Below are 71,294 nucleotides of genomic sequence, written 5' to 3' on the forward strand. Positions count from 1 at the left end.
CCGCTAGGAGCGCATTGAGAGTGAGCAGTGTATGTGTGGACGCAAAAGTTTGGGACGAATTTGGACAAAGTGGAGCAAATAAGACGGTTTTTGCACTTTATTTTTGGACAAACAGCCCCCCAAACAGCTCTGCTGTCGGGGGGGATACTTTCAAACCGTGTTTTGTGAACATCAGAGGAGAAAATACGAGGAGCAACAGCGCGAACGCAGCGAGAGTGCTGGAGGAAGCAGGTCAATTGTTTGCTGAGGAAACGGGACAAAGTGTTTAAAACAAGCGTTTTAATCGCGATCTTTTCCGGCAAAACCCCCTCCAAACAGCTCAGCTGTCTGGGGGGACAAACATTGAAGGTGCGTTGTGGAGAAAATGGAGAAAAGAACGGAGAATAAGGACGTGAATCCTGGAATGTCTGGAATGTCTGGAATGCTGGGGGCGGCGATGAAAGCGGGAGAAGCCGAGCTGAATGCAGCGGAGCATGCTGGAGAAACGGGAGGAAAACCGACAATGCAGACGGATACTGAGGGCTCTACACAAGGAAAGGATGTAAGAGAGGCGGCCTGCATGATGGGAAATATAAGGAATGAAGAGGAGAAAGCGAAGCTGCTGCTGGAGAGGAAGCTGGATGAGAGGAGCCGGGAGGAAAGAGAGGCGGAAAAAGCCGGACTAATGAAAGGAAAGGCTGGAAAGAAGGGAATTATGGAGAGAGAAGAGGAGATGGGTGCATTTCAATCCGGAACAAGCACAACAACGGCTTCAAAGAGACTGGGAGGAGGACATTGCGGAGCGGAACAGAACCCGGAAGAGGGCGCGAGGAATAGCAGCGGAGGCATTAAGGAACGCGCAGGGAAGAGCGGCGAGGCTCTAAAGACAAGCGGAGGGTCAGAAAATGCACAGGAGAGTGCGCAGAGAAGAACAGAAGAGGAGGAAAGCCGGGAGAACACGGGAGAAGGACAAAAGTTCGTGAATGGAGACGACGGAAGGAAAGAGGAGGGTCCTGGACAAAGAAAGAAAACGGACGGAGAAAAAGAGAGAAACAGTTTGAAACAGGGCAGTAGCCAAGTAAAAGAGAGGGGGGGAAGGGTGGGAGAAGGGAATGAGGACATTAGTTACCGGGCGGATCTGACACTGGCGGTGACGGTGGAGGGGGGCTTGGGAAAGATTACAATGTTGGACATGCTGTGTGAAATACAGGATGAGTGTGGGGAGGTGCTGGGATGCAGGCTGAAGGGGGAAAGGTATGAGGTGACAATGAGATATGTGGAGGGAAAGAAGAGATTGCTGGAGGGGCTGAGGGTGAAGGGGGTGGTTATAAAGGCAGAGGAGTTAACTGCGATGGAGGTGATGGTGTCCTTTATGTACATGCCGATATATATCGAGGATGACCAGATCCTGAGGAGGCTGTTTGAGTGGGGGGTTAAGGCGGTTTCGCCCATCAAAAGACGTTATGTAAAGAACACCAGGGAGGGGATGAGGATAGCGGACGGGACACGCTTCCTCAAAGTTTCTCTTAATGAGAAGGTAACATCACTGCCGTACTCGACACAATTTAGAGTGGAGGGGGGGGCAGAATACGTAAGGGTCATACATGACAGACAGGTGGCGGTGTGCAGAAACTGTCTAAGGGCGGGGCACATTTTTAGGGAGTGTCCGGAGATAAAATGTTATAGGTGTGGGGGTGTTGGGCATTTTGCGAGGGATTGTGCTGGGGAAGAGAGGGTGGGAAGGAGAGAACAGGCCAGGCCTGAAAAGGAGGGGGAGAGGGAGAGGTACAATGTGGAGGAGGAAGCGGAGCAGGAGGTGGAAGAGGTGGATAAAGAAGAGGGGGGGGGGGAGGATGAGGAGGCTGAGGAAGTGATAGAGGGAGAGAAGGTAGTGGTGGTGGCGGTGGGGCAGAAAGAAATAGGGGGGGAACAGAAGGAAGGAGGGAAGAAAAGACAACATGAGGGGGTAGCGGAGGAGGGAAATGAGGGGACACAGACAGTGGGGAAAGGGAAGGGGAAAAAGAAGAAAACAAAGACGGAGAGAAAGAAAAGTCCGAACGGCGAAGGTGTGGAGAAGAAGGAGGAGGTGGCGGCGGTGGAGGAGAGAGGAGAATCGGTGATGGTGGTGGAGGAGAGAGAAGAAGCGGAGAAGGTGGGGGAGCAGAGAGTGGAAGATGAGATTACGTTGCTCTTGAAGGACGATGACGAAATCATAGAGGTGACGGTGGGAGAGCAGGAGATCGAGGAGCGGGTCGAGGTTCCGAGGACCAGGGGACGGAGTAGGAGTCCGATGACGCCTGGGAGAGAGGGATCGAGGGTCGGAGGAGATGACTCAAAACCATCAGGAATAACCGAGAGAGGGAAAGTGAAAACACGTTCACAAGTGGAGAAGAATGTGAAAGGAGTCGGTGGAGATGAGCTGGGCAGCGAAAGGTGAGCTGAAGGAGAACTTTTGGAATACTCCAACGCTAATCCCCTTTAAATAACAATGGTGAAGATTGTTTCTTTCAACGGCTGTGGCCTGGAAAAGAAGGACAAGTGGGAACAGGAATTTTTTTTCAAACTTTACATGCAATGGTGACGATATGTACATTTAATGGCCGGGGGCTAAAAACAAAGGACAGAAGGGACAGGGCTTTACTGCTATGTACAGCTGATGTCATATGCCTACAGGAGACACACTGGGACAATGAAAGTGTGGGTGATGTGATAATGGGATGGATGGGGAGGGTATTTTTCAATAATGGTGGTTTGAATGCAAGAGGGGTGGCAATATTGTTTAGAGTGGGAAAAGTGGAAAGTGTGAAAAAGGTGGAGGATGATGGAAAAGGAAGGATGATTATTGCAGAGTTTGGTTATATGGGGGAAATGTATAGACTGATGAATATTCATGCGCCTAATGTGGAGAAAGAAAGAAAGAGGTTTTTTGAGGGTCTGGATGGGAAGTGTGGGGGAAATTGTATGGTGGTGGGTGATTTCAATGTGAGGTGTGGAAGGATTGATGTGGCGGGTGGGATGAGTTATAGAAATGACTCCTCACGAGGTGCATTGGAGAAACTGATGAGGGAGAACGGCTTAAGAGATGTGTGGAGAGAAAGGAATTTGGATGAGAGGGTATATACTAGAAAACAGGTGGTGGGGGGTGTGTTGAAGCAGAGTAGGATAGACTTGGTGCTGTGCAAGGGAAGGATAGGTGGGAAGGTGGGGACTTTTAAACATACAACGACTAGCTTGAGTGATCATGTTATCCTTGGCTTTAAGCTGGATGATGGATGTAAGGGAAGAGGGGGAGGGGTGTGGTGCCTAAACGCTGCTCTGCTTAAGGATGAGAAATACAAAAAGATGATGAATGAATGGTTAAGGAAGCAAGAGAAAATGGATGGTGAGGATGAAGGAGAATGGTGGGAGGGCCTAAAAAGAGAAATAAAAAAAATGAGCATAAAGTTCAGTTGTGGAAGAAATAAAAGAGGGAGAGAGAGGGAGGAGAGGTTAAAAGAGGCACTAAATAAAGAAGCAGAGAAGATAGAGGGAGAGGTAGGGAGAGATTTAGGGGTCTACAATAGTCTTAGGGATGAGTTAGGGATAGTGGAAAGAGAGAGGTGTATGGGGGCAATCATCAGGAGTAGGGCAAGATATTTAGTTGAAGGGGAAAAATGTACAGGTTTTTTCTTAGGGATGGAGAATAGGAAGCAGGGGAACAATCAGATTAGGCAGATAGAGGGTAAGGGGGGTGAGATTATTAAAGACTTAGTAGGGATAGTTAAGAGGGTGGAAGAGTTTTATAGAGAGCTCTTCCAGGAGGAAGTTAATGAAAAAGAGAGCCTGGAAAAGACTCTGGGGAGCATGAGGGCGGTGTTGACAGAAGAAGGAAGAGAGTTGTGCGAAGGGGAGATGGGAAAAGAGGAAATAGAGGCAGCAATAGATGGCATGGGCAAAAATAAAAGCCCGGGACTAGATGGCCTAACTGCAGAGTTCTACATGGAATTTAAGGCTGTGCTAGTCCCAATGTTGAAGGAGTTGTTTAAGAGCTTCGAAGAGAAGGATGAACTGCCGGACGGATTGTCAACAGGGGTGATTAGCATATTGTACAAAAAGGGTAGTAGGGATAAATTAGGGAACTATAGGCCGTTAAGTATGTTAAATGGGGATTATAAGATTATGGCACGGGTGTTATCCAATAGAATGAAGAGGGTTATTGGTGCGGTGGTGGGGAGCACCCAGGCATATAGTATTCCTGGAAGGGATATATGTGACACAGTTTGTAGTATTAGGGACACGGTAAATCATATGAAGGGTGGAGAAGGAGGGGTGTTGCTAAGCTTAGATCTGAATAAGGCGTTCGATAGGGTTAATCACGTTTATTTATTCAGGGTTTTGGTAAAAGCAGGGTTTGGGAGGGGGTTTGTTGGGTGGATAAGGAGAATATATAGGAAAGCCATGAGTTGCGTTAAGGTTAATGGGATCATCACAAATGTATTTAAGTTAGGGAGATCCGTCCGGCAGGGATGCCCTCTATCGGCGATGCTCTATGCATTATCAGCGGAGCCCCTTGCGGCTTTGCTACAACAGAATGAGAGGGTAAAGGGGGTGATGGTGCCGGGGGGAGGGATGAGTGTAGTATTCCAATATGCGGATGATAATACAATCACCGTAAGAGACATGGAAAGTGTAAGAGGGGTCTTAGAGAGTGTGGAGATATATGGAAGAGCTTCAGGGGCTAAAATTAATATGGAAAAGTCAGAGTACATGGTGCTGGGAAATGGTGATGTAGGGAGAGAGGAGTTAGGTTTAAAAGAGAATAAGGAATATATTAGGGTACTGGGTATTAATGTGGGTTTGAAGGACAGAGAGGGGAGGGATGTGCAATATGAGGGAGTGGTGGGTAGTTTAAAAAAGACCCTAAGCTTCTGGAAACTGAGGAGATTAAAACTTAGGGGGAAAGTTATAGTAGTAAATGGTCTCATCATGAGCAAGCTAGTTTATGTAATGAGTGTAATGGAGGTGCCAGACAGAGTCATAAAAGAGGTAAATAAAATAGTGAGTGAGTTCATGTGGGAGGGGAAGGGAGTGAGGATAGCTAGGGAGGTTCTAGAGAATGACTATAAAGATGGGGGGCTAAAACTAATAAATGTGGAAAGGAAGATGAAAGCAATGAGGGTTAAAACGATGATAAAATATCTAAATAAGGGAAATAAGCATGTGTGGAAAGAATTTTTGAGAGACAGTATAAATAAAGGAGGGGGGTGTGGGGACAGTGGGATATTTATGCGCTTTAAGAAAGGGTGGATGAATGGAATGAATGATTTTCAAAGGGAGGTGATGAATGCGTGGGGAGAGTTCTTGGGGAATGTGAAGTATGAATGTGAGAATGCGCAGCAGGTATGGAAACAACCCATATTCCAAAACTATAGGATAATGAAAGAGGGCGAAGTATTATTTAATTTACCAATGTGGAGGGCTGGATTTAGGGTAATAAGAGACCTAGTCTATGAGTATGTTCCGGGGTTCATGAGGGCTCAAGTTATTGTTGATGGGACAAGGGAAAATAATCTGTTAATGGGGGGAAGGACAGCGGAAGGCATGATGGAGAGCATCAAAGAGGGGATGCCGGTGGAATGGAGGAGGATGGTGGAGAGCAAGAAGGTGGGAGGGGGCGAAAGTGAGGTAGCGCTATATGTGGGTGAAGGGGTGAAGCTGGGAGACCTTAGCACGAAAAGGATATACAAAACCCTTGGGAAGGGGGATGCAAGGAGACCAGCATCAGAAAGGGTATGGGAAAAGGTGATGGGGGGAATGGATGTGAAAAAGATGTGGGTGAATCTGAGAGTGAAAGGGAATAGTGTGGAGGGTGAGCACTTTGATTTCTGTTTAAGGCACAACAGGGTGTTCAACAATTTAATAATAAGTATGTTTGACAAAGAGGTTAAGAGAGAATGTGATGTGTGTAAGGTGGGAGTGGAGAATTGTATGCATGAGTTTTTTGAGTGTGGGGAATTAAGGGGGTTCTTTGGGAAAATAAAAGAATTGATATGCAGGTGCTGGGATGAAGGGGTGTTAAAATGTCTAGAGTGGAAAGAATTGTGGTTGTTTGGGTTGAGTGGGAGAAGGGATGGGTGCAATGTTGATATGTTAAATCTATGTTTAAGCCAGGCAAGATATGCGGTGAAAATAAGAAGGAATGTAGCACACTATGAGGGGAGAGTGGATGGAGTGTGGGGAATTATGAAGAGGAATATAATGAGGGTTGTCGGAATGTTATATGTGTACAAAGATAATGAGATGTTCATGAAAGATCATGTGGATGGTTTTACACTGATAGAAGTGAATGATGGAAAGCTTAAGTATAATTTTGAAAAATAAGGAATGATGACCTGTGAAAGGGGAATAAATGTAAAAGAATGGTGGATTAGGGATGTCGGGGAAGTGAAAGACAAGATACGACTGTGATGTATACTTTGTATTAAATGCATTGGGGTCCTCTTCTTTTGGGGGGATTTGTTATGTAATGTGAGTGTTTGTTTAATCTGTGTGAAAACATTTTGATAATAAATAATAAAAAGAAAAAAAAAAAAAAAACGCTCGCCCCTGGATGCGGTTGGTCGCGTGTTCGAATCCATGCTGTGGCATAGTTTTTTTTATTTTCACCCTTTTTCTATGGATCTCCGAAAAGTCAACTTTGACTTTTTCTGAGTCTGGAGGAATTCAAGGGGAGTTTTCAAGGGACTCTACCCACCTTATGAGGCACTATTTTCGAATACTTTTTTCCATTTTCACCCTTTTTCTATGGATCTCCAAAAAGTGAACTTTTACATTTTCTGAGTCTGGAGGAATTCAAGGGGAGTTTTCAGGGGAGTGCATTCTCTCTGCCATCTCCTCCCTCTGTGTGCGTTGCTGCATGCAGCAGCTGCGTGTGTGTGTGTAAACTGCCCCTCCCCTTCGCAAGCAGGCGGGGGAGAGAGAGATGTTTCGTCTCGATTTACACATGCTATGACTCCGGGGGTACTTCCATTCGCTTCGTCTTGATCTGTTGATGTTATTTCATGTCTCGTTTGTCCATTGTGACGGTGGGAAAGCCAGGGAAATGTCCCGGAGATATACTGAGAAATCTTTGTAACAGCATTTTCCTGCGATCACAGCTGTTCAAAGCTACGAGGCTGGGACCGCTTCCATTCGCTTCGTCTTGATCTGTAGATGTTGTTTAATGTCTAATTTGTTCATTTTGATGGAGAAAAGGTTGTACATTTAGTGAATTCAGAGTGTCTAAGATGCACAAGTAGGCATGTTTGAGTACTCAGGTCCAGTGGCTCACTGCGTTAACGCTTGCCCCTGGATGTGGTTGGTCGCGTGTTCGAATCCATGCTGTGGCATACTTTTTTTCATTTTCACCCTTTTTCTATGGATCTCCAAAAAGTCAACTTTGACTTTTTCTGAGTCTGGAGGAATTCAAGGTGAGTTTTCAAAGGACTCTACCCGCCTTATGAGACACTATTTTCGAATACTTTTTTCCATTTTCACCCTTTTTCTATGGATCTCCAAAAAGTGAACTTTTACATTTTCTGAGTCTGGAGGAATTCAAGGGGAGTTTTCAGGGGAGTCCAATCTCTCTGCCATCTCCTCCCTGTGTGTGCGTTGCTGCATGCAGCAGCTGCGTGTGTGTGTAAACTGCCCCTCCCCTTCTCAAGCAGGCGGGGGAGAGAGAGATGTTTCGTCTCGATTTACACATGCTATGACTCCGGGGGTACTTCCATTCGCTTCGTCTTGATCTGTTGATGTTATTTCATGTCTCGTTTGTCCATTGTGACGGTGGGAAAGCCAGGGAAATGTCCCGGAGTTATACTGAGAAATCTTTGTAACAGCATTTTCCTGCGATCACAGCTGTTCACAGCTACGAGGCTGGGACCGCTTCCTTTCGCTTCGTCTTGATCTGTAGATGTTATTTAATGTCTCATTTGTTCATTTTGATGTAGAAAAAGTTGTACATTTAGTGAATTCAGAGTGTCTAAGATGCAGAAGTAGTCATGTTTGAGTACTCAGGTCCAGCGGCTCACTGCGTTAACGCTCGCCCCTGGATGCTGTTGGTAGCGTGTTCGAATCCATGCTGTGGCATACTTTTTTTCATTTTCACCCTTTTTCGATGGATCTCCAAAAAGTGATCTTTTACATTTACTGAGTCTGGAGGAATTCAAGGGGAGTTTTCAGGGGAGTGCGTTCTCTCTGCCATCTCCTCCCTGTCTGTGCGTTGCTGCATGCAGCAGCTGCGTGTGTGTGTAAACTGCCCCTCCCCTTCGCAAGCAGGCGGGGGAGAGAGAGATGTTTCGTCTCGATTTACACATGCTATGACTCCGGGGGTACTTCCATTCGCTTCGTCTTGATCTGTTGATGTTATTTCATGTCTCGTTTGTCCATTGTGACGGTGGGAAAGCCAGGGAAATGTCCCGGAGATATACTGAGAAATCTTTGTAACAGCATTTTCCTGCGATCACAGCTGTTCACAGCTACGAGGCTGGGACCGCTTCCATTCGCTTCATCTTGATCTGTAGATGTTATTTCATGTCTCATTTGTTCATTTTGATGGAGAAAAAGTTGTACATTTAGTGAATTCAGAGTGTCTAAGATGCACAAGTAGGCATGTTTCAGTACTCAGTTCCAGTGGCTCACTGCGTTAACGCTCGCCCCTGGATGCGGTTGGTCGTGTGTTCCAATCCATGCTGTGGCATACTTTTTTTCATTTTCACCCTTTTCCATGGATCTCCAAAAAGTCAACTTTGACTTTTTCTGAGTCTGGAGGAATTCAAGGGGAGTTTTGAAGGGACTCTACCCGCCTTATGAGGCACTATTTTCGAATACTTTTTTCCATTTTCACCCTTTTTCTATGGATCTCCAAAAAGTGAACTTTTACATTTTCTGAGTCTGGAGGAATTCAAGGGGAGTTTTCAGGGGAGTGCGTTCTCTCTGCCATCTCCTCCCTGTGTGTGCGTTGCTGCATGCAGCAGCTGCGTGTGTGTGTAAACTGCCCCTCCCCCTCGCAAGCAGGCGGGGGAGAGAGAGATGTTTCGTCTCGATTTACACATTACACACACGATTTCCGGGGGTACTTCCATTCGCTTCGTCTTGATCTGTTGATGTTATTTCATGTCTCGTGTGTTCATTGTGACGGTGGGAAAGCCAGGGAAATGTCCCGGAGATATACTGAGAAATCTTTGTAACAGCATTTTCCTGCGATCACAGCTGTTCACAGCTACGAGACTGGGACCGCTTCCATTCGCTTCGTCTTGATCTGTAGATGTTATTTCATGTCTCATTTGTTCATTTTGATGGAGAAAAAGTTGTACATTTAGTGAATTCAGAGTGTCTAAGATGCACAAGTAGGCATGTTTGAGTACTCAGGTCCAGGTGGTTCATTTTCACCCTTTTTCTATGGATCTCCAAAAAGTCAACTTTGACTTTTTCTGAGTCTGGAGGAATTCAAAGGGAGTTTTCAAGGGACTCTACCCGCCTTATGAGGCACTATTTTCGAATAATTGTTTTCATTTTCACCCTTTTTCTATGGATCTCCAAAAAGTGAACCTTTACATTTTCTGAGTCTGGAGGAATTCAAGGGGAGTTTTCAGGGGAGTGCGTTCTCTCTGCCATCTCCTCCCTGCAAGCCGGTCTTCAATATACATATTACATAAAAAACAACCAGAATGACTTGTAAACATGTTCAACATTTATTATTGAAACTCAATGGGTCAGAGTTGCTATGCAGTCTTGAAATCTTTCTTTACAGCACAAACATTTAAATACCATAAAAACAAAAATTCTCAGCCCTTATGAAGCAGCATTTTCGAACATGAAATACAGGCTTTTTCAACGGACAACTGTTGACATTGCACTATGCAGTCTTGAAATCTTTCTTTACAGCACAAACATTTAAATACCATAAAAAAAAAAATTCTCAGCCCTTATGAAGCAGCATTTTCGAACATGAAATACAGGCTTTTTCAACGGACAACTGTTGACATTGCACTACTTGTCAAAGAAGGATTTCCATTCCACCATTGCTTTTTTATATGCACTAGTGGCATCTTTATCATGGAGGGTGTCGCCAATGACCTCCGTTTGAATAACAGAGAGCAGGGTTGCGACACATTTGGGGTATGTTAAGTGCAATGTATAATAGTACGCCATCAACACCAACATCCCTTCTGAAAAATCTTCCTGCTTGAGGGTGGTCACAGGTACGTTACCCACAGCCACGATGGTGGTTGAGCCATCAAAGAGCAGAACTGGGGAGCAGAGAGGACGCTTCTGCAGGTAGAGACCAGGGTTTTCGTTTGACTGGAACAGAAAAGAGAACAATGTGCAGAGAGAGAAGAAAGAAAAATGTTAAGCATCATGCAACCATTGGCTTGAATCCCCAGATGAAATTCCTGTATAAAAACTTGCAGATTCTAAGAAAAACATTATTACTTTACAATAGGGGAGGGAGGAATGCAGTAAGTATGATTCCTACAGCTTTTAAGTTCATACATGTCTTTCTGTATTTCATCATAATTATTACGATTATGGCCTAGAGACTGCAATTTTTGCGCAGCTCAGCAGTTTTCCAAGTGTCAAAATCAGCTGACGTCGCTGGGTAACAGACATTCTGTCAGTTGCCATTGACAGCGGTCATAGAACTGTTATAGAACACCACATCTGTTATTCAGAAATAACAGACTTGCGAACGTTGGGGAGCCCCAATCAAGTGAACGGCACATTCTACAGAATGACGTTGAGCCATGTAATAAACTGTAAGAATGTAGTATAGATTAATACCTGACAAGCTGATGCAAAGTTGTAGAATTTTGTTGTTTTGTGAATGAATGAATTTGCATAAATCTTGGAAAATATTTACTTACCTTCAGGATATGAATAAGTGCCTCAGTGCAAGCAAGCTTCTTTGGTGGTAAAACGGGTGAGGGGAATAAGGTTGGCAGTGCATTGAAGAGGGCCAGTGCGAAATCCACTAAAGAATAGAAAGATTAGCAGAATGGTCAGAATGCTGTAAAAATATTAATACATGTACACAGGGCTCTAAATTAACACGAGCAAACCGGCTAAATGCTGGTGAAATTTCAGTTTGGTTGATAGAAAAGAAAACGTACTAGGCACTAGTCTGGTTCTGGTAGTCTGGTAAAGGGTTCATTTAGAGCCCTGCATGTACATATAAATATGGAACAGTAACTTACCACTGCGTACATCCAAAGGGAAAGGGAGTTTCAGGACTTTCTTCCACACAATGTAGAACTGCAGCCTAGTGCAGAATTCTGTCCATCTTCCTTTTACTTCCTCGATGTATCTGCTGTTAGTGCCATCTACTATGCGCCGTAGCTCATCCATTGCCTGAAACATTGTAAAACACTTAGTTAATAATGTATTCAGAACGTTCACAAAAAACACAGTAATTGAGGTTCAGGTAAGAAAAAAAACAAACATACATTTCGAACATCTTTAAAGCATGGATATGCATCAAAGATTTTTGCAGGTCAGTCTTCTTCCCTTGTAACATCTGAATCAATGAAAGCCCGTCTGGCCTCAACCTCAAGGTCCAAAATGTGCGCCACATCATGTTGATTGGGTTTTGCATTAGGCTTGTTGTACATGTTGCTCAAGGTTTTGTAGTGTCTGGCCTGCATCTTCAGACTGTCAGGGCCCACTTTAAACGATAATAAACGAAGACAAAGACATTTTAATGTAAACATTTTCACAACGCCACAGGGGATATGACACAGGGTTAAAATACAAGTAGTTATTTTTTTGCAAAACTTATGATCAAGGATGACAGGCTGAGAAGTGCGCTGAGGAGGGCTTACCGTCTTTTGCAGGCATGGTTGGTGAAGCAATCACAGTCATGGGTGCAGGTGAGGAAGACTTGGATGACAGCGGGGATGCTTTGGTGCCACTCTTAGCCTTAGCCTTCCGTGGCACAGGGGGAGCTGGTGGTGGGGAAGCTTCTTGAGAAATAATGAAAAAAAAATGGTTTATATATATATATATCACACACACACACACACACACACACACACACACACACACACACACACACACACACACACACACACACACACACACACACACACACACACACACCCACACACACACACACACACACACACTACAATTATTAAAATGATGACAACCAAAATCAGGCATAGATTAAGTACAGTGCATGTTTAGTCATGAACTTTAGTTCAACAAATACACAGAACAAATACAACAAAAATACAAAAACATTATAGTTTCATGACATGACAGGTCATTGTTAGGTTTGCACACCTGCACTGGAGTTGTTCTCACTGAGGTCATCACTGCTCTCGAGAATTCTGGTATCAGCTGAGCTGCTCGTGTCTGTCAAATCCATCTCCATGTCTTGGTTGTCTGCACTGAAGAGAGTCTTGGCTGCTCCCCTCTGAGGAACAGAGCCCTGCCTCTTTCTTGGGGATCTCATATTCTGGAGTCGCTTGAACATTTTGGTGTAGACGGTGAGCTGTGGTGAAAGAATGTTAGGAAAGTCATCTGTCTAGTTTTTTTTACCTGTTCGTAGTTTTGGTTTAGTAGAGAAGAGCAACTTTATTTGCCTTGCACACAAAAAATCTCGCAATATACTGCACATTGCAAGAAAAGAAACAGCAATCCACAAAGTTAACAGTAATCCAACAAGGTGTGAAATGCCCTGATAAAATGATTTGTGGTAGACAGCATGGATTCCAGTGACCTGAAAGATTGTCCACTGTTAATTTAGTGCAAGGTGCAAGAATGAGTCATCATATGACAGAGTGGTGTGGCACAGATCAGAGAGTAGTACACAGTCAAGCCAGAGTCCTACATGCACAGTCTAGGTAGAGAGCTAGTGCAGTATTCAAACGACGTACACACACACACTTCAGCAGTCTGATGGTGGTGGGTTAGAGCTTGTAGTAGAAGGTAATTTAGACATTACCAAAGACATAGAAGGCAAATAAAGATTTTTTTTAAAAAAGAAAACAAGATAAAGAAAACATTACTTACATATGGCATATTTGCGTTAGCATCACGAAGCATGGGGTAATATTCAATTATCTTCTGCGACATGACTTTAATTTCCAGTTTGGAGGGGTAGCTTGCTTGTTTCCCCATGGAACTAGCACGCAGTATTGCAACCATGCTTGTGATTGTGTTCCTTACAAGTCTGCAACACAGCTCCTTTGACATCTTGAAGCCCTTTTCCTTTCCATTCCGAAGCAATGCAAAATACTGACTACGCACCAAATCTAACTCCGAGTTGCTGTACACCACATACTCTGGAGGGTCTGGCATTTTCATTGTTTTCTCAGCAGATATGGGGGTGGAGGTTTGAGGTGGGCATGGTGGCACGGAAGAAGTTGAGGGCATAATCCTGTTTCCACGGCAAGGGCTTGCATCTTGGTCCATGGTATTTTCAGACCATTAGGATTATGCAGGATGTAAACAAAATGCATTGGGACAATTACAAATATGGTTAATGTTTAACATAATTTAATGTTAATAATATTGGATTATAGATAGATAGATAGATCTGATGTAGCTTACATTTTCATTGATGAATTCCCAAAATGTTTTCCTTCTAAGGAAATGTTCAGGGCCAGGAAAAAGGTCCCGCAGGTCCTCCCGGCTAAGGCCTTTCAAGGTCTGTTCATCAACACTTGCAGCTGTAGATGACAAATAAATATATTTTTGGGTAAAGCAAAGCCAAGTTACAGAACCAAGCAAGATAAACAGAAGGTCATTTGTCTGTCCCTCAGAGCTCCAACACGTTTATAAACGCTGTATCTAGTTGCTTGTGCTATGAAGCCTCTTAAAGGTGCACTGTGTAATATTTTTATCTATTTTTATCAGTTTCTTTCCAGAATTCATGCTGCCCATTCACAAATGTTACTTTTTCACAAATACTTACCACCATCAAATTCTAAGAATTCATTTTGACTGGGCAAATTGCAATTTTCATACATGAAAAGGGGGATCTTCTCCATGTCCACCATTTTGAATTTCCAGAATTAGACATTTTTAGCTGCAAAACCTGTTGTTCTTGTCATACTAGTAAATATTAGTCTATTATTTAGTACAATTTCATGAAAAGATCAAATATGGCAATAGGCAGCACAGTTTCAATGAGCAGCATAGCTGCAATACCTACTCTAGCCACCATCCTACACAGTGCACCTTTAAGTGTATATCAGCCACAAACAGAGATGCCCCTTCCAAATAAAATCAATATTTAACTCTGGACTTAAAATATTCAGCTACCTGTATGCACCATATTCAGTGTTGGTGATCTGAATTGTAAAATTACTTACTTGGTTACATAAAATATAAATCATTATTAGTGACTTATGTTAACTGTGTTCGTTATTCTCCCGACCAGGAGAGAATCTTTAAAATAGGAGACTAAATGGAGTCTCTGTGAAAATTCAATTGGGTACTTTAATTTAAAAAGGCGCGGTAGTGTTACAGACAGAATATTGTTCAGTCAGACAAACAGCTGTGATCAGGCTCTCCTCGATAGGGAAGAGAAGAGCCTGGATCTCTCCTCCGGTGCTGTTTATATATCCTCTGCTGGCTCCTCCCCGCCAGCCGGCTCACCTCGTCTCCAATGTCCGTTATTGCATTTAAACAGAGGATAGGTTCTTTTCACATTCAATATATGCTTAACACGCCGTTTCTCCTCATATTCTCTTTCATCACTTTTCATTTAACACATTCTAAACGCTGTAATCAATACTCTAAACAATACTTCTCGGCTCGTTTGGTTTCCGGTCATTCCGGATGTTGTCACATGCTACTCTCGTCTGTAAACAATAATGTATTCAAATAAACTGTACCTTCATTTAATATTCAGCATGGTAGTATCTCGACATCTATAGTTGTAGTGTTAAATCAGTAGGCTTCGGTTTGCACCACTCCATATCATTTCGCTACTAAATTCACCTCTTTAGGAAATCGTATATTAGCCACATGCTAAATGCTAACCGGAGATGAAGGATTTTCAGAATAAAAGCTTAACTGCTTGTACACAAGAATTTCTGGTTTTTCAGTATAAAAGAGCATTAAAACTGACGGCATGTTTAAACTACATTTCCCCATTAAAACATTGATTTTAATTTCTAACAGTCCCTCCTTACACACCTAAAAGGTGTGTATAATACTGAAATCAATGAGTTCTTCATCTGAACTTTGCATATTACATATCTCATATTAACAAACATACAATCAAATGGAATGGTTTTACAGCCGGCTTTACAAAAATACAAAATCAATTCTTGTCTGTGTTCAAACATAAAAGTTTTCCCTTGTGCATAACTTCTAGTGTTTACATTCAATATCATTCTTCAAAATAGCAGCAATGGCTTGGTATCAGAACATTTCTTCGTCCCTCCTTTCACAGAAACCGTTCTCATACCACGCTCAGTGTTAAGGCACTTGTTTTTACAAAGTGAAAAGAAATAAACCATTTTAGAATAGCAATAAAATAGTAAAGTCAAATAAAATAGACCATCTTGGTATAGTATAAAATAAATTGAAAATAAAAATACACTATCTTGGAATAGTATAAAATAAATTGAAATGGATTCACTCCATTTTAGCATTTTATTTTGCTCACTTCTTCACATGATTTCATAATGTAAAGAATCACATCAGCTGGACATTCATTGATCAATCTCATCTCCGAACATCCATATCATTTAAACTAACTCATCATTGTCATCAACATCTGAATACGGGGGTTGGTCGTCTTGTTCTGCTAGCATTTGTAATTATCTCCTCATGAGAAATTTACCCTCCCTCCTTTCATATCATTTAAGGTATGAAAGTAATATGTTCTCTAGAAGTGGCCGTCGTGATCAATCGGTACGTTCTACTCTGGGGTACGGCATTCTAGACAGTCATTTCTGGGAGAAGATTTTGGTCAGTTACAACAGTTGTAGAGTTTCATCACTTAAAAGTTCCTTCTCATTACCTTTGGGTGGTCTGTTCTAATGCAGTGATAAAGTCCCTGAAATGGTGTGAGAACCAGTGGAATATCAATAACTCATACTAATTTATTTTCAATTCTTGTCTACTTAAATAGCTATGCTAACCCCTTTAACAGTGTGTGGAACCTTGGGTGCTAGAGCATGTGATAATTACTCACTCCTTTAACAAGAACTTTAAAAACAGAAGTCATTTCATTAATGGTTTGCAGTTCAATTCAGGAATTTACACCTATGGCAGACATGTTTCTCCTTTAAATAACATCTCTAAAAGTCAGGTCATCACTGATTGAATGGGTGACCTTTAGGAGCTGGTGGCGCTTGTCTTTTAAAACTCATACTCCATCTGAAGCTGCAAGTAAGATTTAAAACATCTGCAGGGTGGATCGAGCGACCCCTTCTCCCTGAACGATATTTGTTGTAAAATATGCACCATCACAATGAGTGATCCAAGGCCCCCCATGTATTACTCCCAATTATATTAGTTTTTTTAAATTAAAATGTGCAATCTCTCTTTTGTCTTTTTAAAACTCTACATCTTGGACAAAAACAAATGTTATTTCCACCTTAATCTTCCCTCTTGAGGTAATAACCATGCTACAATGGAGAAATCAATACTCTAGATTGGAACACTATCTTTGGCTTGGTACTAGCTCTACCTTTAACATTTTCCATACAAATAAAGTAACAAATTAAATCTTACCCAAATTCACACATGAATAAAAAAACTCTTAAAGAATCATTTGTTCATATGATGAAAAGATTGAATAATATGTTCTACCCTCAGTGTATTTTTAGGGTTATTTAATAGTTTCCTCTTTCTTTCTTTATAAATTCACCAATTGATTAATTCATGGCTAATAAACCTTTTTCTTTACGTATTTCTCGTTGGTGAATAAGTGTGTTTATGTGTAAACTCACTCACTCCCGTTTTCCTTCTCTCCCCCTCTGGTTGTCAAGCCACGACCCCCTCACGTTCTGCCGGACCATGCCAACTCCTCCGTCCTGTCCTCTTCTCCGTCCACCTTCTCCTCAGTCCATCTGCGCTTGGATCCTTCCGCTGTAACTCTCTTCAGTGTCCCAACTGCTTTGCTTTTCATCTCCTCCTTTACAGTCTCTACTTTGTTGCATGGAGGGCGTATTCCGCTCTCATGTCCCACTCTGCTCTTGTGTCCAAATCTTGTGGCTCAGCTTGGAACTTCATGTCCTGTGGGGGACCGATGAGAGTGTGCCTTTTTGTGTCACCTGTAGTTCTGGATGCCTCAGGTGGAGATGGTTCAGCTCTGCTTCTCTGTCTGTTCGATGGAGGAGGAGGAGTCTTCCGTGGTGAGGTCTTTTGTCTGCTTGGAAGTTGGGGTCGTAGCGTTCTGACAGGCGGAGAGATAGAGAGAGAGAGATCTCGGGACGCATTATCTATAGTTAACACACTGAGGTAAAATAAATCCAATCTTTCCCACTCTATTTTCCTAACCATACTATCTTTCTTTGATGTTAAATGTCATCTAAGCCCAGTTAATGTTTTCTAATAATTGTACCATATCCCTAAACATTGTTTTCACCCACTGTAACATGTTTACTCCAATTAACTCTTTCAGGAAACCATTTTCTTCCATAAATTTAAATACCTAGTTGCTTCAAGCACCACATATTTCACACACTATAAAGGAACGTCTCCATATTTTCTCCATCACTTTAAATCTCACTGTTATTTAGAACATAAGTAACTTTGGTGACTGGACATATCTGCAATGTCGCCACTGTCTGCTAGGAAATTTTGTTCATAGAGTTTGTACGTACAAAGCTATACTTTTGGGTTAGTAGCCTGTTTCAACTGTAATCATTTTCAATAATTCTACTCAGGTCACCGATCGGTTGTTCATAAACTTAACAGGGGGTGTTTCTGGTACAGACTAAAACATGGATCCAGTGTATTTAGTGATTCCCCTAATCTGTAAATCCCCATCACTTACATATCCCGATCACTTAAACCCATCTCATCATTTGATACAAGAACTGCATATAAGGGGGTGAATCATCTTGATTATAACCGCCTCTTGTTTGGGACCGAGTATTTCTAACTCCTCCTCTTGTTGCTCAGCTGATCTTTTGGCTCTGAGGATAAGTGAAAGTCTGTGAAACTCAGCTGGAGTCTTGTTAGTGATGTGGGCATTCCCTATGAGTGAACTAATGGTTCCATGTTTTACTTGATATTGTACTCCCCATCCAACCAACAAGGTGCCAAGTGTAATGAGCACAATCAACAATGCTATTCTGACTCTTATCCCTAGGGGACCCAACAATTGGTTTGGCTTTGTTCTCGTCATCATCTCTATTTTAAACCTGGTTGTGTCCGTTACAGAATTTAAATAATGAGTCCAAAAATAACATACAAAAAATTGGACTCTTTTTCAGATGTAAAACAAAAAAAATAGGTTTTCACATTAATGTACAATCTATAAAAATCTATAGACAATTTGTCTTTTGAGCTGTTTCTATCTTTATCTTATTTCTATTTATTGTTTTGTTCCAGCTCTGCCAAATCAGTCCTAACTCCCAATAATGTTCTGGAAGTCGCCAGTGAAGGGTGACAATGTGTGAGGTGGTGTCAATTTGCTCCTTTTTCTTTACCTTTAAACCGGAGCGCGTGTGAAGTTTGTTACAACTTTTCACGCTTCCGTCCACCGGGGATCAGCCCACTGTCTTTTGTGAACCTTCACCCTCACCCAATCACCTGGCCGAACAGGAGTCTCTTCTGGTGTCTCGTCTGGTATCTCTGTAGTTTTCCTAGCCTGCTGTGTAGACAAAACTTGCATAATATTACTTAAGAGTTCTGACATATTCATCCACTTCTATTTGTCTAATATCTAAAACTGGACCACTCCCTCCTTGGAGAAGGCCCAAGCTTTGGCATACCTCTTGTTGTTTTATGACCTATTGTTGACTACATGTTATTATTTATTAACTACGTCACTGAAATCAACATATCTGTATAATCATGACACTCCCTCCTTTGAGCATAAAGTGCTCAATTAATATTGCAATGATTACCCTATTCTGAACAGGACATGTAAAACCCATAACGTTGCATTAAATAAATATAACTTCTCCGTGTACCCACAAGGCGTACAAAAATATCATATGATGTATGGCTTTCTGATGGCATAAATGCATATTCACAAAACATTTCCCATTAGCACTTCTAATAGTTTACTTGTTTCAATAACGGCTTTGTTTCAATAATGGCTTTTGTCATGGTATTATGCATCATCGTTGCGAAAAACAATACCCCTGGTGTCGCTAATGCGTCTCAATAACTCTAGGATTAGAGGATTGGTTGACACTGCTGAACTAACATATGATAAAATAATCTGTCTCCAAACTGGAGGGAAATTATGAACTATTCTCACAGAGGGTGACCTGCATGAAGGGCTGGTGCCCCTCACTCAAATGAGATATTGCCTTACGCACTACACTATAAATCAGTAAAGTTACTCAAGAATAAATAAATAAAGACTGATTCTTGAAACTGTTGTAAAAACCCTACAACTTCTTCATCAGTGTTATGTTATTTAATCTGCGGCTCATGCCTTAAAACAGATACTTCAGACCGATTATAAAATTGTGTTTAAGAGAAAAATGTAATCTGACTCCATAAATCACATAATTGTTTGATTAAAAACTGCACTTCTGGCTAAGAATAAATGAAGTTCCCCTTTAAACACAGCCCCGGTCTTCTGACGGGGTCTATCTATGTACTGGCTGGAAAATGTTGGGCCAGTCTCTGTCGCTCCGTCACATCTTGACCTCACTAGTTGTGTGGACACAATAGTTTTCTGTGTGGGGGAACAACATCACTTGTAATCTGTATCCTTCTCATAATTACAAAAATAGTCTGCTAAATGTTCTACTCTGCTACTTCTAATTGGTGGATGCTCTGTGTAAATGCAAATTCAAAGCAAAAGGAGCAAATTGAATTTGCATTTCACGAAATGGCGATTGCCTTGTCTTTGTTTTTCCACATGTGGGGTGTAAACAAGATGGCACCCGATTATTTCGCACTCTGACCTGTAGACAAAGAGATTTGTCCATGCGGCTCTCAGGTGGGAGTTTAAACAATGGCGAGGTGATCTTTAAACGAACCGTAACAAAGTAAACCACTGGTGTGGTATTATAAACCCTGAAATACAAGCCAAAACAACACTTAGTTTAAAATAACCACATTTCTATCTAGTTTACTATGAACAAAATGGGCTTTATCTTATTGATATCATCACTTAAAGTTAGGAACCCTTACGCACTAGCTATAAACCTGTTCACGTAATATTTGACTTTATAGTCGACTATGGGCTTTATCTTATTAATATCATCACTTAAAGTTAGGAACCCTTACGCACTAGCTATAAACCTGTTCACGTAATATTTGACTTTATAGTCGACTATGGTTAACTGTTGCTATTTGGACACGCCAAACTGGGACTAATATGGAGACCTATCAGCCACTGATAATAGACCGTCGTCTTATTACTGCACTGCTGCTGTAACTCCGATTACCGTAACCCACCCGCAATATCTTTTTTTAAACAGAACAGTTTTAACCACTGATAAAGGCTTAGACCTTAACCAAGCCTTTCTTGAAAAGGACTTTCTTTAAAGCACTGACTTCGGTCTTAACCCTTAGTTGATTCACTATGCCCCGCTGGTTTTCACTTATTCGGCCCTTAACCGATTCGCTATGTCTCCAGATCTTAACAAAAAATCGTTAAATGGGCTATATACCCTTACGTCATAGGCTAAATAACTATTAACGTAACAAGAGACACCCATGTGAAAGCAGCAAGGCACCTATCCGAAGTACAATGTCCACACACTATATATTTAAAATTCAACACCCACACGTGGTTAATAGCATGCAGGGTTAATGGAACAAAAGAAAGTGTGAACTCACCCTGCTTGTGACAAAACAACGCCTTGTGGTTTTAGAGTGATTATTTTATCAATTTGGGTTGTTTTAACATTAAAATGCACAGCTATTTTCAGGATCAGCCGGCTGCCATCAAACACACAAATCTAACTTTGCCTAGTTTAACTAGTGAAGAATCTTTGTCATAACAGGCATCTTCTTACCGATTGATTTGAGCTCTTGTGTGTCGAATGGCTGCAAGCGTCTCCAGGAAACAGCCGGTTGGTTTTCTCTCCTCGGTCAGCGAGATCACGTCAGGGAACTCACCAGATTGTTAACTGTGTTCGTTATTCTCCCGAACAGGAGAGAAGCTTTAAAATAGGAGACTAAATGGAGTCTCTGTGAAAATTCAATTGGGTACTTTAATTTAAAAAGGCGCGGTAGTGTTACAGACAGAATATTGTTCAGTCAGACAAACAGCTGTGATCAGGCTCTCCTCGATAGGGAAGAGAAGAGGCTGGATCTCTCCTCCGGTGCTGTTTATATATCCTCTGCTGGCTCCTCCCCGCCAGCCGGCTCACCTCGTCTCCAATGTCCGTTATTGCATTTACACAGAGGATAGGTTCTTTTCACATTCAATATATGCTTAACACACCGTTTCTCCTCATATTCTCTTTCATCACTTTTCACTTAACACATTCTAAACGCTGTAATCAATACTCTAAACAATACTTCTCGGCTCGTTTGGTTTCCGGTCATTCCGGATGTTGTCACATGCTACTCTCGTCTGTAAACAATAATGTATTCAAATAAACTGTACCTTCATTTAATATTCAGCATGGTAGTATCTCGACATCTATAGTTGTAGTGTTAAATCAGTAGGCTTCGGTTTGCACCACTCCATATCATTTCGCTACTAAATTCACCTCTTTAGGAAATCGTATATTAGCCACATGCTAAATGCTAACCGGAGATGAAGGATTTTCAGAATAAAAGCTTAACTGCTTGTACACAAGAATTTCTGGTTTTTCAGTATAAAAGAGCATTAAAACTGACGGCATGTTTAAACTACATTTCCCCATTAAAACATTGATTTTAATTTCTAACACTTACCGTCCAATATCGAACGAGTGGCTTCGTCAAAATCATCCATTCTCTTTACCAGGCGGCAGGCTATAACAAAAACACATAGCCAGAACTCGTTAGCAGGGGGAAAAAAAGTGCATATTCATGCACACTTAACACAGGCGCCAACACACTCTCTGCTGTAGCCGTACTACACAGAGAGCTCGAGTCGTGATGGAAAATTCCATAATCACCATTTGCAAGTCAAATTGGTTTCAAGACTTCGATCTAACAATCCATTCGGTGTGTCCCCTCTCTCTGCCATGGGTGCTGTGGATTTTAGCTGTCACATACACACGTTTGCGCACAAATTATACCGTTTGTGTATGCTCGGAACATGAAGTTGGTTGTTCTAATCGGAAATAGATGCCCGCGGGCGTTACAAATGCTAAAATGGCCGCCAAACGACAAGACTAGCAGTGCTAGCTGTAGTCAGCTCGGGAAAAAAAACATGCGTCTTGAGTGCTAGCTATAACCAAAATACACCACAGCCATGAAAATCACATGCGTCTAATAATAAAAAAAACTATACACCATCTTGAACTACGTACCCACTTCTGGTCAATAGCGCGAACGTTTTTGAGTGGGGTTTCATCCAGCAAATAACCCTTTTTGCAAAGCTGGACGTTGGGACACGCATGCACGAGCAAACACCAGTTAGCTTGCTAAGCAAGTGACCGGTCCAGTGGAATTGAGAAACAGGAACAGTCATAGCAAACCCCTCTATAAAAACACGATTTTAGCAAGAAAATAAAAAAACAGTTACGCTTCCTTACCTTGATTGAGCCGCTACTCCTTCCCAAAAAACGTGTCGTGTCTTCTTCTTCGTTTCCCTCCTCTTCTTCTTGGCAGGATACGTGTCGTGTCTCTCACGCTCAACTCAACTGACTCAACCTTGAAATCACTTGCACTGACGTTGTCACGTTCGTCGGCATCATGGCGGTTTGGAGGTGTTTGATATGTTTCGTCTTTGTTGCTCTTAGTCTTAAAATCCTATTAAGCCATATTAATGCAAGTCATAGTCGCAGCCCGGATTTTTGGGTTTACTGTGGCATTGATGGATGTGAAAAGGACTTTAGAGTTTTCGACTCTTTTTTTCGACACATTAAACGGACGCACCTTGAGTATTACACGACTGGACGTCCACCACGTTGGAGTACAACGGATTCGTCTCACTCTTCGGGGCAGGAAACATTTGGTGTGTCAGTTTTTGCCAACTGTACCACTCTTGCGGCGGACACCACTGTGGTCGTTCCTCCTGTTGCCGTCCCACCTGTTGCCTCTCTACCTGAACCTGACGTTATCGGCCCGTCTGTAAGTTTACACAACTCCATTTATTTTAATCTCTGAGTGCCAATCATCTCAGAGAGTTGGCTAGCTGTGATCGTTCCTCCTCATCCGTCCTGAATTATGGCTTGCTTTTCTCCATAAGGAGAAATGGTACAAGATGTTTTCAACTACTGTAAGATGTGTGGAAACAATCTCGTAGACTGCATTGTTCATGCGCTTTAGTCATTCGTTAAGTATTAAGTTGTAAACAAAGTAGTATCTTGTGAAGTTAATGTTAACTTGTATAGAGCCGGGTATTTACTTGCTTAGTATTATCACAGCTTTAGTAAGTTTTACACACAAACCTCATTGTGTTAAATGTATGCATTGCTTTCTGAAGGAGGATGCTGTTGCTGGGACATCCAGAGCCGGACCTGATTTGGCAAGATCTGCAGCGGCATTTGCCATCAGCATTCGGGAACAGGGCCACTTGTCACAGGTAAATTTGGCTCGATGGACAGATGCTTTAGGACTAATGATATAATTGTGAATAATTTGTTAATGTTTTTTAAAAATATAAATTCTATTGTAGTTCCTTTCTATATTTTAATGTTAACTGTGGGCCTGTAATCAATAATTATTTGAGGGTATTTTTTTATGTGTATTTTGATATTTTCACAGAGAACTGTCAGGAGTGTCATCTCAGGGGTGCAACAGTACCAAGCTGTTCTCCTTCACACACTAAGGGACAGAGTCCAAAGGGTGTTTGAAGACCGTCCAGACACAACTGCTCAGCTCCAGAATGAGGTTTTGGCTACATTCGATACATTCATGGATCCTTTCTCAACCACAGCATACGGACGGAATAAAACCATCCGGGAACTATTCAATCCAGTCAACCCAGAGGAAGTTGTAGTATCCCAGAAGATTTGCTGGGTAAAGCGTGGTCATTCAAGGGTCATGGCCTTGAAGAATAAAAGTTTTTACTACATACCACTCATTCAGAGTCTTAAGCAGTTACTGAGGAATTCTAGAATCTTCTCCATGGTGAGCACTGTTCCACAAAGAAGTAGAGAGGGATTCCTGTATGATTTTACTGATGGAGCTCTTTTTACATCCCATCCATTATATTCTCAAAGGCCAAATGCTTTGCAAATACTATTGTACAGCGATGAAATTGAAATATGTAACCCATTAGGCCCCCATGCCTCTGCGAATAAATTATTGATGTTTTGTTATAGTTTAGGTAATATTGATCCTAAATTCAGGTCCAAGTTGGCTGCAATAAGGCTCCTTGCTATTGCCAAGGCAAAGGATGTTTCTCAATGGGGTGTTGATGTTATACTAAAAAGAATCCTGGAAGATCTGACACTTCTTTACAATGGCGTTAGGATTGAAACCCCAAGTGGTGAAATTGAGTTATTTGGTGCTGTGATAGCCGTGTGTGAAGACACACTTGCACAACTTGACCTTGATGGGTTTAAACAAGGTGTAGGGTTTGCTCATAGCAAATGTAGACACTGTGAATGTTCCTTTAATGACATGCAAAGCATGTATGATGAAAATTTGTTTACTGCAAGAAGTTTGGAAAAACACATCAGGCAATGTATTGAAATAGACAAAGCAAGCACAGAAACATTGAAAGCATCCCTCAAAACCACTTACGGGATTAACAGAAGAAGCAGATTAATTGATTTTCCAGCATTTGACCTGATAAAACAAACTCCACAGGATGTAATGCATGTACTTTTTGAAGGTGTTGCACCAATGGAAATAAAACTTGTATTGAAACAACTTATTCTGTCAGGACAGATAGAATTAGATGAGATTAACTCAGCTATCATACATTTTCCTTACTCACCTCTGGATATGCGAGATAAGCCATGCCCTATTAGTGTCAACACCTTAGCTGCCAATGACAATAAATTAAAACAGTCGTGTGGACAAATGTTAATACTTCTAAAAATAATACCTTTTCTTTTTAATGATATGGATAATGAGTATGTCACATTTATTCTCAAATTAATTCAAATTGTTCAAATTGTCCTTGCTCCTGTTATTTCATTACAAACTGTATTACAGCTCAGGCACATGATTGAGCAGCATCTGCACCAGTTCAAATAACTATTTCCTGAAGCCAATGTAATTCCCAAGCAGCATTACATGCTACATCTACCAAGCCAGATCATATCTCTTGGTCCTTTAGTAAGAAGTATGTGTATGAGATTTGAAGCTAAGCATAGCTATTTTAAGCAATGGGCTTCCAAATGAAATGTCAAGAATGTTTGTAAATCACTTGCAAACCATAATCAGTTCCTTGAATGTTGCAATGAAATAGGCATTGAGCATCCAATTTTTGCTACTGAAAGAGAATCAGGGCCTGTCTCTGCTGTTAAAAATGTAGATTATGTTAAGAGAAAAGTCAGAGATTTGTTAGGCATAGAGGTCATGCAATCTGTTGTCTCTGTAAAGTGGTACATCCTTAATGGCAATAAGTACATTAGTGGGAAATCTATGATTATCGTAGATGTAGATGATGATTTCCCAGTGTTTGGACTGATAAAAGACATATTTTTGATAGATTCTTCTTTTATTGCTTTTGAGTTCCAGCGTTATGAAACACTGAATCTGAGTCCAGAGTTGCTGGCATATGAAGTGGCAGTTCCCAATGCTGCCCAGGCCACAGAATTAGTTAAAGAACTAGACTGCCTCTCCTATTTTTCAGTTAGTTTCAAAGACAGTACCTTTGTACCAATAAAATATAGTCTTTGTGATGTTATTGCCCACAGACAGTAATATGGAGGAACAATAATATTGTATGTTTCTTTTGTTTTTGTGAATTTTATACAAAAAACAAGCAAAAAAAATAAATAAAAAATAATAATAAAAAAAAATGATATTGCCCACAGACGGTAATATGGAGGGGGAAAAAAACAAAAAAAAATTAAAATAAAGAAAACACCCCCCCAAACAATATTAATAAATAAATACATGAATAAAGAAAGAAAGAAAAGGGAAAAAAATTCCCTACTTGGCATATTTGTTCTGTTCCCTGTGCAAGTGTTGTATGCCATGATTATGTCCTCGGTTATTAGTCGCTTTTTAAAGAAGCGTCTGCCAAATAATGTAATGTAATGTAATATATGTTGGCCTATAAGGTTCCCAACTTGTCTGTTTCGTGCTCCCTGTGCAGTTTTGTGAACAAATATTTGTCATATGCTTAAAATCCACGGAATAAAGTGTGTTTTCAGATATATTTTTTGTGTGACTCTTGAATCAAGCATGTTGAGTTTGTTATTGAATCTTAAAACAAGATTTATTTTGATGAGACTTTGGAGGAGAAACGTAATACATCTTATTTTAAGTGTTAAATGTCTCATTTTAGGATTCCCTGCCTGTTTGAGACAAAAAAGTAAAGTTTTGATTGATATAAGATTATACTGTTAAGTTGAAGACTTAAAATAAGAAATTAATTCTTAAAACAAGAAAAAATATCTAACACTTCTAAATGTAAGGTTTTTTTTCTTGGTAAGAACCAAATAATTTGCAGTGTACCGGTAGTACCCGCATGGTTCATTATAACGGTCAAATAGTTCAGTGTAAAACACTGAACACTTTCCACTCTTAGTTACCATTTTGACTGCGTAATGGAAGTTGTGGGCGGGTGAACACATCACGATACAAATAAAAGTTATACATGTCGTTTTTAATTCATTATTTAATAAACGTACCACTATGCCGGTGTAAAAAAGAAGCAACTGACAATTTTTGTGGATTAATTCAGCAGTCTATAATGATTTGCTAACCCGAACAACAACGTTAGCATCGCCGCTAGCTAGCTAGCTAACAGCGCTAGCTAACAGCGCTAGCTCACTAGTAGCGCTAGCTAGCTAGCTAACAGACATAATATTTATTGCATTTTTAACCCAGCAATATTGGTACCGTGACAAATTAATGCGCTTTTATTATAATATGAATACACACCTTCTCTTCAAATGTGTGACCTTCTTCTCTTCTCTTCTCTTCTTCTGTGACCTCTTCTTTCTATCCTCGTGAACGTGCTACTTGACAATGATACAGTAGTGGGTTGAACTCCTCCTTCAACAAATAATAATCTGAGTAAATAGGGATGATAAAATTAAGCATTTGAGGGGAAAAAGGTGACGATAGTGTTTGTAATTGCTAATATATGCTTTTTGTATTTTTCCTATCGCAGCACATACTAAAAAGGATATATCAGAGACCTCCCCCCCCCATTGTTAATATGGTTTGACCCAACCAACGTGCCAAAGCCCACCAAAAAGTAGAACTAGGAGATATTACAGTACTGGCGCAGGCTGTGGTTCAAGTTTGCCTTTAGCAGATGTTTTGTCTGTCACATCAATCTGTCAGCTTCCATCTCCTCCTCAGTTCAGAAGATTTTGAGGAACATGGCGTATTGGCGGTGTGTGATTTGCTTTGTTTTTTTTGCGTTAACATTGAAGTCTCTGCTGAGCCATATTAACAAGGCACATGGCCGCAGTCCAGATTTCCGTGTTGTATGTGGAATTAATGGATGTACCGAAGAATACAGAGTTTTCAACTCTTTCTACTACCACATCAGACGTAGACATGCTCTGTATTTTGAAAATGGAAGCCCGCCTTCTGGGTTGATGACAACTGCATCCGAACCATCTAGAGTTGGACTTGAACATTTTGATATGCCCATTTTTTCTGGTTGTGCCACTGCAACACGAGGGATGCAAAGGACCAACAGTCAAGTCAGCACATGTGTCCCTTCACAGCAGGAGCAACAGCTTGAGGAATTCCCGATTCAACCTCCTGATCAGGTAAGATGCAGTGTTGAGCAAGTTACTTTGAAAATGTAGTGAGCTAAGCTACCAGTTACTCTACCATTATGGAGCTTCACTACACAGAAGCTACCAACCAGTCAAATGTAGCAAGTTAAGTTACACAAACACCGCAAAAGTAGCTCACTACATGTGAAGCTACTTTAATGGTGCCTTCACGTGCTATGGGATCTCTGCTGTGTTAAGCCATATAAAAAATAGCTTCAGTGATTGTTACCACACTACTTGATCAATAAAAGAGTTAAGCTACTGAAAAGTTACTTGATTCAGGAAATAGTGACGCTACCGCCAAGCTACTGAGAATTGTAGTTACCTAGTTACTAGTAGCGAAGGGGGGTCTTATATGGGTTTCTTTATTTTTACTCTGGAAATCTTTTAATCTGGACATTGCTATATAAATACTAATTATTATTATTACTACACTAGTTGGCTACTTATCTCTACTTTATTCTGTCCAATGAAAACTTAAGCAGTAAAACAATGATTGATTGATGATTTGATCTTCCTCTTGCCTCTCAAAAATAGAGGAGGAGCAACCTCCTCTGCCTCTATGGACCAGCCGCCACTGGTTGAAATAGCAATTTTCACTAGCCAGAACACAGGTCCTTCTTCCTGTAATTATTTTCACAGACACTATTTAAATAAGACATATTGGACAGGGGCTGCTGGTTTAAAAGCCATATCTTACATGATAATATTACTCAAACATACAACAATTGAGTTAACTAGTCTTTCTTCTAATTGTGTAATATTACTATGAATATGTCTCCAGGAAGAAGCTGATACATCTGGCGGAAATCTTTCCAGACGTGCAGTTGCATTTGCCATCAATGTCCGTGAAAAATGCCACCTGTCCCAGGTATTGCATCTATTAGTTGCTTTGTACAAAAGTGTCTGCTAAGTGACATAATGAATGTAAGTGTGCCTGTAGTCAAAGGGGTTGAAGAGTGGTGATAATCTTTGTATGTCATTTTCAACCTTGTTTTCAGACATGGGGGCACTTTATTTATGTTAGTTAGCTATGGACACTCGGACTGTAAATGCATACTCTGATGTATTTAATTTTTTTATTTTCTCTTTCAGAGGAGTGTCAACGATATTGTCTCTGGGGTCCAACAGTATCAAGCGGCTCTTCTGGATACCTTGAGAGACAAAATGAAAAGGGTCTTCGAGAGTCATTCAGGGAGTACGGCGCAGCTCCAAGAGGAAGCATTGGCAACATTTGATCATTTTCAGGATCCTTTCACCCTAATGGCCACCACATACATGCAGGATAGCACCATTCAGAATTGTTTTAACCCAGTGAAACCAGAGGAAATAGTTGTGTCTCAAAACGTTTGTAGAGTTAAAAAGGGAGACTCAAGAGTTCTTGTAATCAAAAACAAAAGTTTTTACTATATACCCCTAATTAATAGTCTACAACAGTTGTTGTCCAACTCCAGAATCTTTGATATGATCAACACTGCACCACAAAGCTGCAACAAAGATGGGTTTTTGTATGACATTGTTGATGGGAGTCTTTTTAAATCTCACCCTCTGTTTTCAATAAAACCTACTGCTTTGCAGCTGATCTTGTACACTGATGAAATAGAGATATGCAACCCCTTGCGGTCACATGCTTCTGTAAACAAATTACTGATGGTTTATTATACTCTAGGAAACATAGACCCCAAGTTTAGATCGAAGCTTGCAGCAATTAGACTCCTTGCTATAGCAAAAACGAATGATATTGACCAGTGTGGTGTTGATGTTGTTTTAGAAAGAATTGATAAAGACTTAAAATTGCTGTACAATGGTGTCAAAATACAAACACAGAATGGTGAAATGGATTTATTTGGTGCTTTAATTTCACTATGTGGTGACACACTTGCGCAACATGAGCTCGCTGGCTTTAATGAAGGAGTTGATTTTGCATATAGCAAGTGCAGGCACTGTGAATGTACCTTTGAGGACATGCAAATCAATTTTAACGAACAAAGTTTCACTAAAAGGACAGTGGAAAAGCACATTAGACAGTGCATTGAAATAGAAAGGGCCAGCACAGAGTTCTTGAAATCTGCCCTTAAAACCACCTACGGAATAAACAGAAAAAGCAAGCTGGTTGAATTTCCAGCCTTTGACCTCATTCAGCAAACTCCACAGGACATAATGCACATAATTCTTGAGGGTGTTGCACCCATGGAAATTAAGTGTGTGTTAAAATACCTTATTCTGTCAGGACAAATGGAGTTGGACATTTTCAATTCAGCCATGCAGAGTTTTCCTTTTTCATCTATTGATGTACGAGACAAGCCCTGTCCTGTCAGTGTCAATACCTTGTCATCTAATGATAACAAACTTAAACAGTCTTCTGGGCAAATGCTGATATTGTTAAAGATCATGCCTTTCCTGTTGAACAATATGAAGGGAAATATTTACGTTAAGTTTATTTTGGAATTAATTGAGATAGTTCAAATAGTGTTTGCGCCTGTCATATCTCTGCAAACTGTATTAAGACTTAAACAAATGATTGAGCAGCATCTAAAACAGTTTAAGCAACTTTTTCCTGACAAAAATGTAACGCCTAAGCAACATTACATGTTGCATCTCCCTACCCAAATTCTTTCTCTGGGTCCTTTGACAAGGCATATGTGCATGAGATTTGAGTCAAAGCACTGTTTTTTTAAACAGTGATCATCTAAATTGAACTTCAAAAATGTATGTAAATCGTTGGTGAACCATAACCAGCTTCTTGAATGCTGTCAAAATGAAATGGGCATTGAGCATCCAATATTTTTACATGAGAAAGAATTGGGCCCCGTCTCAGAAGTGACAAATAAAGAGTACATCACAGCAAAAATTAGAGATTTCTTGGGGATTGATGGCATACAACATGCAGTCTCAGTCAAGTGGCTTATTCTTAATGGTAACAAGTACATCAGCGGAAAGTCTCTGATAATAACTAATGCAAATGATACAGTACCTATCTTTGGACTTATAAAAAACATTTATGTCGTAGATTCTTCATTGTATTGCTTTGAACATCAGCTTTATGAAACTGTGTGTTTTAACAAAGATTTATTAGCATATGAAGTCACTGTACCCAATCTTGCCCAAGCAACAGAGTTGATAGATGCAGAAAAGCTTGTTGATTATACATCCTATTATTCGATGAGTTTTGAAAACAGTGTGTATATTTTGATCAAATATAACCTTAGGGATGTCATTGCACTTAAAACCTAAATATGATGATCATTGAATGAGCATTGGAAGGTTATACCTGTGTATGCAACATGATAATTTGAGTGAAATCTAGCTTATTGAGAGAACACATGAAAATGTGTACGAAGTGTTTTTTTAAATGTCTTTTTTACTATTTTATTTTATTACCTTTTTTTGTCTAATCCAACAAAGAATTCTGCCAAATACAGATTTATTTGTGTTGTTGTATTGACTGTTTGTTTATTTACAAACATGTGTTGGGAGAAAAACATTATAAAGTAATGCACTGAGCTAACATTATTTTTCCTGCAAAATAGTATAGTCAGGGAATTTTGATTTTGGAAAGTATGATTATTATTATTATTTCTACTTTTGTTCTCCTTGAAATGAAAGTTCATTGAATGAGCATTGTAAGGATGTGTATATGAAGAGCTGATACAGTTGATAGGGATTACAATTAGATTATCTCAATGTGATTGACAATGCAATATAGGGTTGAAATGTGATAGAACCATGATAAAATGTCTTAAATAAAAGTTTCAGTCTGACAGTGTGGTACTATGTTTTTTTCTGAGACACATTTTTGTAGCAATGTTATTTGCTAAGCAGAATCATTTACTATGAAATAATTACTAAATTGAGCTATTGTGATACATTGAATTTCGATATATTGCCCCATTCCAAGTTGATATTTTTGATTTGTTATTGCTTTGGGAATTAATGTTGTGATTTAACATCTGATATAAATATGAATCTGACTTAAATGGATCCCATGTGATTCTTAAAATAAGTTGTAACATGTCTTGAAACAAGTTCTTACAGCTAAAAAAAAAAACAAATTGATATGAGGCAGTGACCCAAACCTGTGTCTGACAGTAATTTATCTTAATTTGTTTGTAAAATACCTTATTTCAAGATTTGCTGACCAAATAAGAATTCAGAAGTCTAATGTTCTTAAAAGAAGCTTCATCATCTTACACAAGCAGCTCTTGCATAGTACATTATTCTCAAAACAAGTCCAGTAAGAATTTATGGCTAGATATAAGATGGCAACTCTTGGCAAGATCAGTAATTTTTGCAGTGTAGGCCTATAGTGCACACAAATATTTCATGCTTCAGATTGGAACACATTTATACACTCAAAACAGTAAATGTAAGTACAGAAGTATGCAAATTGAGATACAGCAAGGGACAGATAGCTGTTTTGTCAGTATTGACTAAAACCAGTGTGCGAAATATGGGGTCCCTTCGTTCTGAGTCGGAGAGTAGCACGTTTAAGTTCGCGGCCAAATAGTAATTAAAGTAGTTTGTTACTATACAAGTTAAGCGCCTGTAACATCAGTGTTAAATGCGTATGTGCCGGTTGGTGTGTGTACCTTATGAAAGTAAGTGTTTATCGGTTAGCAGACGTAATGAGCAACATTGCAGTGGTCTACATGTAATGCGCACGTTCTATTGTTTACAATTAGCATGCTAAGCAGAGTTAGCTTTATTCACGTCTTATGTTGCCTTACTATGTAATATGGATGAGATTCATGTTGCTTAGTGTAATGCCCCATCCACCGCTTGCTTTGCATGTCCCGCAAACCAACCAGTGGAAGTCAGGGGAGGGCGAAATAGTTTCGGAAAGGACCACTCTACTGCGATGAGGTGGATTTGTTTATCGGCGTTACTATAGCGATCATGACGGTACTGAGCATAAAGTAGAAAGTAGATGAGACGATAGAAGGGTAAGAAACCCATATGAAGATAGGCTTTTTATTTCAGTTATCCTATTTTTGCACCGAAAATATTTGAAAACCATGAAAGTTTAAAAAGTTCAAGATAATGACCACTACACAAGCAAAGTTGTGACACCCCGTGTTCGTTCCCAGCGCCCCCTTAGGTTGTACGAACGCCCCCCACGGGGCGCTGACGCCCCCGTTGAGAAACCCTGTAATATAAAACAACGTACATCCAAACAACTTTAGCCAATGCAACCTCCTATGTCAGTGTTGCGTAACAATCGGGAGATGGGACCCCCCGAATATTGACGGGTATTTCGCACACTGACTAAAACCATTATTTTTCAGCCTCTGTAGCAGATAAAAACATAAAATGAAAAGCATTTAAGAGCTTAAACCAAAAGGAATGATTGTATTCACTGTAATATTCAATCACATGTTTGTAAAGCTGTTTGAAATCAAATTATGATAATTAATTAATATTTTTTCTTCCTACCAGGTTATAGATGGGACAATGGATAAACTGGATGATGTTACAGTGTCAATTTTTAAGGGTATGTCATTTGTGTTTGAATCAAAACGATAAATAATTATTTGGGATTGTAAAATGTTGGTAATGATGCTGCTGTCCTCATAGCTGCTAACATCGATGAGGTGTTGATGCACTCCCTCACTCGTGATGATTTGAGAGACCTTTTTCCTGGGCCAGAACACTTTCTTAGGAGAAAAAGAGTGTGGTCTTTGATCAACCCAGAGGTAAATGGTTACCTACTTTGGTCTAAAAGAAAAGTTGCACAAGACATGTTATTTCAGATTGTCGCCATTGTTTGACTTTGACTGTTTGACATTATCTGCTGTTGTAGGACGAGAATCCTATCTTAAAAGATAAAGATGGCCCTTCTGAAACAGGAACTCCACCTTGTAGAAAACATAGTCTCCCCTCAACATCCACTCCTTTGGAGAAAAAACGCCCAAAGATGACCCTACAGCTACCTAGTCCACCAGAGTATGTGATCTACACGGACAGTGAGTTGGAACAAGCTCGTAGACATTACTTTGAGATGGCCCGCACAGGCAGAGAGGGGGAATGTGTAATGTCCAAGGAGTTGAGTTGCAGGCTAGTGAGGAACACACTCACCAGCATGATTTCCATCCTGAGAGCAAGTCCACAAGGAGAAGAGCTTCAGTACCCTTCCAAACCTGAACTCACAGCCATGGCTAAGAAAGTAGTGGAGTAATATCCCATGTTACAAGACAAAGATGAAGCTGTGAAACATGTAAGTCATTAAAATGTGTGGCTTTTTATTTCTTGCACTTTGTTGATTGTGAAGTACTTAATAATTATTTGAATTCACTGTCATCTCTTAACATTTTGAAAAAAAGTCAAGGCTTCATCAAAATGATTAAGTAATTCTTATAAAGTTACTTTGTTATTTCCCACAGACAACCATTCACAATAAACTTAAAAAGAGGCTTCTGAACGTAAAGTATCCGCAAAAGAGGCAAGGGCCTGCACAAGAGAGGGGCTGTCCAAAGAAGAGGCGTTGCCTTGACTTGTCAGCAAGTGACTCAGGAAAAGATTATGATGCTGACTCAAGTGACGCAGGTGGATCAACAATTATTTTGGATCAGACTCTTACCAGTTCTGATGAAAATGAAAGTACATGTAAGTAGAATTGCAACTTAATTTCCATTTATATGGTTCTCTACTCGAAAGGCATATCCACACATTGCTGAATGCATAACATCATGTGCAACATAAAAGTTGTTTGTAATGGACAGAGATATTATGGTCATTTTCTGTCATTCATTTTGTAGAGAACATTTTAACCTTAAAGGCAGCTATATATAGTTATGTGAGCATGTCATTGTCGTTTTCTGATTTATTGTTTGACAATTGTGGTGAGGCACAAAATGCATTTTTGAAAGGACAAATAAATATCTAAAATATCTTCATTAGCTTCCACAGTAGCCCGCTCGGGCCGCCGGCTGCCCAATTACACCGCGGACCAGCGATCCAGTATGGTCATCCGTTCTCCCAACTCACACCAGGGAGCCAAAAAGCAGCTGGTAAAGGCCCTCCACGGTACACTTTACCCAGCAGAGGACCCAGAGCCCGGGGAGGAAGAAGAGGGTAAGTCCTGAGTCTTCCAAACTTTTCTACTTGTGTGTTGTCTGAATATTTTTACAGACATCACCCAGCCATAAGAGGGCTGCTTCTAAAGGGAGACCATTTTTGACAGTCTTATGTGCACATAATCATTTTCATTTTTCATTTTAGTGGACAAGGATAGTCTGCAAGCACAGGCCAGGCATTTTAAGACTCTGCATGAGATGTACAAGAATAAAAAACAAAACAAAGATGCTGTCTCTCAACTCCTTGATCTCGAGTTTGAAGCAAGAAGACTGTTCATTGACAGTGATTTCCTGAAAGTGGAGGACAGGCACACAAAGGTCCTGGATGCCTATCCATGCTTCAAGGATCTTCAGAATGTTAGTAAACGACTTCCCATTTTTACTTTTCAACAAAAGTTCCAGATTTTAATACTTATTCACTCTGTAGGTGATGTCTGAGCTGCGTCGCCTCCTGGATAAAGACAACCACAAATACATAGCAGAAGTAAAGAAGAGATGGGACGACTTTGTTGCTAAAGTGCAGTTTTACCCAGTTTCGAAGAAAGCGATGAAACCACCTATGACCCTGGATGGTGGTAAGTCACCTCTTAGTGTCTACAGTGTGTTGGTGAAGATATGACTGTGAATAGGAGTGTGTCATTGATGCAAGGCTGACCAAATAAATCTAAAATGATAATGCTCTGGGGGCATTTTCACACTATTTTGTTATCTTACCATAAGTAGGATCCCTCTATCACACTTTACGTTCCTAGCTAAAAGTTGTATTTTAAAACCTATTCACAAACTTGCTGAGATCAACTTTTCACTAAGGAATTAGGAGAAATCCAACTGGGTTGGCCCAGATGACATCGCAATTCCTGAAACAGTTATTGGCGGAATGACGGACGGACTTCAAATTTGTGCGTCATTAATGGCGTCTGATGCAACCTCTGCAGCAGTAGCTTACTAAGTCACAACACCAACCAACTAAACAACAGACATCGGCTACCTCCAGGGAGCATGTCATCTGATGCACCCAAAATTAACCTCACAGTGCATGTCTCCTAAACTTGAATAACTTTGACCTTAAGTCAGTTATATATTTATAGACTTTATATGCATTATCCTTTGTTTCATGTGTCTAAACTGTAGTTATGTTAATACAGATTGTGTGAGCTAAAACAGTTAATACAGTGTCTGTCTTTCCATCCACCTGTTCGCGTTTTCTCTTCTCTCTTCTCATAGTGGAATTCTCGATTGCCTTGTTCAAGGCACTCCCTACACTCTTTCCTTCACCAGCTGCACCGCCTAAGAAATTGGGACATGCCAGTGAGGCATTGATACATGTTCTTCAGGTGAGCAATTGTGTCACATTCAAATCTTGATGTTTTTTTTACTTGTGTCTATAAAGCCATTTACTTCCATGCTTTATCCTTTTTGTAAGTCTATAATGGGGTCGCTTTTCCCAATTAGGACAACATTTAACAAAATATGTTGCTGTTTTTTAAGCTGCCTTGTCATGAAAGGACATTCTCTCAGCGGCAATTGATAGTAAAGTTTTAATAATTTAACTTTAAGCGTAAGCACTGTGGCAATTTGGAGCTTGTTGGCACCGTTCCATCCATTGGAAGAAAGCGGCACATCAGTGCAGAGCTGTTTTACTGCTGGTCATGTAAGCCAGCTTTCAGCAGGAGGTTAAGCAATTTGTTTTCATTATTTTATTGGAAGACATGTTTTTGTATTTTCATTAGTACATAAAATGGTGCTGTCTTTGGATTCACAAACTAGATGCAAAGCATTATAACTTCAATCATAGATGCAATATATACATAATGGTAGTAGAGGGTCTGCTTTAGTAGTTCTATGTTATGGATGTTTATTAGAGTTTTGCTATCTCCTTTAGCCTACAGAAGATCCCACCGTCTACCTCCAGAAGAGATCTCTGTCCAGCCCCGTCTTACTTGTTGATGACTCCAACTGCCTTGTCGCCATAGGAACCACTCCCATCACTACATTTGCCAAGCAAGACCTGCATGAGGGTTTGCTATATCTAATGGCCTATTACTACACAATACATCTCACTTATCCGAAGTGTGTTGCAACCATCCTTTCTGTTATTCAAACAGAAATATTGAAGGACACTATCCATGACCGAGACGCCACAGCCTCATACAAAAAAGCCATGGCTGAGTGGAAAGCTTTCATTGGGGAGTAGATCTTGGTGGTAGTTAGGTTCCCAACCTGTTTCTACAATGCTCACCCGCAATGTCTGTCGAGGTTGGGAGAGAATAACATCCCAGAAAACAACTCACGTACAAAAACAAAGTTGCAATATTCAGCCCATCATTTCCTTCCAGCCCTCCTTTCCTCAAACTGCAGGTAGCTGCACCTTCAAAGTAAGGGTCACTTGCCATAACCACCTCTCTGTGGGCATTGCCCACATTCAGCCAGCAGGATGCCCACCTTTGTTTTGAAGGTGCAACTAGCAATACAAATGTAATCATTGCACTTTACAAATGATCAGCTGAAAATTGCAACTTTCCTCTTTGTAATATAATTAAAAAGCCAGTCATTTTTAGGTCTATATATTGAGTCGTGCCCATTTGCTGGGCACAACTCATGCTCGCTTCGACATATACACATATACAATGTGGGTGAGCTAGGTGGTAGTTGGGCTAGTTATTGTTAACAATTGATACTGGTACCAGTATCTGTTTTTGCATTGATACTTTGGACACAAGAGACATGACTTTCTATCATTCAGTGTTTGATCATTTTTGTTCAACAATAAGAGAAAACAGTAATATTGAAGCTCTTAAGTTATAATTCTTCAGTTTTGGTTATCTAACACAAAGTAATGTTGAGTGGTTTTCAATGTTATAATTTAAGTTTAAAATTATCGTCATGATTCATTCATACGTTTTGTAAAATGCATGCTAGGTTCTTGTTTTGAGATCTGTCTACTTGAATTCAGAAATAAACAAATGGTAAAAGAAAATTTGACAACTTGTTTTGAGTATATTTGGCTTATAACTGTGCATGGAATAAGTGTTTTTCTGCTTAATTCAGGACATTTGCCACTTTTCAAGAATCCATATATTTCTTATTTCCAGAATTATTATTCTTATTTTAAGAATTCTTATTTCACGCATTCTTATTTCAAGAATTGTTATTCTTATTTTAAGAATTCTTATTTCAAGAATTATTCTTATTTCAAGAATTATTATTCTTATTTTAAGAATTCTTAATAAGTCTAATTATCTCACTGCACTGGCAGATTATTACACTTGTTTCAAGTCTGTATAAACTCAAATCACATATTTTTTTTCTTGTTATAAGATGGATGATTTTTGCAGTGTGGGTTTTAAGGTAGACAGCCTTGTTTCAAGATAATCATGGATCTTGGTTTAAGACTGAGTCAAGTCATTTTGAAATATTTTACTCTACATTTAATATTTACCCCAACTAATATTGATCTGAATTTGCTAAAAGAAAAAATGTAATTGCTTGTATTCAGTATGTTTCCCTCATTTTGAGGTTGTAAAAAGTTGCTTTTCAAGATATTTAATCTTAAAATCAGTATTTTACGCTTGTATTCAGTATATTACACGTATTAAGAGGTTCTAAAATTTTACTTTTTTAGCAATTTCATCTTAAAACCAGCATTTATATTGTATTTTTAGTATAGTTCACTTCATTTAGGGCTAGAAAAGGTTAAATATCAAGTCATTTCATTTTATAATGAGCATATTTGTCTTATTTTAAGCCTTCCAAATACCTTTGTAGGAATACTTGTTTCTAGATTTAACAATCTTAATTTAAGAAATCTTGCCAAGTCAAATTATCTTGCTGCATGGACAGATTTGTTCGCTTGTTTTGAGTACCTTTTCCCTTAGTTTTAGTGTTATTATCTTGTTTGAAGACCCCTATTTTTTGCAGTGTGTGCGTTGCTGCATGCAGCAGCTGCGTGTGTGTGTGTAAACTGCCCCTCCCCTTCGCAAGCAGGCGGGGGAGAGAGAGATGTTTCGTCTCGATTTACACATGCTATGACTCCGGGGGTACTTTCATTCGCTTCGTCTTGATCTGTTGATGTTATTTCATGTCTCGTTTGTCCATTGTGACAGTGGGAAAGCCAGGGAGATGTCCCGGAGATATACTGATAAATCTTTGTAACAGCATTTTCCTGCGATCACAGCTGTTCAAAGCTACGAGGCTGGTACCACTTCCATTCGCTTCGTCTTGATCTTTAGATGTTATTTCAATGTCTCATTTGTTCATTTTGATGGAGAAAAATGTGTACATTTAGTGAATTCAGAGTGTCTAAGATGCACAAGTAGGCATGTTTGAGTACTCAGGTCCAGTGGCTCACTGCGTTAAGGCTCGCCCCTGGATGCGGTTGGTCGCGTGTTCGAATCCATGCTGTGGCATACTTTTTTTCATTTTCACCCTTTTTCTATGGATCTCCAAAAAGTCAACTTTTACATTTTCTGAGTCTGGAGGAATTCAAGGGGAGTTTTCAGGGGAGTGCGTTCTCTCTGCCATCTCCTCCCTGTGTGTGCGTTGCTGCATGCAGCAGCTGCGTGTGTGTGTAAACTGCCCCTCCCACTCGCAAGCAGGCGGGGGAGAGAGAGATATTTCGTCTCGATTTACACATGCTATGACTCCGGGGGTACTTCCATTCGCTTCGTCTTGATCTGTTGATGTTTTTTCATGTCTCGTTTGTCCATTGTGACGGTGGGAAAGCCAGGGAAATGTCCCGGAGTTATACTGAGAAATCTTTGTAACAGCATTTTCCTGCGATCACAGCTGTTCACAGCTACGAGGCTGGGACTGCTTCCATTCGCTTCGTCTTGATCTGTAGATGTTATTTAATGTCTCATTTGTTCATTTTGATGGAGAAAAAATTGTACATTTAGTGAATTCAGAGTGTCTAAGATGCACAAGTAGGCATGTTTGAGTACTCAGGTCCAGTGGCTCACTGCGTTAACGCTCGCCCCTGGATGCGGTTGGTCGTGTCTTCGAATCCATGCTGTGGTATACTTTTTTTCATTTTCACCCTTTTTCTATGGATCTCCAAAAAGTCAACTTTGACTTTTTCTGAGTCTGGAGGAATTCAAGGGGAGTTTTCAAGGGACTCTACCCGCCTTATGAGGCACTATTTTCGAATACTTTTTTTCATTTTCACCCTTTTTCTATGGATCTCCAAAAAGTGAACTTTTACATTTTCTGAGTCTGGAGGAATTCAAGGGGAGTTTTCAGGAGAGTGCGTACTCTCTGCCATCTCCTCCCTGTGTGTGCGTTGCTGCATGTGTAATAGATATAAGTCATGGTTGATGACCTTCCGGGTCTGTCCAGCAGAGGGCGCGTGTTGCTTGCCGCGGGTGCATAATACATAAGACTTGAAGCAAGCTAACATCGTCTCTGTTTCCTTTGTCTTATATTTTCCCCATATTAGGTGAGTTCATCCGTGAGAAACGTTATATATGTAGACTGACTGTGTATAATATTAATGTGAATAGTGATAGTTGTTAGAGGTATTTTTGGAGGGTTTCTCTAGGTTCTGTAATTGTTGTAGCTGTGTATGCTAGCTTTGCGAGCGCCGTTAGCTATGCTAGCGCAGCTAGCTATGATAGTGTAGTTTAGCTCCAAGAAGGGGAGTTTGGGTGTTAATTTGGATATGTATGTTTGTACTGTGCATTTAAAAAGTGACATCTTGTGTGTTAAATTGGATGTATGTTTGCAGTACGCGCATTGTTAGTGGTTGTTTTATACAAGAATCCATGTTCTGTATTATACAGCGTGCTATGTGTACCATGTTGTTGGCGGGCATAATACATAAGACTTGAAGCAAGCTAACATCGTCTCTGTTTCCTTTGTCTTATATTTTCCCCATATTAGGGGCACAACATTTGGAGGCGCTGCTGGGAGATTTGATTTGAGGACCATCCCTGAGTTGTTAGTGGAATCCTCTGATCAATCATCCCCTTAAACAACCCAGTCATCCTAGAAAGGAGCTTGGAAAGGCAGTCGAGGTCGTTTTCAGACAACGTTGGTAACCTGCATCCTGAAGTGTGAAAAGTCACCACTAGGGAGCAGCAAAAAAAAACCTAATTAAGTAAGATAAACCCTCATTTGCTATTTCTGCCCACTTCTCTGATACAATGGAGGCTGAATTGGAGAAGCTGCAGCTGGACATTACAGGTGCATTGTATACACTGACTGTATAACAACTGATTAAAGTGTGCAATGAACTGGAGATTTCAGGACCGGATAATGTGCATGTGACTGGTAAATCTCGCAGTCAATTAATTTCTCATGTCACAGAGCATAATGAACGTGAAGAAATGGCCGAGCTAGAGGATGAAGGCATGTCCGAACTTCTTCATGTGCAGGATATCATAGACAAAGCCAAAATTACAACAAATGTACATGACAGTGTCAAAAGGGAAGATCTCCAGAAGGAGGTAGAGGCACTAAGGTTGTCATTACAAGAAAAAGAAAATGCAATGCATGACCTAATGAACACAAGCATGAACCACCCTGCCGGGTTCAGCCCCCCAGAAAGAAATCTGGCCCAAGTACTCCCCAGTAGTTCTATGTGGCACAAAGATCTTAAGATCGCAGGCCAAATAGGCGAGCCAGGACAAAAAGATAGGCTCACATTTTCTAGTCTGGCCAGACAAATTGAAAATGGCTTTAGTAAGGGCTACCCAGAGTCAGAGATCATTGATGCTGTAATCCGTGCCATCACACCAGGCCTGCAGTTACGGAGTTACCTTGAAGGGAAGGAAAACCTTACACTGCCTGCCCTTCGCCGAATTCTCAGGTCTCATTACCAGGAGAAAGGTGCCACAGAGTTATACAAACAACTCACCTCTGAGGTTCAGAGTAGTAAAGAAACGCCTCAAAACTTCCTGATTAGAACTATGGACATGAGACAGAAAATCCTGTTTGCTTCTCAAGAAGGCGAGTCAAACCTAAAATATGACCCAGCACTAGTCCAGAGTCTCTTCATGCATACTGTCCTGACTGGTCTACAGAATGACACTATTAAAAGTGACCTGCAGCCTCTCCTCATGCAGATAAGTACTTCGGATGAGCTGCTGCTGGAGAAAGTGAACATTGCGTACACCAATGAAAAAGAGAGACAGGATAAAAAGAAACTTGCTGCCCCATCACGAGTAACACATGTGAATACAGTCAAGTCCACTGAAGTTCCGGTGGAAATGAAAAGCACCAGCCAGCAAAACACAGTTACTCTGCCCACTGATCTGCTGTCAGAAATCAAAGGAATGCACTCTGACATGGTGCTGTTGCAAGCCCTGAGAGCTGAGGTCTCCCAAATCAGAGAAACGATCCAAACGGCCACATCTGCACCCCCACAGCATCCCTCACCAAGCAGAGAACCAGCTAATATTTCCGCCCCTTATCCTGTGTTTTCACCCCAACAACCCTCTCCCTATAGGGCTGAATTCAATGCCAACAGCGTGTACCACCAGCAGCCACCAGCAGCAGTGCAGGAGTACCGACCGGCATTCCACCCGGCACGAGTAAGAGAAACGGCTCAGTTTCAACAAGGGTATGCACCGCAGCGATACTACCCAGCACCACGCCCCCGACCTAGGTGTGTTTCCTGTACTCATGCAGGCGAAGAGTACTGTCAGCATTGCTTTAGGTGTGGAAGCAGTGAACATTTCAGAGCAGGTTGTAAGGCACAGAGGGTAGAGGGACCCACTAGGCGGAGCCCTTTAAACTAAGAGGGGTTGCTCCCATGGGACATGCAGCAACCGGCCACACAGATAAGTCCCAATCTTGTGCAAATTGCAATGAAGAGAAAAAGAGTAGGGAACTACAATACTGTTCAACTTGCAAAATTACACTGTATTGTTCTAAAGAATGTCAGGAGAACCATTGGCCTGCACACAAAAGGCATTGTAAGACATACACATGTTCAGGTATTAAGAAAGCGACACAGTCACATGACAAATCCAAGCACAAACAAAATATTGCAAAAGAAAAAACAGCTACTGTGAGAGAGTTAGTAGGGAAAAAGTGCCTCATCAGGTGTTTCCTACACGAACAGAAAACTCAGGCCCTCTGGGATACAGGCTCACAAATGTGTGCTATAGATGAGGTATGGAAAGAAAGCCATCTAACTGATGTACCGCTAAGAGATGTAGCAGAGCTAATTGACCCTATAGACTCTTTACAAATTGAAGCGGCCAATGGTACAGAAATGCCATATGTTGGTTGGCTTGAAGTGTCCTTTAAACTTACTGCAAGTGATACCGAGTTGCTAATACCCATGCTAGTGCTAAAAGGTAACCAACAGCAGTGTCCCATGATTGGCTTTAATGTCATTGAGCACCTTGTGATAGCCAGTCAGCCAGGCCAGAAAAGACATGGGGATAAAGAGAAGCTTGTACAGGCAGTAAAAATGGCCTTTCCTCATCTTCGAAAAAACAAATCAAAAGCCTTTATTAATGCTGTGAGTGTAGGACAGACATGTGACTATAACTTAAGAACAGCAAATGAGAGAGTTAGTGTGCCTAAACGTAACTCCATTCAACTCGAGTGTCGAGTACAGGCTCCATTTTTCAAAGAGGATAAAACTCTGGTTTTTGAGCCAAATGAGAACCCACAATGGCCTGAAGGATTAGAGTTTTGTGATACTCTTGTGTCCGTGAAGGCAGATACAGTCCCAATAATTATTGTTAGTGTGCAAAACACAACAAATCATGACATTACGATGGCAGCAAGAACTATTATTGGAACTGTACAGTCAGTCAGATCAGTATATCCTGCAAACATATTTAAAACAGACCAAAAACCTGCTGCATCAATCCACCATGTCAACGCCCAGATCTCCAGTGAAAGCCCCCCTGTGCATGAGCAGTGGGATCCTCCTGTGGATTTAACTCACCTTGATGAACACCAGAGACAAATAGTCAGTCAGATGCTAAGAGAAGAATCAGACTCATTTTCCAAGTCTGATGACGACATAGGCTGTGTGGAAAACTTGCAAATGAAGATTTCACTACAAGATGCTGAGCCAGTGTCAAGAGCCTACCGCTGTGTTCCAAAACCCTTATACAAGGAGATGAAAGATTACTTACTGGACTTGATAGCACAAGGGTGGGTTGAAAAATCCATGTCTTCCTACTCCTCTCCAATCGTCTGCGTAAGAAAAAAGGACGGAACTCTACGTTTATGTATTGACTACAGGGAGCTCAACAGGAAAACCCACTCAGATCGCCATCCCATCCCCAGAGTACAGGACATTATGGATAACCTGGGAGGAAACACACTCTTTTCACTGCTGGACCAGGGTAAGGCATACCACCAGGGTTTCATTGCCAAAGACAGTAGACACCTAACAGCCTTTGTGACCCCCTGGGGCCTTTATGAGTGGGTACGAATCCCGTTTGGACTCATGAATGCCCCTGCAGCATTCCAGCGCTGCATGGAAGAGTGCTTGGAGGGCTTAAGGGATGAAATATGTGTGCCATATCTTGATGATGTTCTTGTGTTTAGCAGGACATTTGAGGATCATATCAATGCTGTCAGAAGGGTGCTGCAACGGCTGAGGGAGCATGGGATAAAACTAAAGCCCAGAAAGTGTGACCTGTTTAAAACACAAGTACGTTACCTTGGAAGAATTGTGTCTGCTGAGGGAAATAGAGTGGACCCTGTCGATACTGCTGCAGTAACGGCCCTGAAAAACAAACACCCAGGAACTATCGGTGAGTTAAGAGCAATAATGGGACTATTAAGTTATTACAGGCAGTATATCAAAGATGTTTCACGTATTGCCTCTCCCTTGTATGACCTGCTTAAAGCACCTACAGAAACTGAAATGCTGAAAAACGAAAACAAAAAGAAACAGTAGAGGAGTTTCATCCAACACACCCATCAAATGGACTGACATGCATCAGTTAATATTGGAACAGTTGATAGACTGTCTCTCGCAGCCTCCTGTTCTAGGTTTCCCAGAGTTTTCACAGCCATTTGTCCTCCATACCGATGCTTCCAACCAGGGATTGGGGGCAGTATTGTACCAAAAGCAAAATGGAAAGCTTCGTGTGATTGCTTATGGTTCACGTACTTTAACAACAGCAGAGAAAAAGTACAATCTACACTCAGGCAAATTAGAGTTTCTTGCCCTCAAATGGGCAATCACAGAAAAATTCCGTGATTACCTATACTATGCACCATTCTTCACCGTCAGTGACAATAACCCACTTACATATGTACTGTCTACTGCCAAACTGAATGCAACAGGTTGTCGATGGGTAGCAGAACTGGCAGACTTCCATTTCATAATTAAATACCGTCCTGGTAAGGAAAACATTGATGCTGACAGTCTGTCCAGAATCCCTTTGGACGTGGAAGTATTCATGGATGAGTGTACAGAGGAAATGTCATATGATGTGATTGGAGCAGCTACACAAGCAGTGGAGAACCAGGATGAATCCAGTGTGTCATGGTCCATGGGTGTCTCATTAAGTTGTGCAGCATTAACTGTAGACGCATCCATCATTCCATTGACAATAGGACATATCAAACATGACCAAAGAAATGATCCCAATGTTGGAGCAGTGATTCAGTACAAGCTGGCAGAAAAGAAGCCATCAGGCTCAGAACTCAAACAACTCAGTTCACAAATCTTATGTCTGCTAAGAGAGTGGGACAAGTTGGAGATGAATGAGAGTGGAGTGTTGTACAGGAAAACTTCAAACAGAACACAGCTTGTGCTTCCAGAAAAGCACAAAAGTACAGTATTAAAGGAGCTCCATGATGAAATGGGCCATCAAGGTGCAGACAGGACTACATCTTTGGTACGGGACCGGTTTTACTGGCCCTACATGCAACGAGAAATCGAAGATTATGTCATGAGGAGATGTGTGTGCCTCAAGCACAAGAAACCAAGCCGTCAGACAAGAGCGCCACTGACGAACATTGTCACCACTCAACCGTTTGAGCTTGTCTCAATTGATTTCTTGCACCTTGACAAATGTAAGGGTGGTTATGAATATATTCTTGTAATTGTTGACCACTTTACACGTTTTGCCCAGGCCTACGCCACGACTTCCAAATCAGGAAAAACAGTTGCAGAAAAAATCTTTAACGACTATGTGCTGAGATTCGGCTTTCCGACAAGAATACACCATGATCAGGGTGGTGAATTTGAAAACCAATTGTTCACACAATTGAAAAAGTACTGTGGAGTTGCTGGGTCGAGAACCACTCCCTACCACCCACAAGGAAATGGACAGGTCGAGCGGTTTAACCGAACATTACTCCAGATGTTAAAGACCCTCACAGAGAGACAAAAGACTAACTGGAAAGACTCACTAAATAAACTGATTTACTCCTACAACTGTACTCGTAGTGATGTAACAGGTTTCTCATCCTTCAACCTGTTGTACGGACGCTCTCCACGGTTGCCAGTTGATATGCTGTTCGACTTGAACGTGGAGCAAGGGGACAGTAATCATCATCGTTACATGGAAAAGTGGAGGCAGGGCATGGAGGAGGCATACGAGATCACAAGAGAAAATGCTCACAAAGCTGCTATGAGAAGCAAGACACATTATGGCAGTAAGATGAGAAGCTCAGTATTACAGCCTGGTGATCGTGTATTAATCAGGAACATGACACCTCGCGGTGGTCCTGGCAAACTGAGAAATCACTGGGAAGATGCTATTCACACAGTTGTGCGTCAAGTGAGTCAAGATATCCCTGTTTATGAACTCAGACCTGAGAGAGGGACAGGGAGATCAAGGGTTTTACATCGTAATCTTCTCCTCCCATGTGACAACCTGCCGCTGGAAACTCAAGTACAGCCACGTGCAAAGAGAAAGAGTGTGGAGAGAAATGAGGAAGCGGAGCAAACAGGGGAGGAGGAAGAGGATGATGAGTATTATCTAGCACCACTTAAGCAGCAATCAAATCCATGCCCACCCGAGACAGTGAATCCTGCGTGCACTAGTACACCTGTGGAGCTTGAATGCATACACTCTGAGGAAAACCTGTCAGCTGAGCCAGAGAAAGAACAAGAAATGGCACACGAAGTTGGGTACTTGCCGGAGGGGGAGGACAGCTACGTTGAGGACAGCTATGTTGAGGATCTACCTGTGGAGAATGACAGCTACGTTGAAAACAGCTGCGTTGAGGATCTACCTGTGGAGAATGACAGCTACGTTGAGGATCTACCTGTGGAGAATGCTGTCCCATCACCTGCTCAAAGTGACCCCAGTAGTAAGGAGCTTCAAGGGCATCGACGACAATGCAGACGACCAAAGGTCTTCACATATGATAGGCTTGGCTCACCAGCCTGCTACAACATAAAAGCACCACCTCTGCATACAAACTTAAAGGTGCCATGGACACACACTGTACCGCCATACCACTTTCAGCAGTACTATGGATATGAGGGTAGTGACATTGCACACCATTGAACTGAGTAAATGCACATACATTACACTCAAAGAACACATAAAAAGGAAAATGGACGGCAGAGGTCACATTCAAAGTGATTGTTGACATGAGATACATTTATGGGCTGTGTTTTCACACAATATATCATTACATGACACTGTTACAGTCAATCATATCTCACTCACCTGTTTTAAAGGAGTGTAGTTCACTTGGACATGCTGCACAGGCAGAACTGTTAACAAGGTAGCAACGGACTATGTTGAAACTATGTGTGACAAAGGAGGTCAAAAACAAATGTATGAAAATAGTTCCAGACTGTAACATTGCACTTTATAGGTAAATGTACTAAACATGTTTAGCCTGAAATAATGCATATTCGAGACCGTTTCTTCTGGCCACATATGCAGCAAGAAGTAGAGCACTCACACACACAACATACATTCAGGGACTGTAAAAAACAAAAACAAACGGAGAGCTTGTGAAAATATGTTTGTCATACAATGATGGACTTTCTACTAAGCCAAGGGCTTAAATGTGTAAATTGAGTGTGTGCACTTTTGCCAGACTGAACAGTGAGCGTGGTATGTGTTTAATACATGTTATAGATGTTGCTGACATGTAGGCATAATATTGTGGATTAGAATGTCGGGACGACATCTGTTTTGAAGGGGAGTGTGTAATAGATATAAGTCATGGTTGATGACCTTCCGGGTCTGTCCAGCAGAGGGCGCGTGTTGCTTGCCGCGGGTGCATAATACATAAGACTTGAAGCAAGCTAACATCGTCTCTGTTTCCTTTGTCTTATATTTTCCCCATATTAGGTGAGTTCATCCGTGAGAAACGTTATATATGTAGACTGACTGTGTATAATATTAATGTGAATAGTGATAGTTGTTAGAGGTATTTTTGGAGGGTTTCTCTAGGTTCTGTAATTGTTGTAGCTGTGTATGCTAGCTTTGCGAGCGCCGTTAGCTATGCTAGCGCAGCTAGCTATGATAGTGTAGTTTAGCTCCAAGAAGGGGAGTTTGGGTGTTAATTTGGATATGTATGTTTTTTCTGTGCATTTAAAAAGTGACATCTTGTGTGTTAAATTGGATGTATGTTTGCAGTACGCGCATTGTTAGTGGTTGTTTTATATCAAGAATCCATGTTCTGTATTATACAGCGTGCTATGTGTACCATGTTGTTGGGGGGCATAATACATAAGACTTGAAGCAAGCTAACATCGTCTCTGTTTCCTTTGTCTTATATTTTCCCCATATTAGGGGCACAACACATGCAGCAGCTGCGTGTGTGTGTAAACTGCCCCTCCCCTTCGCAAGCAGGCGGGGGAGAGAGAGATGTTTCGTCTCGATTTACACATGCTATGACTCCGGGGGTACTTCCATTCGCTTCGTCTTGATCTGTTGATGTTATTTCATGTCTCGTTTGTCCATTGTGACGGTGGGAAAGCCAGGGAAATGTCCCGGAGATATACTGAGAAATCTTTGTAACAGCATTTTCCTGCGATCACAGCTGTTCACAGCTACGAGGCTGGGACCGCTTCCATTCGCTTCGTCTTGATCTGTAGATGTTGTTTCATGTCTCATTTGTTCATTTTGATGGAGAAAAAGTTGTACATTTAGTGAATTCATAGTGTCTAAGATGCACAAGTAGGCATGTTTGAGTACTCAGGTCCAGTGGCTCACTGCGTTAACGCTTGCCCCTGGATGCGGTTGGTCGTGTCTTCGAATCCATGCTGTGGCATACTTTTTTTCATTTTCACCCTTTTTCTATGGATCTCCAAAAAGTGATCTTTTACATTTTCTGAGTCTGGAGGAATTCAAGGGGAGTTTTCAGGGGAGTGCGTTCTCTCTGCCATCTCCTCCCTGTGTGTGCGTTGCTGCATGCAGCAGCTGCGTGTGTGTGTGTAAACTGCCCCTCCCCCTCGCAAGCAGGCGGGGGAGAGAGAGATGTTTAGTCTCGATTTACACATGCTATGACTCTGGGGGTACTTCCATTCGCTTCGTCTTGATCTGTTGATGTTATTTCATGTCTCGTTTGTCCATTGTGACGGTGGGAAAGCCAGGGAAATGTCCCGGAGATATACTGAGAAATCTTTCTAACAGCATTTTTCTGCGATCACAGCTGTTCACAGCTACGAGGCTGGGACCGCTTTCATTCACTTCGTCTTGATCTGTAGATGTTATTATTTCATGTCTCATTTGTTCATTTTGATGGAGAAAAAGTTGTACATTTAGTGAATTCAGAGTGTCTAAGTTGCAAAAGTAGGCATGTTTGAGTACTCAGGTCCAGTGGCTCACTGCGTTAAGGCTCGCCCCTGGATGCGGTTGGTCGCGTGTTTGAATCCATGCTGTGGCATACTTTTTTTCATTTTCACCCTTTTTCTATGGATCTCCAAAAAGTCAACTTTGACTTTTTCTGAGTCTGGAGGAATTCAAGGGGAGTTTTGAAGGGACTCTACCCGCCTTATGAGGCACTATTTTCGAATACTTTTTTTCATGTTCACCCTTTTTTCTATGGATCTCCAAAAAGTGAACTTTTACATTTTCTGAGTCTGGAGGAATTCAAGGGGAGTTTTCAGGGGAGTGCGTTCTCTCTGCCATCTCCTCCCTGTTTGTGCGTTGCTGCATGCAGCAGCTGCGTGTGTGTGTAAACTGCCCCTCCCCCTCGCAAGCAGGCGGAGGAGAGAGAGATGTTTCGTCTCGATTTACACATGCTATGACTCCGGGGGTACTTCCATTCGCTTCGTCATGATCTGTTGATGTTATTTCATGTCTCGTTTGTTCATTGTGACGGTGGGAAAGCCAGGGAAATGTCCCGGAGATATACTGAGAAATCTTTGTAACAGCATTTTCCTGCGATCACAGCTGTTCACAGCTACGAGGCTGGGACTGCTTCCATTCGCTTCGTCTTGATCTGTAGATGTTATTTAATGTCTCATTTGTTCATTTTGATGGAGAAAAAGTTGTACATTTAGTGAATTCAGAGTGTCTAAGATGCACAAGTAGGCATGTTTGAGTACTCAGGTCCAGTGGCTCACTGCGTTAACGCTCGCCCCTGGATGCGGTTGGTCTTGTGTTCGAATCCATGCTCTGGCATACTTTTTTTCATTTTCACCCTTTCATTTTCACCCTCCTCGTAGCTATGGATCTCCAAAAAGTGATCTTTTACATTTTCTGAGTCCGGAGGAATTCAAGGGGAGTTTTCAGGGGAGTGCATTCTCTCTGCCATCTCCTCCCTGTGTGTGCGTTGTTGCATGCAGCAGCTGCGTGTGTGTGTAAACTGCCCCTCCCCCTCGCAAGCAGGCGGGGGAGAGAGAGATGTTTCGTCTCGATTTACACATGCTATGACTCCGGGGCTACTTCCATTCGCTTCGTCTTGATCTGTTGATGTTATTTCATGTCTCGTTTGTCCATTGTGACGGTGGGAAAGCCAGGGAAATGTCCCGGAGATATACTGAGAAATCTTTGTAATAGCATTTTCCTGCGATCACAGCTGTTCACAGCTACGAGGCTGGGACCGCTTCCATTCGCTTCGTCTTGATCTGTAGATGTTATTTCATGTCTCATTTGTTCATTTTGATGGAGAAAAAGTTGTACATTTAGTGAATTCAGAGTGTCTAAGATGCACAAGTAGGCATGTTTGAGTACTCAGGTCCAGTGGCTCACTGCGTTAACGCTCGCCCCTGGATCCGCTTGGTCGCGTGTTCGAATCCATGCTGTGGTATACTTTTTTTCATTTTCACCCTTTTTCTATGGATCTCCAAAAAGTCAACTTTGACTTTTTCTGAGTCTGGAGGAATTCAAGGGGAGTTTTCAGGGGACTCTACCCGCCTTATGAGGCACTATTTTCGAATACTTTTTTCCATTTTCACCCTTTTTCTATGGATCTCCAAAAAGTGAACTTTTACATTTTCTGAGTCTGGAGGAATTCAAGGGGAGTTTTCAGGGGAGTGCATTCTCTCTGCCATCTCCTCCCTGTGTGTGCATTGCTGCATGCAGCAGTTGCGTGTGTGTGTGTGTGTAAACTGCCCCTCCCCTTCGCAAGCAGGCGGGGGAGAGAGAGATGTTTCGTCTCGATTTACACATGCTATGACTCCGGGGGTACTTCCATTCGCTTCGTCTTGATCTGTTGATGTTATTTCATGTCTCGTTTGTCCATTGTGATGGTGGGAAAGCCAGGGAAATGTCCCGGAGATATACTGAGAAATCTTTGTAACAGCATTTTCCTGCGATCACAGCTGTTCACAGCTACGAGGCTGGGACCGCTTCCATTCGCTTCGTCTTGATCTTTAGATGTTATTTCATGTCTAATTTGTTCATTTTGATGGAGAAAAAGTTGTACATTTAGTGAATTCAGAGTGTCTAAGATGCACAAGTAGGCATGTTTGAGTGCTCAGGTCCAGTGGCTCACTGCGTTAACGCTCGCCCCTGGATGCAGTTGGTCGCGTCTTCGAATCCATGCTGTGGCATACTTTTTTTCATTTTCACCCTTTTTCTATGGATCTCCAAAAAGTGATCTTTTACATTTTCTGAGTCTGGAGGAATTCAAGCGGAGTTTTCAGGGGAGTGTGTTCTCTCTGCCATCTTCTCCCTGTGTGTGAGTTGCTGCATGCAGCAGCTGCGTGTGTGTGTAAACTGCCCCTCCCCCTCGCAAGCAGGCGGGGGAGAGAGAGATGTTTCGTCTCGATTTACACAAGCTATGACTCCGGGGGTACTTCCATTCGCTTCGTCTTGATCTGTTGATGTTATTTCATGTCTCATTTGTCCATTGTGACGGTGGGTAAGCCAGGGAAATGTCCCGGAGATATACTGAGAAATCTTTGTAACAGCATTTTCCTGCGATCACAGCTGTTCACAGCTACGAGGCTGGGACCGCTTTCATTCGCTTCGTCTTGATCTGTAGATGTTATTTAATGTCTCATTTGTTCATTTTTATGGAGAAAAAGTTGTACATTTAGTGAATTCAGAGTGTCTAAGAATCACAAGAAGGCATGTTTGAGTACTCAGGTCCAGTGGCTCACTGCGTTAACGCTCGCCCCAGGATGCGGTTGGTCGCGTGTTCGAATCCATGCTGTGGCATACTTTTTTTCATTTTCACCCTTTTTCTATGGATCTCCAAAAAGTCAACTTTGACTTTTTCTGAGTCTGGAGGAATTCAAGGGGAGTTTTCAAGGGACTCTACCCGCCTTATGAGGCACTATTTTTGAATACTTTTTTTTATTTTCACCCTTTTTCTATGGATCTCCAAAAAATGAACTTTTACATTTTCTGAGTCTGGAGGAATTCAAGCGGAGTTTTCAGGGGAGTGTGTTCTCTCTGCCATCTCCTCCCTGTGTGTGCGTTGCTGCATGCAGCAGCTGCGTGTGTGTGTAAACTGCCCCTCCCCCTCGCAAGCAGGCGGGGGAGAGAGAGATGTTTCGTCTCGATTTACACAAGCTATGACTCCGGGGGTACTTCCATTCGCTTCGTCTTGATCTGTTGATGTTATTTCATGTCTCATTTGTCCATTGTGACGGTGGGTAAGCCAGGGAAATGTCCCGGAGATATACTGAGAAATCTTTGTAACAGCATTTTCCTGCGATCACAGCTGTTCACAGCTACGAGGCTGGGACCGCTTTCATTCGCTTCGTCTTGATCTGTAGATGTTATTTAATGTCTCATTTGTTCATTTTTATGGAGAAAAAGTTGTACATTTAGTGAATTCAGAGTGTCTAAGATGCACAAGAAGGCATGTTTGAGTACTCAGGTCCAGTGGCTCACTGCGTTAACGCTCTGATCACGCCCGCTAGGAGCGCATTGAGAGTGAGCAGTGTATGTGTGGACGCAAAAGGTTGGGACGAATTTGGACAAAGTGGAGCAAATAAGACGGTTATTGCACTTTATTTTTGGACAAACAGCCCCCCAAACAGCTCTGCTGTCGGGGGGGATACTTTCAAACCGTGTTTTGTGAACATCAGAGGAGAAAAAACGAGGAGCAACAGCGCGAACGCAGCGAGAGTGCTGGAGGAAGCAGGTCAATTGTTTGCTGAGGAAACGGGACAAAGTGATTAACACAAGCGTTTTAATCGCGATCTTTTCCGGCAAAACCCCCCCCAAACAGCTCAGCTGTCTTGGGGGACAAACATTGAAGGTGCATTGTGGAGAAAATGGAGAAAAGAACGGAGAATAAGGACGTGAATCCTGGAATGTCTGGAATGTCTGGAATGCGGGGGGCGGCGAAGAAAGCGGGAGAAGCCGAGCTGAATGCAGCGGAGCATGCTGGAGAAACGGGAGGAAAACCGACAATGCAGACGGATACTGAGGGCTCTACACAAGGAAAGGATGTAAGAGAGGCGGCCTGCATGATGGGAAATATAAGGAATGAAGAGGAGAAAGCGAAGCTGCTGCTGGAGAGGAAGCTGGATGAGAGGAGCCGGGAGGAAAGAGAGGCGGAAAAAGCCGGACTAATGAAAGGAAAGGCTGGAAAGAAGGGAATTATGGAGAGAGAAGAGGAGATGGGTGCATTTCAATCCGGAACAAGCACAACAACGGCTTCAGAGAGACTGGGAGGAGGACATTGCGGAGCGGAACATAACCCGGAAGAGGGCGCGAGGAATAGCAGCGGAGGCATTAAGGAACGCGCAGGGAAGAGCGGCGAGGCTCTAAAGACAAGCGGAGGGTCAGAAAATGCACAGGAGAGTGCGCAGAGAAGAACAGAAGAGGAGGAAAGCCGGGAGAACACGGGAGAAGGACAAAAGTTCGTGAATGGAGACGACGGGAGGAAAGAGGAGGGTCCTGGACAAAGAAAGAAAACGGACGGAGAAAAAGAGAGAAACAGTTTGAAACAGGGCAGTAGCCAAGTAAAAGAGAGGGGGGGAAGGGTGGGAGAAGGGAATGAGGACATTAGTTACCGGGCGGATCTGACACTGGCGGTGACGGTGGAGGGGGGCTTGGGAAAGATTACAATGTTGGACATGCTGTGTGAAATACAGGATGAGTGTGGGGAGGTGCTGGGATGCAGGCTGAAGGGGGAAAGGTATGAGGTGACAATGAGATATGTGGAGGGAAAGAAGAGATTGCTGGAGGGGCTGAGGGTGAAGGGGGTGGTTATAAAGGCAGAGGAGTTAACTGCGATGGAGGTGATGGTGTCCTTTATGTACATGCCGATATATATCGAGGATGACCAGATCCTGAGGAGGCTGTTTGAGTGGGGGGTTAAGGCGGTTTCGCCCATCAAAAGACGTTATGTAAAGAACACCAGGGAGGGGATGAGGATAGCGGACGGGACACGCTTCCTCAAAGTTTCTCTTAATGAGAAGGTAACATCACTGCCGTACTCGACACAATTTAGAGTGGAGGGGGGGGCAGAATACGTAAGGGTCATACATGACAGACAGGTGGCGGTGTGCAGAAACTGTCTAAGGGCGGGGCACATTTTTAGGGAGTGTCCGGAGATAAAATGTTACAGGTGTGGGGGTGTTGGGCATTTTGCGAGGGATTGTGCTGGGGAAGAGAGGGTGAGAAGGAGAGAACAGGCCAGGCCTGAAAAGGAGGGGGGGAGGGAGAGGTACAATGTGGAGGAGGAAGCGGAGCAGGAGGTGGAAGAGGTGGATAAAGAAGAGGGGGGGGGGGAGGATGAGGAGGCTGAGGAAGTGATAGAGGGAGAGAAGGTAGTGGTGGTGGCGGTGGGGCAGAAAGAAATAGGGGGGGAACAGAAGGAAGGAGGGAAGAAAAGACAACATGAGGGGGTAGCGGAGGAGGGAAATGAGGGGACACAGACAGTGGGGAAAGGGAAGGTGAAAAAGAAGAAAACAAAGACTGAGAGAAAGAAAAGTCCGAACGGCGAAGGTGTGGAGAAGAAGGAGGAGGTGACGGCGGTGGAGGAGAGAGGAGAATCGGTGATGGTGGCGGAGGAGAGAGAAGAAGCGGAGAAGGTGGGGGAGCAGAGAGTGGAAGATGAAATTACGTTGCTCTTGAAGGACGATGACGAAATCATAGAGGTGACGGTGGGAGAGCAGGAGATCGAGGAGCGGGTCGAGGTTCCGAGGACCAGGGGACGGAGTAGGAGTCCGATGACGCCTGGGAGAGAGGGATCGAGGGTCGGAGGAGGTGACTCAAAACCATCAGGAATAACCGTGAGAGGGAAAGTGAATACACGTTCACAAGTGGAGAAGAATGTGAAAGGAGTCGGTGGAGATGATCTGGACAGCGAAAGGTGAGCTGAAGGAGAACTTTTGGAATACTCCAACGCTAATCCCCTTTAAATGACAATGGTGAAGATTGTTTCTTTCAACGGCTGTGGCCTGGAAAAGAAGGACAAGTGGGAACAGAAATTTTTCTTCAAACTTTACATGCAATGGTGACGATATGTACATTTAATGGCCGGGGGCTAAAAACAAAGGACAGAAGGGACAGGGCTTTACTGCTATGTACAGCTGATGTCATATGCCTACAGGAGACACACTGGGACAATGAAAGTGTGGGTGATGTGATAATGGGATGGATGGGGAGGGTATTTTTCAATAATGGTGGTTTGAATGCAAGAGGGGTGGCAATATTGTTTAGAATGGGAAAAGTGGAAAGTGTGAAAAAGGTGGAGGATGATGGAAAAGGAAGGATGATTATTGCAGAGTTTGGTTATATGGGGGAAATGTATAGACTGATGAATATTCATGCGCCTAATGTGGAGAAAGAAAGAAAGAGTTTTTTTGAGGGTCTGGATGGGAAGTGTGGGGGAAATTGTGTGGTGGTGGGTGATTTCAATGTGAGGTGTGGAAGGATTGATGTGGCGGGTGGGATGAGTTATAGAAATGACTCCTCACGAGGTGCATTGGAGAAACTGATGAGGGAGAACGGCTTAAGAGATGTGTGGAGAGAAAGGAATTTGGATGAGAGGGTATATACTAGAAAACAGGTGGTGGGGGGTGTGTTGAAGCAGAGTAGGATAGACTTGGTGCTGTGCAAGGGAAGGATAGGTGGGAAGGTGGGGACTTTTAAACATACAACGACTAGCTTGAGTGATCATGTTATCCTTGGCTTTAAGCTGGATGATGGATGTAAGGGAAGAGGGGGAGGGGTGTGGTGCCTAAACGCTGCTCTGCTTAAGGATGAGAAATACAAAAATATGATGAATGAATGGTTAAGGAAGCAAGAGAAAATGGATGGTGAGGATGAAGGAGAATGGTGGGAGGGCCTAAAAAGAGAAATAAAAAAAATGAGCATAAAGTTCAGTTGTGGAAGAAATAAAAGAGGGAGAGAGAGGGAGGAGAGGTTAAAAGAGGAACTAAATAAAGAAGCAGAGAAGATAGAGGGAGAGGTAGGGAGAGATTTAGGGGTCTACAATAGTCTTAGGGATGAGTTAGGGATAGTGGAAAGAGAGAGGTGTATGGGGGCAATCGTCAGGAGTAGGGCAAGATATTTAGTTGAAGGGGAAAAATGTACAGGTTTTTTCTTAGGGATGGAGAATAGGAAGCAGGGGAACAATCAGATTAGGCAGATAGAGGGTAAGGGGGGTGAGATTATTAAAGACTTAGTAGGGATAGTTAAGAGGGTGGAAGAGTTTTATAGAGAGCTCTTCCAGGAGGAAGTTAATGAAAAAGAGAGCCTGGAAAAGACTCTGGGGAGCATGAGGGCGGTGTTGACAGAAGAAGGAAGAGAGTTGTGCGAAGGGGAGATGGGAAAAGAGGAAATAGAGGCAGCAATAGATGGCATGGGCAAAAATAAAAGCCCGGGACTAGATGGCCTAACTGCAGAGTTCTACATGGAATTTAAGGCTGTGCTAGTCCCAATGTTGAAGGAGTTGTTTAAGAGCTTCGAAGAGAAGGATGAACTGCCGGACGGATTGTCAACAGGGGTGATTAGCATATTGTACAAAAAGGGTAGTAGGGATAAATTAGGGAACTATAGGCCGTTAAGTATGTTGAATGGGGATTATAAGATTATGGCACGGGTGTTATCCAATAGAATGAAGAGGGTTATTGGTGCGGTGGTGGGGAGCACCCAGGCATATAGTATTCCTGGAAGGGATATATGTGACACAGTTTGTAGTATTAGGGACACGGTAAATCATATGAAGGGTGGAGAAGGAGGGGTGTTGGTAAGCTTAGATCTGAACAAGGCGTTCGATAGGGTTAATCACGTTTATTTATTCAGGGTTTTGGTAAAAGCAGGGTTTGGGAGGGGGTTTGTTGGGTGGATAAGGAGAATATATAGGAAAGCCATGAGTTGCGTTAAGGTTAATGGGATCATCACAAATGTATTTAAGTTAGGGAGATCCGTCCGGCAGGGATGCCCTCTATCGGCGATGCTCTATGCATTATCAGCGGAGCCCCTTGCGGCTTTGCTACAACAGAATGGGAGGGTAAAGGGGGTGATGGTGCCGGGGGGAGGGATAAGTGTAGTATTCCAATATGCGGATGATAATACAATCACCGTAAGAGACATGGAAAGTGTAAGAGGGGTCTTAGAGAGTGTGGAGATATATGGAAGAGCTTCAGGGGCTAAAATTAATATGGAAAAGTCAGAGTACATGGTGCTGGGAAATGGTGATGTAGGGAGAGAGGAGTTAGGTTTAAAAGAGAATAAGGAATATATTAGGGTACTGGGTATTAATGTGGGTTTGAAGGACAGAGAGGGGAGGGATGTGCAATATGAGGGAGTGGTGGGTAGTTTGAAAAAGACCCTAAGCTTCTGGAAACTGAGGAGATTAAAACTGAGGGGGAAAGTTATAGTAGTAAATGGTCTCATCATGAGCAAGCTAGTTTATGTAATGAGTGTAATGGAGGTGCCAGACAGAGTAATAAAAGAGGTAAATAAAATAGTGAGTGAGTTCATGTGGGAGGGGAAGGGAGTGAGGATAGCTAGGGAGGTTCTAGAGAATGACTATAAAGATGGGGGGCTAAAACTAATAAATGTGGAAAGGAAGATGAAAGCAATGAGGGTCAAAACGATGATAAAATATCTAAATAAGGGAAATAAGCATGTGTGGAAAGAATTTTTGAGAGACAGTATAAATAAAGGAGGGGGGTGTGGGGACAGTGGGATATTTATGCGCTTTAAGAAAGGGTGGATGAATGGAATGAATGATTTTCAAAGGGAGGTGATGAATGCGTGGGGAGAGTTCTTGGGGAATGTGAAGTATGAATGTGAGAATGCGCAGCAGGTATGGAAACAACCCATATTCCAAAACTATAGGATAATGAAAGAGGGCGAAGTATTATTTAATTTACCAATGTGGAGGGCTGGATTTAGGGTAATACGAGACCTAGTCTATGAGTATGTTCCGGGGTTCATGAGGGCTCAAGTTATTGTTGATGGGACAAGGGAAAATAATCTGTTAATGGGGGGAAGGACAGCAGAAGGCATGATGGAGAGCATCAAAGAGGGGATGCCGGTGGAATGGAGGAGGATGGTGGAGAGCAAGAAGGTGGGAGGGGGCGAAAGTGAGGTAGCGCTATATGTGGGTGAAGGGGTGAAGCTGGGAGACCTTAGCACGAAAAGGATATACAAAACCCTTGGGAAGGGGGATGCAAGGAGACCAGCATCAGAAAAGGTTTGGGAAAAGGTGATGGGGGGAATGGATGTGAAAAAGATGTGGGTGAATCTGAGAGTGAAAGGGAATAGTGTGGAGGGTGAGCACTTTGATTTCTGTTTAAGGCACAACAGGGTGTTCAACAATTTAATAATAAGTATGTTTGACAAAGAGGTTAAGAGAGAATGTGATGTGTGTAAGGTGGGAGTGGAGAATTGTATGCATGAGTTTTTTGAGTGTGGGGAATTAAGGGGGTTCTTTGGGAAAATAAAAGAATTGATATGCAGGTGCTGGGATGAAGGGGTGTTAAAATGTCTAGAGTGGAAAGAATTGTGGTTGTTTGGGTTGAGTGGGAGAAGGGATGGGTGCAATGTTGATATGTTAAATCTATGTTTAAGCCAGGCAAGATATGCGGTGAAAATAAGAAGGAATGTAGCACACTATGAGGGGAGAGTGGATGGAGTGTGGGGAATTATGAAGAGGAATATAATGAGGGTTGTTGGAATGTTATATGTGTACAAAGATAAGGAGATGTTCATGAAAGAACATGTTGATGGTTGTACACTGATAGAAGTGCATGATGGAAAGCTTAAGTATAATTTTGAAAAATAAGGAATGATGACCTGTGAAAGGGGAATAAATGTAAAAGAATGGTGGATTAGGGATGTCGGGGAAGTGAAAGACAAGATAGGACTGTGATGTATACTTTGTATTAAATGCATTGGGGTCCTCTTCTTTTTGGGGGATTTGTTATGCAATGTGAGTGTTTGTTTAATCTGTGTGAAAACATTTTGATAATGAATAATAAAAAAAAAAAAAAAAAAAAAACGCTCGCCCCAGGATGCGGTTGGTCGCGTGTTCGAATCCATGCTGTGGCATACTTTTTTTCATTTTCACCCTTTTTCTATGGATCTCCAAAAAGTCAACTTTGACTTTTTCTGAGTCTGGAGGAATTCAAGGGGAGTTTTCAAGGGACTCTACCCGCCTTATGAGGCACTATTTTTGAATACTTTTTTTTATTTTCACCCTTTTTCTATGGATCTCCAAAAAATGAACTTTTACATTTTCTGAGTCTGGAGGAATTCAAGGGGAGTTTTCAGGGGAGTGCGTTCTCTCTGCCATCTCCTCCCTGTGTGTGCGTTGCTGCATGCAGCAGCTGCGTGTGTGTGTGTGTAAACTGCCCCTCCCCTTCGCAAGCAGGCGGGGGAGAGAGAGATGTTTCGTCTCGATTTACACATGCTATGACTCCGGGGGTACTTCCATTCGCTTCGTCTTGATCTGTTGATGTTATTTCATGTCTCGTTTGTCCATTGTGACGGTGGGAAAGCCAGGGAAATGTCCCGGAGATATACTGAGAAATCTTTGTAACAGCATTTTCCTGCGATCACAGCTGTTCACAGCTACGAGGCTGGGACCGCTTCCATTCGCTTCGTCTTGATCTTTAGATGTTATTTCATGTCTCATTTGTTCATTTTGATGGAGAAAAAGTTGTACATTTAGTGAATTCAGAGTGTCTAAGATGCACAAGTAGGCATGTTTGAGTACTCAGGTCCAGCGGCTCACTGCGTTAACGTGCAGTGTATGTGTGGACGCAAAAGTTTGGGACGAATTTGGACAAAGTGGAGCAAATAAGACGGTGTTTGCACTTTATTTTTGGACAAACAGCCCCCCAAACAGCTCTGCTGTCGGGGGGGATACTTTCAAACCGTGTTTTGTGGACATCAGAGGAGAAAATACGAGGAGCAACAGCGCGAACGCAGCGAGAGTGCTGGAGGAAGCAGGTCAATTGTTTGCTGAGGAAACGGGACAAAGTGATTAAAACAAGCGTTTTAATCGCGATCTTTTCCGGCAAAACCCCCCCCCAAACAGCTCTGCTGTCTGGGGGGACAAACATTGAAGGTGCGTTGTGGAGAAAATGGAGAAAAGAACGGAGAATAAGGACGTGAATCCTGGAATGTCTGGAATGTCTGGAATGCGGGGGGCGGCGAAGAAAGCGGAAGAAGCCGAGCTGAATGCAGCGGAACATGCTGGAGAAACGGGAGGAAAACCGACAATGCAGACGGATACTGAGGGTTCTACACAAGGAAAGGATGTAAGAGAGGCGGCCTGCATGATGGGAAATATGAGGAATGAAGAGGAGAAAGCGAAGCTGCTGCTGGAGAGGAAGCTGGATGAGAGGAGCCGGGAGGAAAGAGAGGCGGAAAAAGCCGGACTAATGAAAGGAAAGGCTGGAAAGAAGGGAATTATGGAGAGAGAAGAGGAGATGGGTGCGTATCAATCCGGAACAAGCACAACAACGGCTTCAAAGAGACTGGGAGGAGGACATTGCGGAGCGGAACAGAACCCGGAAGAGGGCGCGAGGAATAGCAGCGGAGGTATTAAGGAACGCGCAGGGAAGAGCGGCGAGGCTCTAAAGACAAGCGGAGGGTCAGAAAATGCACAGGAGAGTGCGCAGAGAAGAACAGAAGAGGAGGAAAGCCGGGAGAACACGGGAGAAGGACAAAAGTTTGTGAATGGAGACGACGGAAGGAAAGAGGAGGGGCCTGGACAAAGAAAGAAAACGGACGGAGAAAGAGAGAGAAACAGTTTGAAACAGGGCAGTAGCCAAGTAAAAGAGAGGGGGGAAAGGGTGGGGGAAGGGAATGAGGACATTAGTTACCGGGCGGATCTGACACTGGCGGTGACGGTGGAGGGGGGCCTGGGAAAGATTACAATGTTGGACATGCTGTGTGAAATACAGGATGAGTGTGGGGAAGTGCTGGGTTGCAGGCTGAAGGGGGAGAGGTATGAGGTGACAATGAGATATGTGGAGGGAAAGAAGAGATTGCTGGAGGGGCTGAGGGTGAAGGGGGTGGTTATAAAGGCAGAGGAGTTAACAGCGATGGAGGTGATTGTGTCCTTTATGTACATGCCGATATATATCGAGGATGACCAGATCCTGAGGAGGCTGTTTGAGTGGGGGGTTAAGGCGGTTTCGCCCATCAAAAGAAGATATGTAAAGAACACCAGGGAGGGGATGAGGATAGCGGACGGGACACGCTTCCTCAAAGTTTCTCTTAATGAGAAGGTAACATCGCTGCCGTACTCGACACAATTTAGAGTGGAGGGGGGGGCAGAATACGTAAGGGTCATACATGATAGACAGGTGGCGGTGTGCAGAAACTGTCTAAGGGCGGGGCACATTTTTAGGGAGTGTCCGGAGATAAAATGTTACAGGTGTGGGGGTGTTGGGCATTTTGCGAGGGATTGTGCTGGGGAAGAGAGGGTGGGAAGGAGAGAACAGGCTAGGCCTGAAAAGGAGGGGGAGAGAGAGAGGCACGATGTGGGGGAGGAAGCGGAGCAGGAGGTGGAAGAGGTGGATAAAGAAGAGGGGGGGGGGAGGATGAGGGGGCTGAGGAGGTGATAGAGGGAGAGAAGGTAGTGGTGGTGGCGGTGGGGCAGAAAGGAATAGGGGGGGAACAGAAGGAAGGAGGGAAGAAAAGACAACATGAGGGGGTAGCGGAGGAGGGAAATGAGGGGACACAGACAGTGGAAAAAGGGAAGGGGAAAAAGAAGAAAACAAAGACGGAGAGAAAGAAAAGTCCGAACGGCGAAGGTGTGGAGAAGGAGGGGGTGACGGCGGTGGAGGAGAGAGGAGAAGCGGTGATGGTGGTGGAGGAGAGAGAAGAAGCGGAGAAGGTGGGGGAGCAGAGAGTGGAAGATGAGATTACGTTGCTCCTGGAGGATGATGACGAAATCGTAGAGGTGACGGTGGGAGAGCAGGAGATCGAGGAGCGGGTCGAGGTTCCGAGGACCAGGGGACGGAGTAGGAGTCCGATGACGCCTGGGAGAGAGGGATCGAGGGTCGGAGGAGGTGACTCAAAACCATCAGGAATACCCGTGAGAGGGAAAGTGAAAACTCGTTCACAAGTGGAGAAGAATGTGAAAGGAGTCGGTGGAGATGAACTGGACAGCGAAAGGTGAGCTGAAGGAGAACTTTTGGAATACTCCAACGCTAATCGCCTTTAAATAACAATGGTGAAGATTGTTTCTTTCAACGGCTGTGGCCTGGAAAAGAAGGACAAGTGGGAACAGACATTTTTTTTCAAACTTTACATGCAATGGTGACGATATGTACATTTAATGGCCGGGGGCTAAAAACAAAGGACAGAAGGGACAGGGCTTTACTGCTATGTACAGCTGATGTCATATGCCTACAGGAGACACACTGGGACAATGAAAGTGTGGTTGATGTGATAATGGGATGGATGGGGAGGGTATTTTTCAATAATGGTGGTTTGAATGCAAGAGGGGTGGCAATATTGTTTAGAATGGGAAAAGTGGAAAGTGTGAAAAAGGTGGAGGATGATGGAAAAGGAAGGATGATTATTGCAGAGTTTGGTTATATGGGGGAAATGTATAGACTGATGAATATTCATGCGCCTAATGAGGAGAAAGAAAGAAAGAGTTGTTTTGAGGGTCTGGATGGGAAGTGTGGGGGAAATTGTGTGGTGGTGGGTGATTTCAATGTGAGGTGTGGAAGGATTGATGTGGCGGGTGGGATGAGTTATAGAAATGACTCCTCACGAGGTGCATTGGAGAAACTGATGAGGGAGAATGGCTTAAGAGATGTGTGGAGAGAAAGGAATTTGGATGAGAGGGTATATACTAGAAAACAGGTGGTGGGGGGTGTGTTGAAGCAGAGTAGGATAGACTTGGTGCTGTGCAAGGGAAGGATAGGTGGGAAGGTGGGGACATTTAAACATACAACGACAAGCTTGAGTGATCATGTTATCCTTGGCTTTAAGCTGGATGATGGATGTAAGGGAAGAGGGGGAGGGGTGTGGTGCCTAAACGCTGCTCTGCTTAAGGATGAGAAATACAAAAAAATGATGAATGAATGGTTAAGGAAGCAAGAGAAAATGGATGGTGAGGATGAAGGAGAATGGTGGGAGGGCCTAAAAAGAGAAATAAAAAAAATGAGCATAAAGTTCAGTTGTGGAAGAAATAAAAGAGGGAGAGAGAGGGAGGAGAGGTTAAAAGAGGAACTAAATAAAGAAGCAGAGAAGATAGAGGGAGAGGTAGGGAGAGATTTAGGGGTCTACAATAGTCTTAGGGATGAGTTAGGGATAGTGGAAAGAGAGAGGTGTATGGGGGCAATAGTCAGGAGTAGGGCAAGATATTTAGTTGAAGGGGAAAAATGTACAGGTTTTTTCTTAGGGATGGAGAATAGGAAGCAGGGGAACAATCAGATTAGGCAGATAGAGGGTAAGGGGGGTGAGATTATTAAAGACTTAGTAGGGATAGTTAAGAGGGTGGAAGAGTTTTATAGAGAGCTCTTCCAGGAGGAAGTTAATGAAAAAGAGAGCCTGGAAAAGACTCTGGGGAGCATGAGGGCGGTGTTGACAGAAGAAGGAAGAGAGTTGTGCGAAGGGGAGATGGGAAAAGAGGAAATAGAGGCAGCAATAGATGGCATGGGCAAAAATAAAAGCCCGGGACTAGATGGCCTAACTGCAGAGTTCTACATGGAATTTAAGGCTGTGCTAGTCCCAATGTTGAAGGAGTTGTTTAAGAGCTTCGAAGAGAAGGACGAACTGCCGGACGGATTATCAACAGGGGTGATTAGCATATTGTACAAAAAGGGTAGTAGGGATAAATTAGGGAACTATAGGCCGTTAAGTATGTTGAATGGGGATTATAAGATTATGGCACGGGTGTTATCCAATAGAATGAAGAGGGTTATTGGTGCGGTGGTGGGGAGCACCCAGGCATATAGTATTCCTGGAAGGGATATATGTGACACAGTTTGTAGTATTAGGGACACGGTAAATCATATGAAGGGTGGAGAAGGAGGGGTGTTGGTAAGCTTAGATCTGAACAAGGCGTTCGATAGGGTTAATCACGTTTATTTATTCAGGGTTTTGGTAAAAGCAGGGTTTGGGAGGGGGTTTGTTGGGTGGATAAGGAGAATATATAGGAAAGCCATGAGTTGCGTTAAGGTTAATGGGATCATCACAAATGTATTTAAGTTAGGGAGATCCGTCCGGCAGGGATGCCCTCTATCGGCGTTGCTCTATGCATTATCAGCGGAGCCCCTTGCGGCTTTGCTACAACAGAATGAGAGGGTAAAGGGGGTGATGGTGCCGGGGGGAGGGATAAGTGTAGTATTCCAATATGCGGATGATACTACAATCACCGTAAGAGACATGGAAAGTGTAAGAGGGGTCTTAGAGAGTGTGGAGATATATGGAAGAGCTTCAGGGGCTAAAATTAATATGGAAAAGTCAGAGTACATGGTGCTGGGAAAGGGTGATGTAGGGAGAGAGGAGTTAGGTTTAAAAGAGAATGAGGAATATATTAGGGTACTGGGTATTAATGTGGGTTTGAAGGACAGAGAGGGGAGGGATGTGCAATATGAGGGAGTGGTGGGTAGTTTAAAAAAGACCCTAAGCTTCTGGAAACTGAGGAGATTAAAACTGAGGGGGAAAGTTATAGTAGTAAATGGTCTCATCATGAGCAAGCTAGTTTATGTAATGAGTGTAATGGAGGTGCCAGACAGAGTAATAAAAGAGGTAAATAAAATAGTGAGTGAGTTCATGTGGGAGGGGAAGGGAGTGAGGATAGCTAGGGAGGTTCTGGAGAATGACTATAAAGATGGGGGGCTAAAACTAATAAATGTGGAAAGGAAGATGAAAGCAATGAGGGTTAAAACGATGATAAAATATCTAAATAAGGGAAATAAGCATGTGTGGAAAGAATTTTTGAGAGACAGTATAAATACAGGAGGGGGGTGTGGGGACAGTGGGATATTTATGCGCTTTAAGAAAGGGTGGATGAATGGAATGAATGATTTTCAAAGGGAGGTGATGAATGCGTGGGGAGAGTTCTTGGGGAATGTGAAGTATGAATGTGAGAATGCGCAGCAGGTATGGAAACAACCCATATTCCAAAACTATCGGATAATGAAAGAGGGGGAAGTATTATTTAATTTACCAATGTGGAGGGCTGGATTTAGGGTAATAAGAGACCTAGTCTATGAGTATGTTCCGGGGTTCATGAGGGCTCAAGTTATTGTTGATGGGACAAGGGAAAAGGATCTGTTAACGGGGGGAAGGACAGCGGAAGGCATGATGGAGAGCATCAAAGAGGGGATGCCGGTGGAATGGATGAGGATGGTGGAGAGCAAGACGGTGGGAGGGGGCGAAAGTGAGGTAGCGCTATATGTGGGTGAAGGGGTGAAGCTGGGAGACCTTAGCACGAAAAGGATATACAAAATCCTTGGGAAGGGGGATGCAAGGAGACCAGCATCAGAAAAGGTATGGGAAAAGGTGATGGGGGGAATGGATGTGAAAAAGATGTGGGTGAATCTGAGAGTGAAAGGGAATAGTGTGAAGGGCGAGCACTTTGATTTCTGTTTAAGGCACAACAGGGTGTTCAACAATTTAATAATAAGTATGTTTGACAAAGAGGTTAAGAGAGAATGTGATGTGTGTAAGGTGGGAGTGGAGAATTGTATGCATGAGTTTTTTGAGTGTGGGGAATTAAGGGGGTTCTTTGGGAAAATAAAAGAATTGATATGCAGGTGCTGGGATGAAGGGGTGTTAAAATGTCTAGAGTGGAAATAATTGTGGTTGTTTGGGTTGAGTGGGAGAAGGGATGGGTGCAATGTTGATATGTTAAATCTATGTTTAAGCCAGGCAAGATATGCGGTGAAAATAAGAAGGAATGTAGCACACTATGAGGGGAGAGTTGATGGAGTGTGGGGAATTATGAAGAGGAATATAATGAAGGTTGTTGGAATGTTATATGTGTACAAAGATAATGAGATGTTCATGAAAGAACATGTTGAAGGTTGTACACTGATAGAAGTGAATGATGGAAAGCTTAAGTATAATTTTGAAAAATAAGGAATGATGACCTGTGAAAGGGGAATAAATGTAAAAGAATGGTGGATTAGGAATGTCTGGGAAGTGAAAGACAAGATAGGACTGTGATGTGTACTTTGTATTAAATGCATTGGGGTCCTCTTCTTTTTGGGGGATTGGTTATGCAATGTGAGTGTTTGTTTAATCTGTGTGAAAACATTTTGATAATAAATAATAAAAAGAAAAAAAAAAAACGCTCGCCCCTGGATACGGTTGGTCGCGTCTTCGAATCCATGCTGTAGCATACTTTTTTTAATTTTCACCCTTTTTCTATGGATCTCCAAAAAGTGATCTTTTACATTTTCTGAGTCTAAGGAATTCAAGCGGAGTTTTCAAGGGACTCTACCCGCCTTATGAGGCACTATTTTCGAATACTTTTTTTTATTTTCACCCTTTTTCTATGGATCTCCAAAAAATGAACTTTTACATTTTCTGAGTCTGGAGGAATTCAAGGGGAGTTTTCAGGGGAGTGCGTTCTCTCTGCCATCTCCTCCCTGTGTGTGCGTTGCTGCATGCAGCAGCTGCGTGTGTGTGTGTGTGTAAACTGCCCCTCCCCTTCGCAAGCAGGCGGGGGAGAGAGAGATGTTTCGTCTCCATTTACAGATGCTATGACTCCGGGGGTACTACCATTCGCTTCGTCTTGATCTGTTGATGTTATTTCATGTCTCGTTTGTCCATTGTGACGGTGGGAAAGCCAGGGAAATGTCCCGGAGATATACTGAGAAATCTTTGTAACAGCATTTTCCTGCGATCACAGCTGTTCACAGCTACGAGGCTGGGACCGCTTCCATTCGCTTCGTCTTGATCTGTAGATGTTATTTAATGTCTCATTTGTTCATTTTTATGGAGAAAAAGTTGTACATTTAGTGAATTCAGAGTGTCTAAGATGCACAAGTAGGCATGTTTGAGTGCTCAGGTCCAGTGGCTCACTGCGTTAACGCTCGCCCCTGGATACAGTTGGTCGCGTCTTCGAATCCATGCTGTGGCATACTTTTTTTCATTTTCACCCTTTTTCTATGGATCTCCAAAAAGTGATCTTTTACATTTTCTGAGTCTGGAGGAATTCAAGCGGAGTTTTCAGGGGAGTGCGTTCTCTCTGCCATCTCCTCCCTGTGTGTGCGTTGCTGCATGCTTCAGCTGCGTGTGTGTGTCAACTGCCCCTCCCCCTCTTAAGCAGGCGGGGGAGAGAGAGATGTTTCGTCTCGATTTACACATGCTATGACTCCGGGGGTACTTCCATTCGCTTCGTCTTGATCTGTTGATGTTATTTCATGTCTAATTTGTCCATTGTGACGGTGGGAAAGCCAGGGAAATGTCCCGGAGATATACTGAGAAATCTTTGTAACAGCATTTTCCTGCGATCACAGCTGTTCACAGCTACGAGAATGGTACCACTTCCATTCGCTTTGTCTTGATCTGTAGATGTTATTTCATGTCTCATTTGTTCATTTTGATGGAGAAAAAGTTGTACATTTAGTGAATTCAGAGTGTCTAAGATGCACAAGTAGGCATGTTTGAGTACTCAGGTCCAGTGGCTCACTGCGTTAACGTGCAGTGTATGTGTGGACGCAAAAGTTTGGGACGAATTTGGACAAAGTGGAGCAAATAAGACGGTTTTTGCACTTTATTTTTGGACAAACAGCCCCCCAAACAGCTCTGCTGTCGGGGGGGATACTTTCAAACCGTGTTTTGTGAACATCAGAGGAGAAAATACGAGGAGCAACAGCGCGAACGCAGCGAGAGTGCTGGAGGAAGCAGGTCAATTGTTTGCTGAAGAAACGGGACAAAGTGATTAAAACAAGCGTTTTAATCGCGATCTTTTCCGGCAAAACCCCCCCCAAACAGCTCAGCTGTCTGGGGGGACAAACATTGAAGGTGCGTTGTGGAGAAAATGGAGAAAAGAACGGAGAATAAGGACGTGAATCCTGGAATGTCTGGAATGTCTGGAATGCGGGGGGCGGCGAAGAAAGCGGAAGAAGCCGAGCTGAATGCAGCGGAACATGCTGGAGAAACGGGAGGAAAACCGACAATGCAGACGGATACTGAGGGCTCTACACAAGGAAAGGATGTAAGAGAGGCGGCCTGCATGATGGGAAATATGAGGAATGAAGAGGAGAAAGCGAAGCTGCTGCTGGAGAGGAAGCTGGATGAGAGGAGCCGGGAGGAAAGAGAGGCGGAAAAAGCCGGACTAATGAAAGGAAAGGCTGGAAAGAAGGGAATTATGGAGAGAGAAGAGGAGATGGGTGCGTCTCAATCCGGAACAAGCACAACAACGGCTTCAAAGAGACTGGGAGGAGGACATTGCGGAGCGGAACAGAACCCGGAAGAGGGCGCGAGGAATAGCAGCGGAGGTATTAAGGAACGCGCAGGGAAGAGCGGCGAGGCTCTAAAGACAAGCGGAGGGTCAGAAAATGCACAGGAGAGTGCGCAGAGAAGAACAGAAGAGGAGGAAAGCCGGGAGAACACGGGAGAAGGACAAAAGTTTGTGAATGGAGACGACGGAAGGAAAGAGGAGGGGCCTGGACAAAGAAAGAAAACGGACGGAGAAAAAGAGAGAAACAGTTTGAAACAGGGCAGTAGCCAAGTAAAAGAGAGGGGGAACAGGGTGGGAGAAGGGAATGAGGACATTAGTTACCGGGCGGATCTGACACTGGCGGTGACGGTGGAGGGGGGCCTGGGAAAGATTACAATGTTGGACATGCTGTGTGAAATACAGGATGAGTGTGGGGAAGTGCTGGGATGCAGGCTGAAGGGGGAGAGGTATGAGGTGACAATGAGATATGTGGAGGGAAAGAAGAGATTGCTGGAGGGGCTGAGGGTGAAGGGGGTGGTCATAAAGGCAGAGGAGTTAACAGCGATGGAGGTGATGGTGTCCTTTATGTACATGCCGATATATATCGAGGATGACCAGATCCTGAGGAGGCTGTTTGAGTGGGGGGTTAAGGCGGTTTCGCCCATCAAAAGAAGATATGTAAAGAACACCAGGGAGGGGATGAGGATAGGGGACGGGACACGCTTCCTCAAAGTTTCTCTTAATGAGAAGGTAACATCGCTGCCGTACTCGACACAATTTAGAGTGGAGGGGGGGGCAGAATACGTAAGGGTCATACATGACAGACAGGTGGCGGTGTGCAGAAACTGTCTAAGGGCGGGGCACATTTTTAGGGAGTGTCCGGAGATAAAATGTTACAGGTGTGGGGTTGTTGGGCATTTTGCGAGGGATTGTGCTGGGGAAGAGAGGGTGGGAAGGAGAGAACAGGCCAGGCCTGAAAAGGAGGGGGAGAGAGAGAGGCACGATGTGGAGGAGGAAGCGGAGCAGGAGGTGGAAGAGGTGGATAAAGAAGAGGGGGGGCGGAGGATGAGGGGGCTGAGGAGGTGATAGAGGGAGAGAAGGTAGTGGTGGTGGCGGTGGGGCAGAAATAAATAGGGGGGGAACAGAAGGAAGGAGGGAAGAAAAGACAACATGAGGGGGTAGCGGAGGAGGGAAATGAGGGGACACAGACAGTGGGGAAAGGGAAGGGGAAAAAGAAGAAAACAAAGACGGAGAGAAAGAAAAGTCCGAACGGCGAAGGTGTGGAGAAGGAGGGGGTGACGGCGGTGGAGGAGAGAGGAGAAGCGGTGATGGTGGTGGAGGAGAGAGAAGAAGCGGAGAAGGTGGGGGAGCAGAGAGTGGAAGATGAGATTACGTTGCTCCTGGAGGATGATGACGAAATCGTAGAGGTGACGGTGGGAGAGCAGGAGATCGAGGAGCGGGTCGAGGTTCCGAGGACCAGGGGACGGAGTAGGAGTCCGATGACGCCTGGGAGAGAGGGATCGAGGGTCGGAGGAGGTGACTCAAAACCATCAGGAATACCCGTGAGAGGGAAAGTGAAAACGCGTTCACAAGTGGAGAAGAATGTGAAAGGAGTCGGTGGAGATGAACTGGACAGCGAAAGGTGAGCTGAAGGAGAACTTTTGGAATACTCCAACGCTAATCCCCTTTAAATAACAATGGTGAAGATTGTTTCTTTCAACGGCTGTGGCCTGGAAAAGAAGGACAAGTGGGAACAGACATTTTTTTTCAAACTTTACATGCAATGGTGACGATATGTACATTTAATGGCCGGGGGCTAAAAACAAAGGACAGAAGGGACAGGGCTTTACTGCTATGTACAGCTGATGTCATATGCCTAAAGGAGACACACTGGGACAATGAAAGTGTGGGTGATGTGATAATGGGATGGATGGGGAGGGTATTTTTCAATAATGGTGGTTTGAATGCA

The 71,294-nt window shown here is 42.7% G+C and overlaps 3 protein-coding genes and 1 long non-coding RNA gene across 8 annotated transcripts; 3 read left to right on the top strand and 1 right to left on the bottom strand.

The window, feature by feature from the left end:
• Positions 1 to 9,632: 9,632 nt before the first annotated feature.
• Positions 9,633 to 16,108, bottom strand: LOC307026854 (uncharacterized protein). 5 transcript variants are annotated; one of them, XR_013804466.1, is made up of 9 exons: positions 14,841 to 16,108; positions 13,552 to 13,670; positions 13,012 to 13,403; positions 12,280 to 12,490; positions 11,817 to 11,957; positions 11,442 to 11,659; positions 11,193 to 11,346; positions 10,863 to 10,969; positions 9,633 to 10,299 (listed from the first exon to the last, which is right to left on the bottom strand). XR_013804466.1 is itself a non-coding variant. In XM_079694992.1 (5 exons), the coding sequence occupies exons 1-4, from the start codon at positions 13,411 to 13,413 to the stop codon at positions 11,490 to 11,492; spliced, it is 924 nt and encodes a 307-aa protein (XP_079551118.1). In that variant the 5' UTR covers positions 13,414 to 13,467; the 3' UTR covers positions 11,021 to 11,346; positions 11,442 to 11,489. The 5 variants fall into 5 exon arrangements, 1 of the variants encoding a protein (XP_079551118.1); XR_013804467.1 differs by lacking the exons at positions 13,552 to 13,670; positions 14,841 to 16,108 and having other exon boundaries at positions 11,817 to 11,954; positions 13,012 to 13,467; XR_013804468.1 differs by lacking the exons at positions 13,552 to 13,670; positions 14,841 to 16,108 and having other exon boundaries at positions 13,012 to 13,467.
• An 11,500-nt stretch (positions 16,109 to 27,608) lies between these two features.
• On the top strand, positions 27,609 to 29,415 carry LOC307026853. Its single transcript, XR_013804465.1, has 3 exons — positions 27,609 to 28,112; positions 28,906 to 28,992; positions 29,217 to 29,415. It is a non-coding gene; the product is annotated as an uncharacterized lncRNA (long non-coding RNA).
• Positions 29,416 to 33,449: 4,034 nt separating this feature from the next.
• On the top strand, positions 33,450 to 34,296 carry LOC307026852 (uncharacterized protein; the record flags this gene model as incomplete). The annotated part of the gene is made up of 3 exons (XM_079694991.1): positions 33,450 to 33,612; positions 33,696 to 33,814; positions 33,922 to 34,296. The coding sequence occupies exons 1-3, from the start codon at positions 33,573 to 33,575 to the stop codon at positions 34,294 to 34,296; spliced, it is 534 nt and encodes a 177-aa protein (XP_079551117.1). The 5' UTR covers positions 33,450 to 33,572.
• Positions 34,297 to 34,555: 259 nt separating this feature from the next.
• LOC307026850 (uncharacterized protein) lies at positions 34,556 to 37,724 on the top strand. Its single transcript, XM_079694990.1, has 6 exons — positions 34,556 to 34,724; positions 35,019 to 35,192; positions 35,340 to 35,551; positions 35,622 to 35,769; positions 36,419 to 36,528; positions 37,077 to 37,724. The coding sequence occupies exons 2-6, from the start codon at positions 35,081 to 35,083 to the stop codon at positions 37,386 to 37,388; spliced, it is 894 nt and encodes a 297-aa protein (XP_079551116.1). The 5' UTR covers positions 34,556 to 34,724; positions 35,019 to 35,080; the 3' UTR covers positions 37,389 to 37,724.
• The last annotated feature ends 33,570 nt before the right edge of the window (positions 37,725 to 71,294 follow it).

Source organism: Notothenia rossii (genome assembly GCF_949606895.1).
Source record: "Notothenia rossii genome assembly, contig: scaffold_31, whole genome shotgun sequence".
NCBI classification, from domain to species: Eukaryota; Metazoa; Chordata; class Actinopteri; order Perciformes; family Nototheniidae; genus Notothenia; species Notothenia rossii.

Coding starts and splice junctions, on each gene's coding strand:
- LOC307026854 (XM_079694992.1), bottom strand. CDS start 13,413: ATGGACCAAGATGCAAGCCCTTGCCGTGGAAACAGGATTATGCCCTCA. Junction 11,958..12,279: donor TGAGAACAACTCCAGTGCAG/GTGTGCAAACCT, acceptor TTATTTCTCAAG/AAGCTTCCCCACCACCAGCT. Junction 11,660..11,816: donor AACCATGCCTGCAAAAGACG/GTAAGCCCTCCT, acceptor TATCGTTTAAAG/TGGGCCCTGACAGTCTGAAG.
- LOC307026850 (XM_079694990.1), top strand. CDS start 35,081: ATGGTCATCCGTTCTCCCAACTCACACCAGGGAGCCAAAAAGCAGCTG. Junction 35,193..35,339: donor GCCCGGGGAGGAAGAAGAGG/GTAAGTCCTGAG, acceptor TTTTCATTTTAG/TGGACAAGGATAGTCTGCAA. Junction 36,529..37,076: donor CATTGATACATGTTCTTCAG/GTGAGCAATTGT, acceptor TATCTCCTTTAG/CCTACAGAAGATCCCACCGT.